Genomic DNA, 72089 nt, shown 5'->3' on the forward strand with positions numbered 1-72089 from the left:
AAGCCCACTCAGGACTGCTAATCACCTCCAATTTGGGAAATCCTTGAGTGGCAAATCACTGGAAACCAGGATCCCTGCTGGAAAATCATCCAGTCAGATTTCCTTTCATTTCTCAGGCATCAGTTCTTGGTCACTATCAGAATACCACGACTGCCTTGTCCTGACTCGGTGGAACAAAGAGCATTTCAGTGTAATGTAACAACCATAACTGCTTACAGATTAGACTATTTCGAGTCATTACCATAATTCAATAGCTCGGATACAAACATAAACCAGTATGTTTACTTTCTGGTTATCAATGGCTATTTCATTCCTGATTTGGGACCACGGCACGTAAGGGACTGACGCGGATGGGAGGCAGAGGGGAAAGCTGAAGCTGGGCCTAATCGAAGGTCAGAGGAGGGCGCGGGGGGGGGGGAGGGGGGCGGCGGCCGGGCCGCGGCGGAGCGGAGCGGAGCGGGCGGCAGAGCGGCCCCGCGGGCCCCCACGGCTTCCAAAAAGTGAGTTTTCTCAGAGAAAGAGAACAGTGGGCATCTAGCAGTAGCTTGAAACTCTGCTCAGTAGAAGAACCAGAACCTGGGATGGGGCAAATCTGTGGGTAGAGAATAGGGCACTGTCTGCTATTCGACTGAAGGAGTTTCCGGTAGAGAACTGGAAACTGTTGACATGTCTATCTACATACATGTACATCTACATACTGTGGTTTGGTGATGGAAGAGCTAGTGAATTCTGCTCTGGATCAACCATAGGAGATGCTCAACAGGATAAATGCACTCGGCCACGCCAAGAAGGCTTCAGTGTTTGCAATTGCTTTTGCTCAGCAACAGCAGAGCAAGTGTGAAGGTTGAGTAGTGCTATAGGACCATACATAATGACTTTCTATTTCCCTGGAAGCACACAGAGAGCCTGGAGTCTGACATGCAAGATCTGGGCAGCTTGATTGCTGTCACAGGATCTCATGCACAGAGAATATCAGGCAGCCTGAGTGGTTTTGCAGAGCTGTTCCCTGATGAACAAGAAGAGATGGAGGTGAGCAGGGTCAGAATAGCTTACAGTTCATGATGTGACTTGATCAGTGGGGAAGTATGCATTGCCCAGTTATTGTGGGGAAGATTTTCCAGGTTACCATAAGCCCACCCTCTCAGTAAAGAAACGCTTCCTAATGTCAAGTCTGAACCTCCCCTGGCACAGCTTTGAGCCGTTCCCAGGCATCCTGTCCCTGGATCCCAGGGAGAAGAGATCAGCACCTCCCTCTCCATGTCCCCTCCTCAGGAAGCTGCAGAGAGCAATGAGGTTGCTCCTCAGCCTCCTCCTATGCAAACTAGACAAACCGAGGGTCCTCAGCCACTCCTCAGAGGACATGCCTTCCAGCCCTGTCACCAGCTTTGTTGCCCTCCTCTGGACACATTCAAGGACCTTCACATCCTTCTCAAACGGTGGGGCCCAGAACTGCACACAGTACTCAAGGTGAGGCCACACCAACACTGAATACAGCGGGACAATCCCCTCTCTTGACTGGCTGGCCATGCTGCGTTTGATGCCCCTCAGGATGCGGTTTGCCCTCTTGGCTGCCAGGGCACGCTGCTGGCTCTTATTGAGCCTGCTGCCAACCAGCACCCCCAGATCCCTTTCTGCAGGGCTGCTCTCCAGCCACTCCTCTCCCAGTTTGTACTTGTGTCAGGTGTTATTCCGTCCCTGGTGCAGAATCTGGCATTTGTTGTTGTTACGTTTCATGCCACTGATGATTGCCCAATACTCCAACCTATCTAGATGCCTCTGCAAGGCTGCTTGTCCCTTGAGAGAGTCAGCAGCACCTGCCAGTTTGGTATCATCAGCCAACTTGGTAATGGTGCATTCAAGTCCTGCATCCAGATCATCCCTTTGAGTCCTGCTGTTCAGCCAGTTATTCACCCAGCACAATGTTGTTTATTGCTTCCTGTGCTTTTCGTCTTTCATTCATCTCCCACTCCCTTTCCATTCACTAGAAGCTAGTAGCTGGAGATCTGTCTTCCAGTATGGCTGTCTTGGTCTCTGGACCCCTCCTCACTCAGGACATCGATATTAGTGAGGTGAGTGCATTACTTTACACATGTGTTATGAGGAAAGGCCTAAGCAGGACCAAGGATTTGAGGCAACAACTTGTGTTTGTAAGGCCAGTTGTTTGGATTCGCATCTTTGTGCATCCACCCATTATCATGGCAGGGCCAGCTATTTTACCTCAAACCTGACAGGACTCTGTAGGAGGGGCATGCATAAGCCCACTGCAGGGTTGACAGTGCTGCTGTCCCAGTGTGGTGCCCTTTTGTGATTTGCTCTTCCGCTTTAGGCCAGGTCTTTTTCCTCAAGAAGCCTCACCTCCCTTCCATGCCACAGAAGTGCCTGGTCCTTGTGTTCCACTGTGAATTCTCTGAGCAGGCTCCCAAGATGTGAATCCTAACCTTGGTTATTTCTGGGAATGGGAAGAAAGAAAGTGCCTTTTGCCTGGACAATGGTTCATGCCACAGTGTTTGTTATTCCTTCCCTAACTGACTGCATTTTTCTTGGCGTTCAAAGGTGCCACTATCTTAGGGAAGAAGATCGTGCCATTAATGAGTACCCTGCACTACATTATCCCAAGCTGTATGTCCTGAAGGGAGGCCCTGATACAGGCCAGGATGCCGTTGGCCTTCTTGGCCACCTGGGCACACTGCTGGCTCATATTCAGCCAGCTGTCAACCAGCACCCCCAGGTCCTTTTCCTCTGGGCAGCTTTCCAGCCACTCATCCCCAAGCCTGGAGCGTTGCATGTGGTTGTTGTGACCCAAGTTTAGGACCCGGCCCTTGGCCTTGTTGAACCTCATACAGTTGGCCTCGGCCCATCGATCCAGCCTGTCCAGATCCCTGTGAGGAGCCTTCCTACCCTCGAGCAGATCAACACTCCCACCCAGCTTGGTGTCGTCTGCAAACTTGCTGAGGATGCACTCAATCCCCTCATCCAGATCATCAATAAATGACCGGCCCCAAAACTGAGCCCTGGGGGACTCTGCTTGTGTCCGGCTGCCAACTGGATTTGATTCCATTCACCACAGCTCTCTGGGCTTGGCCGTCCAGCCAGTTTTTTACCCAGCAAAGAGTACACCTGCCTAAGTCACGAGCCGCCAGCTTCTCCAGGAGAATGCTGTGGGAGACAGTGTTGAAGGCTTTACTAAAGGCCAGGTAGACAACATCCACAGCCTTTCCCTCATCCACTAAGTGGGTCACCTGGTGAATACCAAACTGTGGTATGAAACTGTGAATACTAAAGCAATGTCTGGAGTAGAAGCTGCTTAAAAGAGTTGTGTCTTCCAGGGCAAAGTTAAGCTCCCTGAAGACAGCTAGACTGTGATGGTGAAAGAAAGAGAAAGCGAACCTGCCTTGTGCGGCTGAGACTGCTAGGACAAATTGAGAGGTCCGTTTAAACAATCTTGACATTGCCTCTGCCAGACACTGGCTGAGCATAAAGTCACAGATAAGAGTACCATAGCTGCCTAGGGAAAGAACAGGCTTTGTTCACTGAAGACTAAGCCAGATTTTAGGCTGTCTTGCCTAAAGATTGCAAGGCAGTGTATGTCATTGGTTGAGCTCTCACCCCTCCTGCTTCAGACAGGAGTCTCCATGTTTTTCTTTAATATTAAAGCATTGCTGTGGATTTTGTTGTTAGTTGCCACTTCTGACTGGTAAAATAAAGAGTTGGAGCAGACCAAAGTGTTTGATCACTGGACCTTCTTTCCTGGGGCAATTTAGTGTTAAGAAAGGAAAGCATGCAGGTGCTAATGGATACCTAAAATGATGATTTCTCAGCCTATCACCAACCAGGATTAGGTATGCCCAACAAATAAGTCTCCAGGAAGTAAGTCTTTATGCTTCCATATAGATCAACAGTGAGAACTGGAGAAGGGCAATTTCTCTGTCACATGTTAAGTCCTTATTGACATGTCAGCTATGAATCTTCGCAAGCTGCAGCTATTAAACTACAACTACATTTTTTTCTTGAGTACTGGCTCAGTGTAATTGAATTGCTGGTATCTCTGTTTAGGTGGGGATGACAAGGCTGAGAATCTGATAAGTTTACATATATTTATATAACACCAGCCAACAGATAAGGTTAGCAGACAGCTTTCTATAAGGGAAGGTTACTCAAATTCTCCCTTTTGGATGTTTTTATGGCCTCCGACGGAGCAGCTGAGGGTGGCTGTTTTCAGAGAGAGACCAGGGCAAGGATGAACTCTATCCTGCTGCTTTCTGCCACTCCAACGGTTTGGCATGAGTTCTGAGGTTGTATGTAATAAGAAAGAAAATGACCAAGGTAAAGAAATACTGATGCTAATTGAGAGTTAATCATCATACACAGTGAACTTGTATGTTCTGCTTTACAGCTAAGGTACCTGTCACCGCAGAGCTCCTGACAATTAAAAAAGGCATGAAATGGGGGTATTGACAGTAGAGTTAAAAAAAAAATTAATCCTGCTTTTCTGTTAGCATTCTATTAGGTGCTAGAGTAAAATGAATTGCTATCTATCAGCCTTATAAGTTTTAACTTTCTCCTGCCCTATGAAGGAGGGAATACTTTTGAAAGCTATGATTCTCAGAAGATGCGTCCATGTTCATTTATCAGCTCTTAACCTAACAAAACCCACCTGAGAGCAAGAGAGCCTGAAGATCCTGCTTGCTAGGAAAAGAGTGTCACGTTTTCTGCACGTCCTATGGAGATGGTAGAAATAAACACAGCACTGTCCCTAGCAGTGTTTTCTAGACACGGCTCTGTGCGTGCTTGTCTGTAAGGGCCGAGGTGACCGACAGCGCACCCCTGCTCTGCACCCGGTGGAGCTCTGTCCAGGGCTTCTGGGCATGGTGTGAGGACGGGACCCGCCAGGTGGCACTCCTGCAGCACCACCGGGACCACGGCCGCAGCCTGGGACAGCCGGCTGCTTGTCCAGCATGTCTCACTCCTAGGAGAAGGGGATTAGGACAGGTGTCTCCCGAGAGATGGCACAAACAGAAACTGCAAAGCCCTGCAAAACAGCTAATGTTCCTGAGCCGCCTTAGGCCTGCATTAAGGGGATTTTTTTTCACCCCAGGGTATTAGGTGGGCTACAGACACCAGTATGGCACCCCCTGTGTATATACATTCATCAAGAAGAGATGGTGCTGTACTCCTTTGTGTTACCCCCAGCTACCCTGCCTCCCCAACCATGAGAACTGCCACTGAGCAGGGACCTGGGGATCTAGCTAGAACATCTTTCATTTTGTTACAAATTATCTAGATCATTGGGGTAAAAGAGGTGCATGAGCATGCCTGCAATGGTGCCTCAGCTATTGACACAGCTTCCTTTCAGCAAGAGTTAGTTAAAATAAAAAAACCAACACCACAACAGTGTCTGTATACTGCTATTAAAAAAAATTGGACAGCTTTACCCATTTGGCTTGCATGCAAAATCTCAGAGGCACACCTTACCTTCTCACCTATTAGCTAAATAGCCTTAGTATTCTAGAGTACAGTTGCATATGGCACATGGAGTCTTCCTTTACGTTTATGCTGACTGACCTGCACCTCTGTAAAAAAACCTCAGTTAAAACCTCTCCGAGCGCAGTGAGGTATCCTCCTGGACTGTCAACAGTATCTTGCTGATAGCTCTTTAGGCAAGTACTTTGTTGGATGCTTAAAAAGAACAGGAGGGATAGAAGGGAAGAGAGGTTTTTTTCCTGAGGACAGACAAAGAAACTAGAAATCCTAGAAACCTTGTTGCCAAGGGCAGAACTAGTAGAGAAAGCGTCGTCCATCTGGACACAGCCGCTCTATGCTGTGGTCCAAAGTCCTGCCATGTGGGAGCGGCTCGTACCTGGGCCTTTCCTGGTAGTCTCTAAAGCACCTAATGCTGCTGATAAGATGTAAAGTAAACAGCCCCTGCGCTGCTGCCCCAACATGTGCCCATCTCTTTTACAAGCAAAGAGGAGAAAATGTACAGGAGTGATTAAAACAAAAACCTACAGCAAGCAGCTGGAGCCTGCTGCCTCCGGTTCTGTCTTCCACAGCACTGAAAGGTAGTGAAGGTGGCAGCAGGGTGGGACCACTGATCTTTGCTGCCTAATGTGCCTTGGAGTCCCCTGTCTCATGGCTTGAATGAATGGAAACCCCATCCTTTTCACTGTGGAAAGCAGCTGTAGGGCTGCTACTGAACCAAAGGAAAATAATCTAATACATGTTCTGTAACTTGATTGCTCTCATACCTGTTTAAGTACCTTGCCATCCTACAGGAACAGTAAAATCTTGTTTTCGGTTCCATTATTTTTCTGTCTGTTACCATGTTGCATATAGTACATGCCTCTGAACAGCTGCTACCCCTAAAGCCTGGGTCTGGCTTGCCACTGCCAAATCCACTGTCCTGCATGCTAATTTAGCTTCACTTGAGACAAAGAGAGAGCTGCTCTGACAATGTGCATCATGGATATACCAGGAGCAGAACAATGGGCTCACAGTGCATCACCTAAATGTCTTTGAATCAAAATCCAATGTAACGCATTATTAAAGCTACTTACTTTTTCTATGTTCTTGTCTCTGAAAAAATTTAGACTTAAGGTGGTAGAGCAGTGCTGTTCTAAGGAACTTCTCCTTTCTTGCCTTGAAGAAATATTTTGGCTTTCTTTTTACAAATAATTTTTCTCATAAGCTGCTCATGACTTGGATTGCTTTTGAATCTGTCATCCAAGGATGCACGCACTAACCATTGCCTTGATTAGTTGGTGGGAAGAGACTTACAGAGTCTCTAATCCAAAACCTGTGTGCTAGGCAGTACTACCGCCAACACAAGAGCGAGTCAGCTGTGGCTTTTTTCTACGAGTTTGGATACAGACTGCACCACGTCTCTGGATAACCTGTTCTAGCACTGCACCAACTTCTTAGCGAAAAGGTTTTTCATAGTACCCAACCTGAACAACCCAAGGTAGAAATTGTGGCCATCATCACTTCTTATATAACCTGTCATTGCCAACATGAGTTTGGGTTTGTTGCCTTTGCAACTCGCCTACAGCCACTTTGCAAGTGGCTGTAGGCTGATAATAGATCGCCTCTGAGACTCCCCTTTGCCGAGCAAACAAGCCCAGCTCTGTTAACCTCTTTGTAGGTCACATGCTACCATTTTGGTAGCCCTCCACTGGACACTCTCTAGTTCCTCCACATCCCTCTTGAACTTCAGGGGTAGGGAACTGCACACAACAGTCCAGGTGTGGCCACACCACTGCTAAGTAGACAGGAATAACTTTCTTCAGTCTCTGCCCATTTTCTTCCTAATACAGTGTGGTGTGTGGCTTGTCTTATTCAGGATCAGAGCTTACTGGTATTCATGGCAACTTCTAGGTCCTTTCAGTGGGGCTGCTCCTCAGCCAGCCAGTCCCCAGCCAGAATAGATGCATGGGGTCACCCTGCCCTGTTACAGAACTCCACTCTCCTTCCTAAACTTCACAAGGTGCCTGTCGACCCAGTCCTCTCATTTCTCAAAGTCCCTCTGGATTGAAGCTCTGTTGTTTAGCATGTTAATTGCTCACTCTAAATTGTTATCATTGTAAATTTACTAGTTCCATTTTCCTGTAGGATGACTTACAGACAATTATTCTCACCAAAGATGTAGTCTATCCATTAAGCTACATGACTTTGTACCTATCCAGACACCTAAATGTCTCTGATCTTCCTGTTGTGAACCACACCGAGGCTAAAATACAAGAGCAGTTTTGAATGCTTTATTCACAGGAACAAAAGAATAAAACTATCTGAGCCAGAAGTGGCCAAATACCACAGGTACTGAAGCAGAAAACTATGGGTAGCTGCTATGGATGTCAAACCCCTGAACCTTCTTTGGCAATGAGCAGCCAGAGCTGTTTAGGGCACTAGCACTCATGCTGGGAAATGAAAGAGGTTTTTATTTGGTTTTCTATGAATATAGACATTAACTTCTGCTGGGCTGTTTGCATTAGGTTAATATTTCTGTACTGTACAGGTGTTAATATGAGCAGTGAGTGTCTACTGTCTGTCTCTAGCCCTGTAAAGAGCAGAGTGTGGCGCTGTAAATATTAGTCCAGGCAGAGAAGTGTTTGCACAGCCCTCCTCTGGGCTGCCTCCTGCAGTAGTACTCTGATAGTACTCCTTACAAATGACCCAGGCTCAGCTGTCAGAGCCTCAGCATCTTCTGCATTGCGCAGTAACACACTCTGGTTTTGACTCAAGAAGGGTTACAGTGATCAAATCCTGAAAAAAGCAGCAGAAGCACCAATGTGCTATAATCTTCATAAGATTAGTACTATACAAAATAAGGTACAACTAAGTAACTCAGCACATACTGCAAACAAAATGCTTGCTTGGTCAAACCCACTCTTCACTGGCTGTGGCAGTCGCAGATGTAGAGAAGAAATGCCTAGCACATCATTGGAACTGCTACTTGCTTTAATACAGTGATATACAGTCATTTCAGAGGGAAACTAATGATTTGTGCTCTCGGTTTGTTCAAAAGGGCTCCCCAGTAATGGCAAGGACTGTCCATTGCTGTTGATTTGATCAGAAGACAAAACTGAAACTATCCTCCTGCAGATACTGTACGGATCTTCCTGCCACCAAAGAGAGCAACAACTAATAAGGAAAAAGAACCAGCATGGTGAATGGATTTCTTGTTTCACAGAGGATCCTGCATGCACCTCACACACAGTCTATGATAAGACATAACATAGATGTGGCCTGCCATGTGTCCAAACCTGCTGAATGAGTTCTTAATGTGTTAGAAGAAAAACTTGCATGCACTGTATCGAGTCCTTCATAGCCTGAAAGCAATATGAAGATGAACTGCAATGGCTCCAATGAATTTCAAGAACATGAAGTTTGGTGCTAATATTTTCCATTAGAGGCAGTTGGATTGTAATCTGCACTGCAAGGACCAGAGGATCCACGCTCATGAATGATAAAAATAAAAAGCAAAGGCAGTATTCTGGGGGGGGGTAGGTGGGGCAGTGGGGGGATGAAATGTACAAAGCTATACTGGTCATGCTGCCTGTAATGTGCCGTGAGGGGGAGAGAGTTCCTATGACTGCTGTAAGGGCAGTTACTCTCTCTGGCTGATGATTCTCAGTGTAACAGTCAAAACCACACAACCTCCACGAGGACAAAATAATGATGAAACCGGCAATGCAAACCTGATGCCCGATCCCCTTGCATACAGCTGTCCTCTTCAATCTCAATGCACATCAGGCAGAGCAGCATTTACCTCCAAGAGTAAAAGCAGAGGAAGATGGTTCACTCCGGAGTCAGAGCGCAAGTTCTATTTTCATGGGATTCAGTAGAAAGGAACTGCAGCTCTGTAATAACATTGGCTCTGGTTCTGTAAGGTAACGGATTGCCTACATGACCATGACAGACTACTTTACTGAATGTTTCCCTCAGTTCTTTTGAAGTGACAGCCCATCACTCATATATGTGCAGGGATGACACCCTCCAACCAGTTGCTGAGGAGCAAACTCTCTTTAGACGCTAGGAAAAGAGTGTGATCACATGAATGTGACTGCATAGATCTGGACTCAAAGAATTTGCATGCAAATTGACTTCCTTGATGAGTTTGGGCAATAGTGCCTCAAGGTCCCATGTGTAAACGGTAACAGTTCTCACAAGTTTGTGTTTAAGTGAGTGTGTTTCAGTACTTAAGTGATGATACACTGCCCAGGTACTGCTTAGCCTTATGAACAGAATGGTGCTTACTGCAGTAGGTGTTGACAAGATGCTATGGACAAATCTGCTAGGACAAGAAGGAAAGGAACAAGGTGTCCAATTTTTGCATATGTTTAATCCTCATGCAACCTTGATGCACAAAGTTAACACTTCAGTTTTGGGTAAAACAAAATACTGGCAAAGATCTGACAAGAATTTACTTACTATGAGCCTTAGTCACATATCTATTTCATCACAGGACCTGCTGACATCACTAACCCCAAATCAGCCAGGACCTATATGAACCTGCAAAGAGCAACAAAGGTAACATAAACCACGGAACTGGTGCTAAAAGCTGAGGAAATCAGATCAGAGTTGATCACTATTTCTGCAGCTGTTTGAGAAGGTCAAAGGCCTGGACCTTGCACGGAATTAGAGAAACTGATTCCTGAGATATTATACATTACACTGGTAGATGACCCCCATAGGTCAGAGCTGGCCTATACAATTCCCAATGGAAAGAGTGATGAAAGTGCTGGTCGTGAGAGACTGGTAATTATCCAACTCTCTGAGACCTGTGATGAGGTTACAGTGCTGCTCTGCATGTGTGTGGGGAGGGGGCAATAACCAAATAACCTTGTATGTCATGGATCCCAGGCAAGGATACATGTAAGTATGCAAAAATCAAGAACGGGACCATTCCACTGCAGCCACAGGCTGTGCTGAGTAGGGAAGCGTAGTGAATTGACCAACCCTTTCCCAGATACTAAGTTAGGGTTCCTCTACCTGGCCACTTGCCAAGGCAACCTGAAAACACTGCTACAGCATTTGGCTTTAACATGGAAGGAAGACTCTTCCCTTTCCTTTTTTATCTGCTGCAGAGCATAATTCAAAGCTGAGTTAATGAATCATTTCAGTAGGCTTTGGGTAAAGATTTATAATTACAGAATCAGAAAAACAGTCTGGAAAGGAACTTGAAAGATCCTCTAAACTATTCTCTCATACAAAGCTGGACTGACCTTTCTAGAGCTGTTTTTAGAGATCCCCAGTACATATCTCTTCTTTTTCTTCCCTCAAAAGTTGTTATCCTGTTGTAGAAGAAATTGTATTGGTCCTTGACAAATCCATCTGGGAGACAAATAGCAAGCCTGTTATTTTCCACACGCTAACAGATTGTTTATGCGTTCCAGAATTTTCTCAGAGCTTGAAGTTAAGATTAAGTGTTTATGTTCTTTACTTTCTCAAGGTACACATACTGTTTTCTCTTCTCCAGGCTTTTCTCCTATCAATTCACTGAGTTTACTGAAATCTGTCTTGGCTTAGGAGAAGCGTAAGAACAGCAAAATAGAAACAACAGACTAAGGATCAGACTGACAACCACTACCATCCAAATTGCCCTTTACATTAATATTCTCAAAAAGCTATACCTGTCAGCTACAATCAGGTCTAGCAGAGCTTCCCCTCCTGTGACTGTCATCATCTTCTGTACCAAGAAAGTCAGTAACACATTCCACAAACTTCCTGTACCACCGGTACTCCTGTAATGACGGATGCCCAGGCAGCTATAATCTCCCACTGCTGTGCACTGGATCATTCTGCTTAGTCTCACAGCGAGGCAGCCTGGAACATAAATGGTAGTGCCCAGTTTTCTTCCCTTTTAAGAGTCACTCAGATTGCTTAGAAAAGATGCTCCTGCAGTCTCAAAGCAAGTATCCAAATCCATGACACAGAAGGCAACATCTCTTCTTCTTCTTCTGCCTGTTATTCCTCACAATTTGCACACTACTGTATTAATATTCCAGCCATAGTAATCATCCAAACAGGTCTCTACTGTGCCACAGTTATAATTTGTATCATGATTAAAAACTTTCAGATCCACTTGTTTATTCTTAGAATCTCCCACAAAAACATAGAGAAGTTCACAGGACCAAGCCACATCTTGTTTTTTCACATCATCATTATAAGTAAACCTCTTTGTACTAATTTTTTTCATTCTAACTACTCTGTTTACTCTTCCTGAATGGTAACTGCAAACAATTCACTACAAAGTTAAAAAGGCTCCGTCCCATCCACCATTTTCCTTAAGCTCCTCCAACTATTAGACTTTGATTAGACTTCAAGCCATGGTGAGAATTATTTTTCTCTCCTCCTCAAGCGTGAAGTAAGAGCCTCCAGTGTTTGTAGACAACTTGTTCACATTCAGAAGTCGTCTCTCACGGCAGCTCCCTGCAGTAAGCAGAAGGACCAATCTTTTTCAAAACCCACGAAGAGGAGGACATCACTGAATTGCATTGTGAATACTTAACGTGTTTGCACAATTATTACCCTTTCTGTTGGGCTTTTTGGGCAGATGGGGTAGGTCTGTCTACTTGTGCAAACAATCGACCTACAAAAGGTTTGCCTCATTTTCCTATACTAATGTTTGACGTGCACATGTTGGACTGTTACTTTTTCACTTTGGTTAATTTGGCCTTGGGATGCAAACTAAGAAGAAGGATCTGTTCAAAAAGAAGCACAGCTGCCTAAATGGCGGGTAGGCTCTCAGAAATGTCATCCTTAGTGTGGCTACAGACCAATAGCTCAATCGGCAGAGCCAGCAACGGGTAAGATACTGAAGTAAGACCCTTCACAATAACGCCAGTAGGAAGACGCTAGAAGCTCACTCACGCCTCCTGCAGACCAAAGAAGCACCAAGGGAATTTATTCAAAAGCCAGTCAGCATCCGTCCCCTCCAAGAACACTCCCTCTGTTCAAGACTCACTCTCTTTCACCAAAGGACACCCCTGTGGGTGCTCCTCACTGAGCAGTCACAGCTCAGCTCTCAGTGCTAGAATGTACTATGGATCAATAAACAAACAGAAGTCTTCCCCAACCCCTTTCGAAACCGTCCCCTTCGAAACGTCCTTGCAAGCCTTGCCTGGGGAGCGCGTCCCCGCACTGCCCGCACTGCGGGGCCCAGCAGCTCTCCTGGACGCTCTGGGGAGAGCGGCAGCGAGCTGCCCCGCAGCCCTGCCCCGCTCCCGCCGCCGGCCCCCGCGGGGGTCGCGGCTGCGCAGGGCGGGCAGCGCTCGGCTCCCGGGGGCAGGCCAGGCCGCGGGGCGGCGCTCGCCGCCCGCACCCCGACGGGGCGGTCCGGTCGGGGCCGGGCCGGGCCGGGCCGAGCAGACCCTGCCGAGCCGGGGCGGGGCGGGGCGGGGCGGCGGCCGCTCACACGCCGGCGGGCTGCGGGCAGCATGTGAACTGCGGCCGCAGCGCGCAGAGCGACTGACCGCCGGCGCCGGGCTCCAGCATGGGGCTCGTCCTGCTCCTGGGGCTGCTCCTCTCCGGAGCCGGTAACAGCGCCCGGAGCGCGGGGTGGCGGACGGGGCGGGCGGCGGGCTCGGGGTGGGCTGGGGCGTGCGGCGGGGCAGGGCGGTGCGTACCCCGTCTCTCTCCCGGCGGGCGGCGAGCGGGGTCCGCGCCGCCGCCCCGAGGGGCCACCCGCTCCCCGTGCCCGCCGCAGGGCGGCTGCGGGCGGCAGAGGCGGCGCCGGGGTCGCGGGCCGGCGTCCTTCGCTACTCGCGTTTGGGCGGCTGGCGCTGCCCCGGTGCTGGGCGGGCCGACGACGCGTCCCGAGCTCGGGGCTCCCGGCCGCTGCCCGTCGCTCCCTCCCCCGGCCCGCGGCTCCGGCTGCCGCGGGCGTCGGGCGCCCCACTGCCCCGGGAGCCCGCTTTTCAAACTGGGAAAGGCGTGCTGCTGCTTTGACCCGAACCGTGAATTGCGAATGTGGCTGTGACCAAACTGGAGGGACGCTCTGGAGAGGGGAAACGATTGTCCTGGAAGCAAGGCTTGAGGAGGTGACGAGGACGCCTCGCTCCTCTCACTCGCAGCAGAGAGGGGCAGATGCCGGGAGCTGGTTCCTCAACGCGGCAGAAAAGGCACAAAGCGAGCATCGGCTCTGGCTGGACCTGCCTTAGCAGATCATCGGTGTGCCTCCCACACTGACTTTGCTGAGAGCTTTTTTGGATTTCCACCCTACATGCATTCTCCCTCTGAAATACTTCAGGCTGATAGTTTTCTCAGATGAAGCTCAGTTTGCAAAGACCAATCCAAGGGAGCTCCTGCAGAGATGCAGCTGTTTGTTCTACTCTGCCTTCTACTACTTCCAAGCCATAAAAGCCGAGGATAGAAATTACTCCTATTTCCAGTTCATCTCTTATGCAGTCTTCATGGCTGATGTGACTAGAAATACAGAAATTACGAAACTGCTCGGAAGCATTCCTAGACCCTGGCTATGAGATGTCAGTGCTTTACACTCAGAAAAACCTGCAGCTGCTGGATATCGACTGCTATAAAAATGGGCTATTGCACTGACACCTCAGTAGCACTCGCAGCCACATGATTACAATAGATTTCCCACAATTTTCCCTGTCCAAATACTAATGCTTCTCTGATAACTGTGCTTAATAAAGGGAACGTTTCCCTTTTGCAGTTGTCCTCTCTTGCAATAGCATGGTGCACCAGGGGCATCTAATACATATATATATATATACATACACACATATATATATACACACACATATATATATGAGACAGGACATGGAATGAAAAGGGAGAATAAAGGGATATTGTATTACCTATCCTTTTTTTTCTAAGGTATAAATAATCATAGTCTGTGAATTGATTATTACCTTTTAACTTTTTTTTTTTTTAAACTACAGAAGGGACTCCCATACACATGCATCTTTAATGTGTTCTGCAACCTAGACCATAGGTCTAGGAAAGAATTAGCTTTCTCATTCTTCCACGTTATTATCTGGAATACAAAGACAAGGTTTTAAAAAATGAAACAACATGTCTAGTATTAGGGCTTAAGACAATGCATAGCTATTAAATGATGTCTGTAGAGGAGGACTGTTTAAAATTTGAGGTTTACAGCAGTTTCACCTGAAGCATCTGGTACAGGCCTGTGGTAGAAACACAGTCTATCCACTTATACTCAGCTCTGCTCTACCCTGGCAATTACCATATCACTTTAAAAGTTTTAAAAATGTCACTTCAAGCTCAGGTGCTTGCTGAGCAGAATTCTTAAAGCTAGGGAAGTGCATCCTGTCCTTTTATGAACTTCCTACAGCAGCTGCCACAAGCCACTGCTGGAGATGGGATACTGGGGGAGATGGTAGTTTGGTCTGGCCTGGCAGGATAGATCAGTTCGCTCAGTTTAGGGTTCCAAAAGCTACTGGAGAGAATGGACCGATTTGCTATTGGGAATTTGCACTGATTGCAACCTTGCAGGATGCAATCACACTTGGAGTGTTCATTTAGGTTGTGCCGAGATGTAGTGCCTAACCAAAACCCACTGTGCTGGGTACAAAGCATTTCTGATGAGAGATTTGTTTTTCAGGGAGCTTACAAAGTCACAGAGTCTCTACGTAACAGCCAGATGAACAACAAAGTACAATCAGTTGCTAGAAAAGCAAAGAAGTTTTTACAAGTGGGACAGAAACACCTAGATAGTATTACTGGACTGTAGGAAAAGTAGAAAGTTTGAGAAGCAGACTAGCATAGAATTATGCAGCCTACTGCTTACGGCAAATAAACTGATGAAGACAGCAAAAGTGAAGGAAGTGAGAGAACAAATTAGATGGTGAAGATGGTATACCAGGTAATATCAGCTGTACCAAGATGTTTTTCTAATCTCTAGTGAGGGTAGACTGCAATAGTACTACTGCACCTGCTGAACAAGAGAATGATAGGTAAGATCATGTACCCAAAGGCAGATGTAAGGCTCAGCACAGTCACTTCCTAAAACCAGCCAAGCAATATTGTCCTGAAGGGAAGAAACATACTAGCCTATATGTAAATTTTATTAGCAAACAGTCTTGTTCCAGGTCTTCATTGTACTTGTACTGTAAACACAGATTCATATACTACAGAAATAAAGAAAGATTACGGACCGAATGCACCTACCTGTGACAACATAATGCTAGGTATCACCCCAGTATTACCCTTTGGAGACAACAGTCCGTATAAAAAAATTTAAAAAGCTGGGGAAAAAAAATCTAGTTTTCAAGATTATATTGTTAAATTGAGACTATTTAATACTACCACATAAGGTGGTGTGTGTGTGTATATATATCTATAATCAGTGCATGTGTTACGCAAATATACACACACATACAGATACAGTCAGAGTTCACAATCAACCAACAGATGAAAGCTGGCAGGCCAAGCCTGCATCCCAGCATTTTTGGCAGGGATTTCAGGGACTGTGTTTTGTACACTTAAATTGATTGCATATCAGCACTTCTATATGAAGCTACTTGTATCTTATGTTAAGGATTTATTCTATTATGCAAAAAAGATGCATTCTTATTCTTAAGTTTCCAAGCTCAGTAAAGTAGTTGTTTTTACACCCTACAAATGGCTTTCTCAGTACATCTCTTAATGACCAGTATATACTTCAGCAATGCAGCAGCACTGACTCACAGAACACAGTATGATGTTACTATCTGCTTATTGCACTGCGGTTTTCTTTACCGGGATAGAAGAGCTTCTTCAAAGCAGGCCTCAGCAACCCCAAGGTTTCCACTGGGATTTACTACTCCATGAAATAGAGAGCCATCCCTGATCCTGGCCAAGCTGAAAGAGTTAAGGGTGATAAAAAAAAGGTTTTATTAAACAAAATTATTTTTGAGACTTTTCTTTAACCTTTTGTTCCCTCTTTCATACTTTAATACTCATCCTTTTGTTTCTAAATGGAGACAGCTCTTGTTCCTTACTACTCTATAGGAAAGACCCCAACCAGTTCTGCTTCTTGAGAGGAGTCTTTACTGAATGTAGAATGCCTACAGAACAATGATAAGGTGCTTGTGTGGCATTCATCGTGATTATGATCCTAACAGTCTTTTCCCTACTTGACCAGGAGACCTCCTGGCTTTGCCAAGGAGCGATTGCCTAGCAGCAGAACAGCTGTGCCTCTCGGAGTCTACGTGCAATGTCACCTACAGGATCCTGGAACACTGTGCCCTGGCTAAGACTCGCTTCCTTCCACTGGATCATGCTGGCAGGGTCAGATGTCTGAATGCAGAGCTAGACCTTGGAAACAGCTCTTTGCTGCACTGCAAGTGTCATCGGCGCATGAAGAGACAGGAGCACTGCTTACGCGTTTTCTGGACCGTTCACTCCAGCATGACAGATGGTGAGATGAAATAATATGAATTTACAGGGTACTAGTAAGGCTCACCCCTGCCCCCCCATCTGAAAACTGTGAAAGGCCACTTCCCACCACTGCAAGTATCACTTTGGAACCACATCTCCTAGTGAAGATAATTCATTACTGCTGTGTTTGATAAGCAGAGAAAACTCATCTGGTCCAGGCCCGGCCCTTCAAATACACCAGGGACCCTAAGAGACAAAGATAGCTACTCTGAGGCAGTTAGATTTACTGCTGTGAGGGGAGACTGCTGTGAAAATTACCTCAAAATGGTCACATCTGTCCATCACTGAAAATGGACCTGCGAGTATGACACACACTGTAATGGCATCCTTGAGCACGCTGCTTCTTTAAAGCTTTAGTGGGATGCTTCTACTTGGCCTCTCACTAAAGACCACCTGTGCTGCACATCTCCTCACTAGTACTGAGGCTGAAAAAACCCAAATGACAACATAGACCAAATTCCAGCCAGAGGAAATCTGATGACAAACTGGAATGCTGTTTTTACACAGTAATACCTTTGCATCTCCAGCAGAACGATTCTTGGCATTTGGCTTTGAGCAAGACAGAGCATCTCTGAAGTCCAGCCTGAGGAAACAGCCAGACACAAATTAAAATAAAATAAAATAAAATAAAAAAATTAGATTAAAAAAAAAAAAGCTGTTCACAAAGCATTTCTCCTACTGCATAAAATATCTTGTATCTTGCCTAGGTTATTTCAATTTGGAGACCTCTCCCTATGAGAATCCAGCAAATGAAGAACACTGGAAGACAGATTATAATAAACTGGCAGCTCTGTTATCAGGTAAGGATTATAATGGTTACGTGATATAATGCTGCCCTTTCTTACCTTTTCAGGGGCTGAAAATTATTAAGAAGAACAATTTGGGGTAATGGCCCCTTTAATCAGAGGAACCCCAGCTCTGGATACTTGCCCAAATTTGTCCCCACTAACAAGTGTAAATATAGCCACAGATCCAGGCCCATGAAACAGGGAATAATCCACAAGGATGCATTCTCTGAAACAAACACCCTAACATGAACCAATAAAAAATAAGATTTTGTAACTAGTATAACTGCAGTGTCATACTACCGACACATAGCAGGACTAATTTGCTTTGTTCTTTTTAATGTTCCCAATCTGATCATCAAGTAAGGACTACTCCTATTTCCACACAGAATCTCTTCTGGAGACCTGCTTCATTGTTTCTGGGTTTCTTTTGGCTTTATAGGCTCACAGTTAGCAGGAGATGCAACAAATCCATGCCTGAAAGCAACTCATGTCTGTAATCTGAGCAAGAAGTGTGTTCGTCTGCGCACAGACTACGCCTCTATCTGCACCAAGGGAGCAGGAAGTGAGGACATGTGTGACCGTCGCAAATGCCACAGAGGGCTAAGGAATTTCTTTGAGAAAGTCCCCGAGGACTTCACCAAGAGGATCCTATTCTGTCCATGTCAAGATGAACTTTGTGGAGAACGACGCCGGAAAACTATTGTTCCTGATTGTTCCTTCCAGTATAACACCAAACCCAATTGCCTCTGGCTTCTGGACTCCTGCTTAGAAGACCATATCTGCAAGTAGGTCCGGCAGCACCGGACATTAGCCAAGAGACAAGAACAGCATAGACACTGATAGTCTCATTTTCCTTCCTGCAGATCCCGACTGGCTGACTTCCAACAAAATTGTCAACCTGCAGACATGTCTCCAGATGGTTGCTCTCAGCACAACCATGCTGCATGCCTGCAGGCTTACATGGGGATGATTGGTAAGTGATATCCACAGAACATATAGGGTGGATGCTTTCAGGCCACAAAGTCTTGCAAGCACACTCTGATGCTGTGAAGGACCATCTTGCTCTCCTGCAGGAGATAGTGCTCAGTATACCAATGAATATGCCTTAGCCTAATGGATGCTAGTGCTCCCCCTTGCTTCTGAAGTAAATGCAGCTCTAGGAGAGATCTTCCAAGGCATTTATCACTCTACTTTGTTCCATCCTCTGCTGTCAAATCAGCAGCACTTGCCTGAGATTTTTGAACACCTGTTTGCATCATCAGCTGGTGCAAAGTGCTCTAAATGCCTGACCAACAGGGCTCTCTGGCACTGTATGAGCTAAGTCATTCCTGCTGAGTTACATCCCATCACAGCAGTGACTAAACATGACATTCCCTCACTGCCTGACTTTTAGACTCCTGAGGGTGTTGTACACACTGTCTTCTCAGAGCAAGCCAGAACATGGCACTATCAGCTGTTAGAAGGAAGGTTGTCTTTGGTTTTAGGCATTCACTGCCAACCTGCTAATAGTTTTTCAGAGTGGCTCAAAAGAGGAGCTGTGAAGAGCAGCAATATCTCAGAAGCTGTAAATCTAGATTATACCTTCCAGTTTTCCAGATGGCTTTGCTGTTTTTGTGCTAAGTGAACTCTGGCTGAATGGCATGCTACAGGTGTATAGCATGTGTTTGGTAAAAGGTGTTTGGCCACACAGTGTTGCCAGCTACACAACACGTAAGAGTGCCTTTTGCTGCCGTATGCCAGTACCACAGTTGAGTCCCTGCAGATGCTTCACATCCTTCAATCTAATGCTTGCACCAGCTTCAGTTATCAGTATTGCCTGAGTCAGGGGTAGCAATCTCCCAGCAGACTTCACATAGATTCATCAGGCCTGGGTCACCTTGCAGGGGCTCCTGACCTCCCCCGGGTAACATGCATATCACAGTGGAAGGCTTCTGCCTCCAGGGCAGCATTCCCTTTAGTATAACAGGACTCATTATGCTTCTTTCATTTGGTGAAGTAAATCCTGATTCCAGTTTCTGGGGGTTTGGGACAGGCACACCAATGACACCCAACTATGTCAGTAACTCCAGTGTGAAGGTCTCCCTGTGGTGTACATGTGAGAGCAGCGGCAACCAGAAGGAGAAGTGTGATCAGATACTCGGCATGTTTGAGAGCAACAAATGCCTTGGTAAGCATCAGTCATATCACAGAATCAGAGAAACAGCTCAGCACAGAGAAATTGAAATCCTGTTGATTTCAAGATTCTATGTTGCATTGCCCTTGCGTATAGTTCTGTCTTCTTCTGCAGTGTCTCCATGACCTCCTGTCCAACCTACAGGACCAGCCTAGTTCTGCTCTCAGAAGTGTTTCTGTATCTTTTGGCAACACTTCTGTTCATCTCAAAGACCGTGAAGCTATTTCCAAACAGCATTCAAATGAAGGGCTTGCAAAAAAATCACAAGGGGAAGTCAGACATGCTGTATCCATAGGTTGCTGAGTAACCACATCAGTGCACCACAATTATGGGCTTTGGGTTCCCCTCCTCCCCCTCCTTTCCCACGCTTGCCTTTGGCCCTCACTTACTTGGTCAAGATAAGTAGCTCCTCACACAGCCCGTTACTAGATGCAGCAGCATAGCAGTTACAAAAATCCTGTTACATGCAACTATGTAATCCTAAGTCTGTACTCCCTAGCATTTTAGCAACAAACCTTAATAAGATTTAAATATTTTATGTTTGTAAAAGCTTCCAAAGGATATCAAAGAAACTAGCATCATTAGATAAATGACTAATATTTAAACCTACCTCCTGCTGTATAGAAAAGCCTTACACCCAGCACTATAGATACACTTACAACCTAAACATCCCGTCTGAGATACTACATACCCGCCCCTTACAAAATACACAGCTGGGAAAGTCCCAGAGGGACCCAGATGTCCTCAAGTACAGTGCAAATTGGCTTTGCAGTCTGCTCAGCCTCACAAGTAAACCCACAAAGTAACAGGCCATTCACTGAACAGAGAATATGAGTTTTCTAAATCAAAGTCACACAGCCTGTGAGCACATTTCCTAAAATAGCTTCCCTAGGCTTCTGTTCACTACACTCCAAGGTGTGCATAAAAAAAAAGCACAGTAAGACTCTTGCTTTACTTCTATTTGCAGAAAATACCATTTGGTCTCAAATGCACCTGAAGCAGACAGCTCTAGAAAGACAGGAAGACTTATTTTATTCATCTTCCCTAAGCTTCCAAGGAGACAGTGCCAGCACATCTCTTGCTTCAGAAATGTCCCAGGTATGCATTGCTTTGTTGCCTTCACAAAGCAGCAAGTCAAGCGGCCTAGAGACAGTAGTTGAAAAACCTTAGATCTGGAAACGCGCGATTTTGGACATCAGAGCGAGGGATGCCACATGCATGCAGAACTCTAGACCACTTTACCTCGAGCTATTCCTTCCACAGACAAGCAGAAATAGGAGGCCATGCTGCCTGGCCACAGGAGTTTCCTATAGTCTCATACTAGTGCTCAGAATTGGAGGCTCTGCAGCCAGACGTTTGAGCATAAATGTGTCTAACTGCGATTCATTCCTCCTTTTCATTTCCTAGGTGGCTGAAGGGAAGACACAGCGAGACATCTCCAAACACAGCAGTATGCCTATGGCCTCCTCTGTATATTCTGGAGCTGCTATTTCTTGGCCGTCTCTGGCTCTGTTCCTGCCCCTGTTGCTAAGCCCACATTAACTTGGCGTAAATGGCGTCTTTCCTTCCCATATTATTAATCTTATTCCATATCCAGGCACCTCCCACTATTGATTTACCTTTGGGAAATAGAAGGCTTCCAGAAAGGAGGAATGAAACAGCCTTAACCCAGAATGGCAGTCACTAAAAACCTCCCCCCAACTTGCACCCCACTTTCTCCCAATCAGTTTGCACTGAGCTCTGCAGATATGATGCCCACAATTGCTTCTGCCATGTTAGCATTTCGAGTAACAGTCAGGCTAATATTCCAGTGCAATATTTTAAAACAAAGGTCTGAGTTCTGTCAGAACTCGTGCAGGGTTTGGTTTCTGTCTGCAGGGAGGGACCTGACAGTGTGTCCTACCCACCCCACCTTCTGGAGCTCTTCTTCAGGCATACAGTCATAGAACAGTTTGGGTTGGAAGGACCTTTAAAGATCACCTAATCCAAGCCCCCTGCCATGGGCAGGGACACCTTCCACTAGAGCAGGTTGCTCAAAGCCTCATCCAACCTGACCTTGAACACTTCCAGGGAGGGAGCATCCACAGCTTCTCTGGGCAAGTTGTTCCAGTGTCTCACCACTCTCATAGTAAAAAAAGTCTTCCTTATGTCCAATCTAAAGCTACTGTCTTTCATTTTAAAACTGTTGCCCCTTGTCCTGTCACTACAGGCCTTGGTAAAAAGTCTCTCTTTCTTATGATCCCCCATTATATATTGAAGGCCACAGTAAGGTTTCCCCGGAGCCTTCTCCATGCCAACTATCTCAGCCTTTCTTCATAGGAGAGGTGTTCCAGCTCTCTCATCATTTTTGTAGCCCTCCGCTGAACCTGCTCAAACAGGTCCCTGTCTGTCTTGTACTGGACACCCCAGAGCTGGATGCAGGACTCTAGGTGGGGTAGGGTAGGGTAGAGTAGAGGGGGAGAATCACCTCTGTTGACCTGCTGGCCAGGCTTCTTTTCATGCAGCCCAGGATACGATACGACTTTCTGGGCTGCAAGCACACATTACTGGCTCATGTCCAATTTTTCATCCACCAGTATCCCCAAGTCCTTTTCTGCAGGACTGCTTTCAATCCATTCATCCCCCAGTCTGTATTGATATTAGGGATTGTCCCAACCCAGGTGCAGGACCTTGCACTTGGCCTTGTTGAACTTCATGAGGTCCACGTGGGTCCACTCAAGTCTTTTAAGTATATGAAAAATACCATCCCAGATCAAGGACACTATACTACAGTTTATATTCTTGCTCCTTTCTGCTTTGCCCCTTGCAACATATATATATATCATCCATTATCACGGCTAGCAATAGACTTGGGTTTTGTAGGTTAAGATGGATTTCTGTGCTCAACCCCTAAAGTAAATTTAGTCTTAACTAGCGAAGGATGACCTTGCCTAGCCTCAGGATGAACCTTCTTAGTAATGCTTAGACAATGCATATAGCTCATTGAAGCTGTATTGACCACAAAGCCCCTGGGACGTTTAGTTGCAAAAATCTCTGCGAGCTGCAACTACCTTGTACTTCTCCACATATTCAAGTTGTCATTGTCCCCTTCCACGCTGCCTACCCAATCTCCTCCTCCTCTGCCAAGCTCTGTTTCATGTCCTGTTCATTCTGAGTGTAAACGTGTGCACTGTGTAACTGCTGTTATTTTGTACTGCATTTGCCTGTTAAAATGTGGTGTTAAGTGAATATTGATTTCTGAGCATAGGTTAATAGTCCACAATCAATTGTGTGCAAGAGTTGCCTCATCAGCCAGCCTACGCTTTCGTGATAGCTAGAAATTCAGCTCAAAGCAGGTCCTCCGTGCACACATACAGTGCCCCTTGGCTCATCCTACAAGATACAACAGATTTGAACAATATTATACACAGCCAAACAATATTACAGTCTTGAATAGATGCCAAACAGGTGGGTATTTCTTTTTACCCTGTGCTTTATCTGTTGCCGGCGAAGCACCAGCTAGGAGGTATGCTGTGGTTCCCAGGCACTGTCAGATGCCTTCTTATTACAGAATCTTACATTGTTGCATGTATCAGAGTAATTATCCTTCTGCAGTGGTAATATTTCCATTTCAAATTCCAGCCTCCTTTTTACTTCCTGGGCAGGTAGGGCAAGGAAATCACTGCATGGAGCAGAATCATCTCCTCTGTCACACAGAGAAGCAACAGCTTATTTCCACGCAGTAGGAACAAATATCATGTCTTCTTAATAAAGAGGAGTATGAATGCTGGAATTTCCAATTACCTACTGAAATACGGCTATTTGGATCAAGAGACAGCACTCTTCCCACATGTTTGCCTCCATTCTTCCCACATGTTTGCCTCCATTCTTTAATGAAAACAGAGTCTGTGTTTCCATATTCTAGTATCTACATTAGATCATCCTCCATATGGTGGGACTAGAAATGTGTCAAGACTCTTTACTGTAGTGTAATAGCATCTGTCATCTCCAGAATTTAGTGGAGAGTGACAGGGAAGAAGAAAATATTGTTCTTTCCAATATTGCACAAATCAGTGAGGACATTTGTGAGAATAATGGAGTAGATTTCCCTGAGCCATCTGTACCACACACACCGTGTATTGCATTCATCTTCCACTCATCTGCACTGTGATCTTTTATCTTTCCCCACTTTAGTGCTCTAAGACAGGTTGATATGGAAAAAGGTATTAGCATTTTGTTGTTCATATTCAGGGCAGTGTGGACATTTAGCCCCTTACACCTACTAAGAAGGTTATTGATTGCAATTGCAGCCTCCTGTCACGTCCTGAATTGCATAGGAAAATGCTTTACACTCAGGCAAATCCTGCTCTAGACCAAAATTAAAGCAAAACATGTCAGTTTGGGTTTTTCTCCAAGTGTCCGATGTCCCTTTCACATGTACGTATGCACCTTTACATACATGGCTGCCTCTTAGGCTTGTTCATCAATAAGAGCAAACAAAATTCACCTCTAAATACACCTGCATTCACAGGTACTCACACTGCTATGAGTACAAACCCATTTTCACTTAGACTTTTGTAACACCTGATCTCCAAATATCACAGTTATTCAACTACACAGCATACATGCATGCACAAGTGTAACTATTACTAGACATGTCATGTCAATATCAGTACCAGTTCAGTTCTGTTGGCACCACCGATGTTCAAAGACTGGCACAGTTACCTAAACCCATTCAGAACAGTTCTTACTAACCACACTACAAGGCAGTTTACAAAAACCCTTCAGCTTCTATTCCCCAGAAACTGGAATACAACATGCCATGAGTACATCTCATCTAAATACAAAAATAATCTAATAAAAATTCTCTATCCCAACAGTCTTAACATTGACCTCTCAGCAAGCATATACAAGGAGAGAACCTTCTAACTGTTGTAATGTAGATTATTTTTAAAAGTGTAAAATAATGCCAAATCTCACTAATAAAATTTATCTTGCAACTCTAGAAGTCTCTTGCCTTCTTTCACATTTAATAGAAGCTACAGTCTTTGGGAAAGAAATTTAAAGAACAGAGTTAGAATCTCTTACAAAGCAATCTTAACAGCAGCTTTTACAGATATCACTCACTGTCAGGTACTTCAGACTTGGCTTCTAGAACTCTTGACATAGCTTTAGATTCCTTAACATGGTCTAATGTAGCATTTACAAAGGGCATTCATATAGTCCTCCAGCAGGGAGCTCAGTCACTGTGTTAGATAAGGAGCTTCTTGAGTGACAAGTGGGAGAAGCAATACACATTTCTTGCCCAGGGTCACAAGCAAGGTGGTGCCAGAGATAAGCCTTGAATTTAGAAGTCCAAAATTATTGTGTCCTTGCCTCATTCCTACTGCCTCCAACAAATGCCTATGTTTCAGTCAGAATCAAGTGACTGCAGTTTTCCTTTTAAAGGGGGACACAATATGTATCACAGATGAGGAAAAGCTAAGCTTTACTTCAAACAGTAATTCCTGGCTAGTGATCCCTGGCATGCCTCTTAAAATCTGCTGACAATAAAAGGTAACTTCCAGTTGACAAGACAACACTACAGGTTCAGCACCTACAAGGAGTGAAAGGATCTTTTCCAATACATCCTAAAAATCACAGGTCACTCTATTTGCTAAAATGGTAGGCAACTTTACACAAGAACAAGAAGGAAAACTTTCAAAGTAATCTTTGAGGTGTCCATGAACCAGACAAAGCTTTTGGGGACAATAGTGGAGAAGCAGGAAGCCAACCAGCAGCACCGCTGAGCTCAACAGGATCATTCAGCACTGCTACAGAATCAAAACCAGCCACCATTCTACAGTTGCTTTCCCCATCGAAACAGATACGGGTAAATACGATCAGAGGCTAATCACTCCTACCTCAGGGATTTTGTGGCTGAACCTTTTTTCAGACGAGGGAGGGTTGGTTGAGGCTGAGCTTGGTTTAGTCTCTAATGGAAGCTCTTCTCATAGGTGATTAGCTCTCCTCCAGGAAGCAACTTGGTGTTTGGGTTTCTTGCAAAACCCAGGGTTAGCAGAGGTCAGGGGATGCAGCACTTTGGAGAAAGTGCCTTCATGAAAACAGCCCCACATACTTTCCATTTACAGCTGATCATGTCCATTATCCCCAAGCTAGGAGGAGATGATCAGCAATTGTTAAGTGCTTGAATCAGGCTAATAGCTCACTGCTAATTCCCCCAGTAATGTGAATCTAAATTCCTGGTAAACAAACTGACTGCTTTTCACACACAGGGATGAATGCCAAAAGCCTAATATTAGAGCTCTGGAGCTAAAGCTTTTAGAGCAATCCTGTCCACTCAAAGATGTTTAATGACATTATATTATGTACTAAATAATTAGAAAATGAAGGCCCACTTGCAATCAATGGGTTACTGTCTAATTAAGATGAAAAAGGGGCTCTACCCTGTTTTAAACAAGTTTATACTAAAATGGTATACCTGATAAATGGTGCTGATAACTATGTCCTTACCTCTGGGCAGAGCAAGGCAGCCTTCAAGCTAGCGCAAAATAATTGTGTGATTTTTGGCTCATTTTTCTTCTTATTGGTCCCACCTGTCTTCCTGTAAGGCATGAGATTCAGCTGTTCTTCCCCTGCCCCCATCAGATGACAACATCTATTAAGGAACATTCAAATAGCTTATCCTGATGGAGAGAAAAATAATCTTTGCCTCTGTTTTATTGTGTGGCCAGAATCACAGGAGTTCACACCATTAGATGCTTGAAGAGCTAAGAGATGTAGGCTGGAGCCTCTAGAAGCACTTTGCAAGAATTGCTAGTGAGTTTGAGAACACAGAAGGAGATCACAGTTATCTCTGTGTGTAAATAAAAAGACTGAGAAATGTTCTACTGATTATCTGGCTGAATTAAAATTAATTAGTAAATTAGTCTTCAACTGAATTATATCTCAGCAAGCTCTGATCAAAATAAAGAGCAAAATTACAGAAAAGCACTAAACAGAGTTGGAGCAAGTGGAGCTATGTATCTAACAACTTTTATTCCACTCTCATTACACCACACACACACATACGTACTCTGTTGCATATATCATTCCCCTGAAGATAGTGCAAGAATAAAACAGTTGCATAAGACTTCAGTTTTCTTTCTCCTGCCACAACCATCTAGGAATCCACATTTGCATCCAAAATTGAATTAAAGATTTTGATTTTTATATTCCCATCTTCCTCCTTCCAGTATACTGCTCAGGTAAGGAAAACAGAAGTGTTTTCCCGTAACGATGCTTCTTGTTCTAAACTGTGTCATTCCTACTCCTAACTTTTTGGCATTTGGTCAGGGAGGAACTTTACACGGAAACATCTGCATTTGCCACACATACAGAGAGCCCAAATTAAAATTTTGTTTTACAGTGACGTATTCAGCAAGAAAAAGCTGCAAGCTGTTTTATAATGCTGGAACTGCTGTTGCAGATAAATTCCCCCAGTACCCAAAAGTGACTAATTTAAACTCCACTGAAATAAAAACATCTATTCTGTTATTGTGAGACATATAAATCATATCACATTTGCTCTCAGAAAAAATAAGTATTATGTGACAGGTTATATGTATGAACTTGTGACTGTGATAACAGGAGATTAGACCTGATGATACAGGAGGTTCCTTGCAGTCCTAAGTCCCTAAACAAAGCAAATGGAAACTTTTCAAAACTGTTAGACTTATAAGCAGAACATAATAAAACGTGTTTACTCCTTAGAAAAGGACACTGTTAAAACCAAGCTGACTTCAAACCTACATGCCAGTTTAGGATCCTGCATCAGAGATTTCACCATGGGCTCTTAAAAAAAATGCCAAAGGCTTTCAAGAACTCTGGGGTATCAGTTATAATTCAGTGCTTCCTTTTATCTAGGTCTACAGGAAAATGGCACATGAGTCAGAATAATGGCACATGTTTCTTCATAATGGGACATGTTAATATTCCAGATCATGCACGCTGGATAATGCTGTGCTCTGTGCATTTATTATTGCTGTAGTCTCTTATGTGCTTGCAGATTCATACACAACTCACTCAAGAAATGTTTTAATAAAGGGTGAGCAAAGTGCCACTGTACTGTCCCCCCTTTCACTTTCTTCCCACCAGTATAGTACTTGAATTACTTTTCCTTCTATATAAGTTTGCCCATTAGATACTCTCATTATAGGTCACTGAGTCCTACTGAAAAGGAAATGAAATTTCTTTAACCATCTATACACAGTTACTTGTTCCACAGCTTTCCAAACCAGCATCTTTTTTTTTTTTCCCTCTCCCTAAAGAATCTTTTGATTAACTGAAGTCAATTTTGCTAAGTGCTAGTGGCTCTCAGAAGCTTGTTGTGTCAGTGATCCCCAGGGCTCCATTATATTTTCAGGGCTATAAAACAGGAATTGCTCAGTCTTTTTGTAGAAATGTGAGATTAGCAGCTAATTCTTCCAGCCACAAGCTCTTTGGATTTCACTCCCATCATTCCAAATCAGAGCATGTGCGTCTTTTATGACAGTTCTAGCAGAAATTAGTTAAGAGATTTCCCATCTTTTTTCTCAGTTTCAATCCAGTCTTGTGCGAAGTTTTCAATGCGCAAGTAGTCCAGGTCCTCAAATACACTACACAACGGGTTGCTGTTCTACATCCAACTTGGAGCTGCAGTGGTATCATATCAGAAGCACATTTTTAGTGCGCTGAACACTTCATTCTTAATATGCAAATACAAATCACAGTGCAAATGGAATTAATATGGAACTGCAAATCACAGTGCACATGCAAGTTTTATATGTATTTTCAACACAGAAAGGCCCTTAGGCAGAGAGAGATTATGACTTGTCATGAAGAAATTTACTAAAAAGTTGGGAGTAAAATCTCAGCTGTTTTATTCGTACTACATAGGACATACATTCCCTCTACAGAGCTGAAATGCTAACACTTGAAGCTCAAGGTTGGCCTCTGTTCTCAAGCATCACCAAGTTACATCTTCCATTTGGTAAGTCAGGCACAATAAAATGGTAAGGAAAGGGAAAAGATGATGAGTTGATCAATTTACTAGCTTATTATTAATTTCTTTTTGATCAATCTCAGCTTAGCAGATCTCACCAGAAATCCTGCTATCCTATGATAGCATAGTATTACTCAGGTATCCACCTGAGCCTGTATTTTAATTAAGATTTTCAAGCATAAACTTTTCAATTCAGAATCCAGTTGCCTATGTTAAGGTGTAACATTTCCAAGACACAGTCTGACACCCTGTTTTAAGACCCAAATAATTTTTCTTCTTCAGATGTCTTTTATGTTTTAGTTCTGATTACATCCTCAGTCAGCAGTGCCACATAGACACAAGTAAAAATGGTCTGCACACTTGCTAATCTAATAATCCACTTCTGCTTTTGAGATAAATGAAGTTCATATAATCTGATATGTTGTAAAAAAATACAAACACAACTTTTCAAACTAAACTCAATCATATCACACCCTGCTATCATAGAACTCAGCTAAGGAACATGTTCTGTCAAAGGTTACACAACCTTCTGCAACAGTGTATGGCTAATCTTCAGTATTCCTCAACTACAAACTCCACTTAAGTAGAAGCAGCATCAACTGAAGTGCCTTTAATGTGTCAAGACTTTCTCACATGTCAGGCCACTTCCCCGGCAAAAGCAGCAAAGCTTCCTGAAGGAATAGATCAAAACTCCATTCCAATAAAACACCTCTCTTGTATGCTTCTGTTCCCAGCTCGTGAATACAGCCAGATGCTTGAGGGAGGAGAGAGGAATGAAAATACCCTCCCTCTACACGTGAATTACAGAGTAATGATTTTTGGAGAAAAGGCAAACTGAACTGTGGATTTGCATCAATTACTCTGTGATGCACTCCTTTTAGGCCGTCAGTGTCATCTCTACCCAACTGTCCTCATCCCCAGCAGAGGCCGGGCTTTATATCTAACAGGAGACTGCACAAATTCTCCACGAGACTGTCTTTTCCTCCCAATTGCTCAGTGCCAAGTACTGCAAGTTGGCTTCAGGATTCAGTATCAGCCAGGCACACAAAGATGGAAACCCCAACTTAGACACTTTCTCTGGCCTGTTCCATTTGCAATGTAATACCGATGTCCAATTTGCTTTTTCTCTTCACCCCCGAAAAGAACAGTTAATAAGAGAAAGGCAAAGCAGACTTAGTGACGCTTAGCTGTTTGGAGGCCCCAGAGCTGGGACCACCAGAATAACATTTTAACCCAAAATCTCAGATGGATATTTCTCTTCTAACCACTACTATTGCTCACTGAGCAGAAGTCTTTATCATCTTGGCTATAGTGATACCTGAATCTTTTTAAGTAGTTATAAGCAATATAGAGCCCCATAAGCATGAGTATTCAAATAATTTCTTCTTGTATGTATTCTCTAGCATCTGTCAACACCAAATTTCACCTGTAATCATGTTGCCTACTCCTTCAGCTTCATTAGATCCCTTTGATGACCACAGATCTCAAGGAACCTATCTAATTTTGAGTACTGCTCATCTCCTTGCCAACTACCTTTCTTTTAAAATTGCTGATAAACCCACCTTTTGGGACTCACTCACATTAACCTTTTGCCACACTGAAAAATTGTTTACTATTCCTCTATTTTCTGGATTGTGCTATTTTCTCATTCCTCTGTTTGCCGCTCACACCTACTGGCTGGAAAGAAACCAGATTATGCAAAAGCAATGCCATGATTTAGGAGAATATATCATCATTGCTACTACAATGTGTACAGACTTTCTATTAACAGAAGATGACAGCACTAATTACACATACAAGTAAGTCTCTGGCAAATCAAAAGTGATGGATCAAGAATTAAATCAGGACTGGTTGCATTGCTTCAAGTAAAATTAATTACTCAATATATGCCTAAGAGCATAACTAGGAATCAATAGGACTTCACAAAATAGAGGTGTAGGCCAGGTGTTAAACACAGTTTCTTGAGCTCTACTTGCCAGTGAAATAGAACCAGCAGTCTAGGAAATTCACTTCTGCCCTCTTTCACCAATACTTAGGCACATATTTCATTATTAGCATAATTTAAAAGCTGTCCTAGTTGACCCCTCCACACTGAATAACAACTGGAAATTTCATTGTGTATTTGTCAACACTGAAGCACTGTTCCATTAATGCCTCAAAGGAAAAAAAAAAAAGCCTTCTCTTGGAAAGCAAAATGCCTGCTTCCTAATCAAAGAATTCCAGTTCTCAGTCAAGATGGTGATCTTCAGCTCCTCAGATACTCATGATGTGTGAGCCACCCAGCTTCTGTTGAGATTTTTCTGGAAGCCAAAAAAACTTCCAGCACTGAAGTTGGAACGCAATGTTGTTACATCCAGTAATTCTCAGTCTGTGTAAAGTGAAAATACAATAGCAAGACTGATGCATTACAGAACCACAGAATCACACAGAATCATTAAGGTTGGAAAAGACCTGTAAGATTATCAAGTCCAACCATCAACCCAACCCCACCATGCCCACTAAACCATGTCCCGCAGTGCCACGTCTACACGTTCCTTGAACACAAAATCCTATTTAACCTGAATTTTCTTGTTTTGACATTATCAATATACTGAACTTCAGGTACTGATTGTATTTTTGCTCTAGTAACTTCTGTGAAAGGCTATGCGTACTGGCGTACTGTGCAGTATGGTAGTTAATTAGTAAAGAGGAAGTAAAGAGAAAGGAGGGGAAAGGCTTGGAATCTGTAGAGTACCGAGGGAGAGAAAAATTGTTACTTTCATCATCTAGTTACCTCTCTAAGTATGTCCTGGGATAAGGAAAATAATATAAAAATTATTTTGTTAGTTCTTACCAAATATGGTACAATGAGGAAAAAAGAAATTCTATTGCTGTGAATAAATACTTAAATTACTGAAAGTTGTACATTTTCTTAGCAGAAACTGGAATGAGAACATCATTTTAGTATAACTAAACCAGAACTAGAATTATTTTGTTACACACAGATTAGAGTAAGAAATTTTTTTTCATTGCTATATGACTAGAATAACATGGGGAACAACTTGGTCCCTAAGCAAAGGAACTAATGAAACCTGCTTTCAGCAATCTGTTTCCCTCTTTGAAGTAACGGTATATATATACACTGTGGTGTGTGGGTATACATAGCCCCACCCCCAATAACCCTGTATTCCTAACAATATCCCCATCAGGCAAGAAATGGAAAATGCTGTAAACCCATTCAGGATTATGTATGTACTGACCATTAAGTGACATAAGCACATGCTGACTGAAGCAGCTGGTAGCTGCTAGCTGAGTTCTGTCAGAGTTTTCCCTCTCAGCACTAATTTTCATCTCTCCTCATAGCTACTAGCTTCAGAAGTGTACAGACACAGAAATCTTGAAACAGTTACCAGCTATAAAGTTTGGCTGAACAGCCACCAGATGAACAGGGGAAATGCAATCATACATAGGAGATGGTCTAACCCTTCAAACAACATAGAAAAACAAGTGGCTCAAATAGTATTCAAAGAAAAAACCCAATAACATTTTATACACAGAGCAAGAGAAACTAGCTTCCTGCAGTGCCTATCACTGAGTATGAAGCTTCTACAGAGGTAAAAACGTAATAGAATCCTGACTTCACATCATTTTTACTAATGAGACTCACAACCTTCTCCCAAAGCAAATGCATAAATGCATACATGGCAACAGCACACATAACAAAATAGCTGCTCGTGATGAACTTCTGCAAACTAGTGGCTTTAACTTATTAAGTGCTGTAAAAAAATTTTGCACTAAAAACATGCATTTTATTTTTCAGATGCTGAAATAAAGATATCCCAATCTGAGAACTGGCAGTTTGTAGATTTGACAACATGGTTTTGTAAGCAGATTACCCCTTCCAGTCTAGCAATGTTTTTAGCTTAATTTAGTCATTTACATCTGATGGTTGCTTCATGACCCAAGACATACAAAATGACCCATTTATCCTCAGGTCTTCATACCCCATCTTTATCTAAATTTACACCCTTCTTGGCAGCCTCAAATTAGTCAAAAGAGCAAATATTCCATTGAGAAGGATTAGAAAAGCATCCAGCCAGTGAACCAGCTCTGGCCAGGCTCACCAGCAACATAAGCCCCAGACATGTAGGCAGGAATGTAGACAGCAGAAAGAGAAACTTGCTTTACAAGATATTTAAAAGAATAGTCAATCCTTTAGATGACCTATTTTGCACAGACTGAGCTAATCTGGACAAAATCTAACATAAAAGGAGGACACATTTCATAACACAAACAAGTGGACAGCTTCAAGCAGGGGGCTCTTGTTCAGCCTAACACAGATGTCAGTTAATTAGAGTAGAAGGTTGTATCATTAGCAGCCAAATCGATATAAAAGGAATTAAGAGCTTGGACAGCAAGCTCCCTTGCTTTCCAGCACAGCACCCGGGGCTGTATTTAGCTAAAATTCAATACACATTAGTGGACAATCAATGTAGTCTTCTTGTATGGGGATGTCTTCTTGAAATACTTTAATTGGACTCTCTAGTGTTATCAGTGCTAAACAAGATGTCAGATTAACGTAGAAGCCTTTCCAAATGGGCCTGGCAGCCCACAGTCTGGAGAAGCCACATTTACTTCTATTAAAACGTCACTGGCTTTCCAACATGTATTAATAGTACTATTTTCACAGTTATCTTAAGAAAAAGTGACTGAAAAGCATCTTTACATACAGATGCTCCATCCTGTAAAACTCAGCCACCTCCATACCAGCAACAGCAGATCCACCCCTTTTTGCAATTTCAGTCCCTGGCTTCATTAATCAAGAACCTGTCAGTCACATTAGACTGACAGTTTTTACCCTGAATTTATAACCTCTGCAGAGAATACAAATTGATATTGAAATCAGCCAGTGTAAAATACTCAATTGACAATTCCCATAACTGGTATGAAATTTGACACAGCAATATTATACGTAGCAGCATACATTTTTCATGACAAAAATTTAAAACACTTCCCATTCTGTATATTCCCTAAGTAAAACTGCAATATCGTCTTAGCACCTAACCAGGACGTTATTTTTACTGTATTGAGTTTTACCTTTGTTTTAAAGGTAGCACACAGCAGCTACATTACAAATTTCCTGCTCAATGGAGTGGATGCTACAAAATAAAGCCAGATCTTTCATCTTAAATGTTTTATCTAACAAGATAAGAAACAAGTAGATCTGTAAGAGGACAGTACTAAAAGAAGCTAGGATCATGTTCACATTACACAGATATGTACAATCCAGGGCTGTGACATGTCAAACAGAAAAGAAGCAAACAGTAACTATATCTAAAATGCCACAGAATATTTAGTTTAAATATTTTTGGACAGAAATTTAAATTCCATAACTGACTAGGAACAGGCAGTACTGCAGCTAGTACTGACTGGCACTATAATCTGACAGGAGTGGATACAACATCCACAACATGCTAAGGGAGACTACTATCTGTAAGGCAGATAACAGCAGTAACATGGAATTTTCATTATTCCTGTTCAGATGGGTAAGCATGACAGCACGGAACATTATAGCAGACTGAGAAACACATTATCAGAGATATTACAGAATACAAAAATCAGAAATAAAAGTGAACTCAGGAATTTTAACTACACACGAGAAATAGGTAGTGCATTCAAAGCAGAAATGCCCAATGTCCCGGTCAACTTCTGATCATCTCAGAAGCAGAGATTCCTTCAGAAAGAAGGGAGTCCTGATAGCTACCCCTTTCACTACAGAGGGTAAAACAGTTTTGACAGTATGGCTTCTACAACCCAATTCTAAAAGTTCTGGGGGAGACAAAGACACGAACACAGTTCTGATGTCCTATCTCCCTTCTGCCCATGACACTGCACAACAGGAAGACAGCTTAGAGTACAGTGCTGTGTCTCAGTGATTTGGATACTGCAGGTCTGATTATAAGAGATTCCACCGGGGCAGCCCACTTTCCGTCCCGATCAAAGTTTCTTTGCTTCATTTAGTGTGCCTTGAGAAGCTCAAGTGTCACAAAGGAAATGGATTCTTGAGAGCAGACAGTCCTGCAAAGGACTGAAGAATAAATGTAAGTGAACATGACAAATGATTTGAACATGATGCCTTTTCTACAAATATTGCATGTCACAGTATTAAAAAAAACCCCAAAACAAATGACAGCCTGAATTAATGAAAAGTCTTCACATCCTCCCCCTCAAAACACCCTCCTCCTGAGAACTCTCTAAACCTTAATGCTCTAGTTAACTTTTTACTGTTTAAAGGTTGTTTCAAGACCTATATTTTTAAAACAAATGACTCTCTTTACTTCTCCTATAATCCCCCTCAATTCCCAGGAGTTTATTGTAGGACCTTATTATGTATTTTCCCACATTTCACTTAAGCGTAAAAAGGAGGATGATAATTGACATCAATGGATGCATCTGCAAGAAGTTCAACTCTTCCCTCCCCTTTTCTCATACTAAGTCTCCATTCTTCCATGTTTAAAACAGGACACAAAGTTTGCTTCTATTTTTCAGTGTCTTCAAACCAAAAGCCTTCCTGAAACTGGTAATTGCTTGTGCAAAAGTATTCACACTTCAGCACAGGTAAGTATCTGCACGTGGTAAAAGTTCTGACTTTGGATTACAACTACTACTACGCACTTTCAGTTGGTTTAATATACTGCACTCAAAATTTTTGGATACTACAGTCTATCAAAACTCTACCAAAATCTGTCCTATTGCCCCACCCCTCTACAATTCTTAATAACTTTATTTCTGAAAGACTGACATCTCAAAAGACATGCTCTTTCACAAAGTATCATCTTTCACCAGCCTTGATTTTATGTGTGGGGTTAACATAGTAAATGGAAAGAGTGACTTCATGGTCAAAAAGCAGTGTACAGAAGTCAGTGTACAGAACAGCATCTCTCTAAATAAGCAAAATGTTCCTAAAGTAAAGGATCTGCAGTGCTCATGGCACAATGTGACTGTCAGGAGAAGGAGATTTCAGCTGGAAAAAAAAATTACAGCCTAGTCTAGGAAGAAAACTGACATTCATTCACTGCATGGCACCTTATTACTGTGTAAACTTGAAGGTATTGCTCAATTAACCCCCAGATACTACTGTTTCTAAAAATTATGTCCCTTAAAAATGCATTGCAAAGATCAGCTTCCCCTTATGCAACTTCTGTAGAATACAAAGTGTGTAATTGCCCAACAACATAAATAAGGAGCACTGTAAATCTCCAGCTGACAAGCAGCACATTCACCCAAGTTCTCGCCATCAAAAAAACCCGAATCACAGGGGAAAAAAAAAAAAAGAAAAAAAAAAGAATAACAAGTCTTTCTAGGGAACCATAAAAGTATTTTAACAGACAACATACTATGACACAACAGAGTATATTAAGGAAGTGTCATGCCTATCAAGAACTGGCTGTCAATTCACAAAACACACACTGACACAAGGAATTGGACTATAACCTATGGCTCCACTACTGACTTTTGTAGTGTTTGTCAAACATGCTTTTTAAATAACAGTACCCCAAACTCTTCACATGGGCCACCAGAATTTATTGCTTTTGGATATACAGTCCAAAAACCAACTCACCATAATAAAAATTCTGAAGGTTATATCAATGTAATCTGTGTAGCTTTCGAATGTTATATAGCACTTTCATACTGTGTCCTGGAAAAACATGAAGCCATTATTTGTCCCCAGTAAGAAATCATCTAAGCAATGTAGTACTTTCTATAATGGAAGAGCTACACACTGTATCTTCCATTACCTTCCAGTTTAATTAAATGTTCCTTGAATAAATCTTGTGCTTACACTCTTGTGACATGCTACCAGTGCTGACTTTTCCATTTATAAACTGACTGGATTCAGTCCAATCATCCCTGCCTATTGTACCTGTCACTCACAGAAAACTCCAGGCTCTTAGAATCAGTCCTCTTTGGGTCCTTCTTTGCTGGTTATTAATTTGATATGTCTGGAGAACTGAATTAATTATAAGAGCTAGGTACCAACAGACCTCTTTTAGCTCGCTTACTTAGAGTGGCCAAGAGGTTGAAGAAGGACAGGACACCAACATTCCTTGAAATGAAAATACTAGAAAAAATTCAACTTACTAAGCAGGAATACATGCACTTGATTCAGTTTCAGTTTTCAATTAGGCAGAAAGGATTGGTTCAGGGAGCATGAAAAGCGCCCTCTTTGCCTTTGAATACAGAATCTTCTTACTTATCTACCATGACAGCGTAATAGCAGTATGGGAAGATGACTTCAGAGCAATTTTAAAACACGAGTATCCTTCAAATGGCTACACATTTCTAGTCCACTGAAACACCGTGCTGATTTAAGCTAACCTGTTTCACTTTTAGTTAGAACAGACAAGAGGATAATGTATATTCAATTGCCATCCTTCAGCAGATGAAGGGATATCTTTCAGAGGAGATGCAGCAATAGTTTAAATCACTATTAACTTAATCATTAACAGTCATCTGTCCAAATGCCACTATGCAACCTGGGAAGAGAAGGCATCAAGTGCCATTAAAGTTCTTCCAGATAGGTCAGTACCTAACAAACCAGAATGAGGATAAGCAGTATATCACAGATTGCTGGCAGTAAACCCATATAAAGTGATATTTTCCTTTCCTGAACCAAGAATGTTACAAGGAATTTTTATGATGTTGCATTTTAATACGTACTCCATGTTGATCAGGAGTCATCCTAACTTTTCATGATAAGAAAAACAAAGTAATCTACTTTCATTAAAAACATCCCTACAAATTCCCTTATACTGCATCTCCTTTATATTAATCTAGTGGGGTTTGTGATGTTTTTATATTTCTTGCTCTTAGAAGGGAGGAGAAGAGACATATTCTGTACACGTTTTAAATAATGTTAACAACCTGGGCATCTAGACGAAATTCACAAAACTCTCTCAGAAACTGTTTAAAGGCATGGATTACAGAAATTATTACATTAAGTACTACAATGTCTCAAGTTAACACTCAACATACCAGTGTTGGAGTTAAACCACCAGTTAAACTGAAAGTCCTTAATACCCCAATTTCTGTTGGCCTGTGGAAAATTAACTGGAAACAAGCTATGTCATAGAAGTCACTATTGGGTTTCTTGGACTTTCTAATCCATCATAATGTGGCTAGCACCAGACACTTTAGATGTACTAAATTCTGTTTCAGAATGGCATCACTCTCAATTAAAGAAAATAAAGTCAATTACGTGCAGAACATACTTCAGTAATATTTAACTTCATTTTCCTCAGGATGTCTAATATGATACACTGTTACATCAAGGAAATAAATTTTGTGTTTGTATCATCAGATTCAGTGACAGCAGAAACCACTTTTGCAGCAATTCATCAACATGGTAGAAGACTACATGTGCACTACTTTATCTTCCATCTGAATCAGTACAGCTCAGTTAACAAGCTAGGAATTTTAATCTAATTAGCACAGGTAATAAAGGCCCTGTAATTTAGTGTTGCTGTTTACTTGGATATTCACAATGTCCTCAGAAATTCTTCACTTGAGCAAGGCTAACAGATCATTAAGTTCCAAAAGAACTGGTGAAATTTGAGGAGTCATCACAACTATACTGAAAAGTTAATTAAAATTCATTTTATCACCACCACAGTAGAACCTAACCTGCTAAAAAACATTTTTAATTTCATTCTAAAACCAGGCTTATGAAGTAGAAAGAAAATTACTTTCTTAATATATGCACCAATATATGCTAGGGGCCACCCAGCAGGAAAGCTGCTTTGCAGAAAAGGACCTGAGGGTCTTGGTGGACACCAAGCTGAACGCAAGCCAACAGTGTGCCCTTGCTGCACAGAAGGCTTATGGTATCCTGGCCTGCATTAGGAAGAGAATTGTCAGCAGGTTGAGGGAGGTGATCCTTCCCCTCAGCACTGGTGAAGTCGCACTTGGAGTGCTGTGTCCAGTTCTGGGCTCCCCAGTACAGGAGAGACGTGGACATATTGGAGCGAGTCCCACAAAGGGCCATGAAGATGGTGAAGGGACTACAGCATCTCTCCTATGAGGAAAGGCTGAGAGAGCTGGGACTGTTTAGCATGGAGAAGAGAAGGCTCGAACAGGGATCTTGTCAGTGTGTATAAATACCCGAAGGGAGGATGCAAAGAGGACGGAGCCAGACTCTTCTCAGTAGTGCCCAGTGACTGGACAAGAGGCAATGGGCACAACCCAAAACACAGGAGGTTCACTCTGAACATCAGGAAACACTTTTTTACTGTGAGGGTGACCAAGCACTAGCACAGGTTGCCCAGAGAAGTGGTGGAGTCTCCCACCTTGGAGGTATTCAAAAGCCATCAGGACACGGTCCTGGGAAAGCGGCTCTAGGTGGACCTGCTTGAGCAGGGAGGTTGGCCCAGATGATCTCCAGAGGTCCCTTCCAACCTCAACCATTCTGCGTGATTCTGTGAATTTTGCGCATATACGGCCACAGCATAAATTAAGCAACTTACCCAAATCCAAACAAGATGATGAACAGAATCAGTACCCAAACTCATGTCCTGTGTTCCAGTCCAGTGTCTGAGCCACTTGAGCGATCACACAGCTTTACTGCTTCCAACTACAAAGATTTGTCCACTAGAAAAAAGTCACAGACTACTAAAATACCACACCATGACATGTCTTGCACAACTCCTGCTTTGCTCGTCAAGCCTGTTATTTGATGTTTTCTGAACCAGAAATATTCCACAAATCAAGAAGGTTTTCCTACTAGTCCAAAGAGCCTTCTAAGGTACCATGTTTTATACAAGTTTCTTCCTGTCACATTCTCTCTATTTTTTCCCTGTAGGAGTAAAGGACAACACACAACCCAAAAGTTCCACTTTACAAACTCAACTGTTCTCCATTTTCTTACCTGCTGAATTTTTATTTACTCTATTAAAAAAAAAAACAAAACAAAACACAAAACCAACCAAACCAAAAAAAAACCCCAAAACAAAAACAAACCTAAAGCAAACCTAGATGAGTCTTTTCATTCTATCGTCTTCCTCAGGCACTACAGTTAAGATTTCTGCTCTTGAGCAGTGATGATGCTCATCAAATCTCACAAGCTGTCCATAACTGCCAAGATAAGCTATTTTTTCAAGGTAAATTCTACACGGGTATTCAGAGTACTAGCATCTTCAGCATCTTAGGAACTATGACGCCCTTTTGACTACTATCCACCTCTGTTCTGGTTTTGTCCTCTAATCCACACAGCTCTACTTTGCACTATGCCTTCATTAGCCCCACAGAAACTGTTATGCAGAAAACGGTCACAACATTCTTTTGCTGGAGAGAAGTTGATTTTATAGGAGCTATTTAAAGAACTGTTTTTTTCTTAATGAAGTATGTGGAAAACATTAATCAACACTAAAGTTTAAAATAATATTAGAGAAATACTGTGTTCTGTTTAAAAAGATCAGGTTGATGATGATATCCTTCCTATTAAAAATATCCTCTCAGTAACACAGGTTCAAAATGGAAATGCTACTAAGCATTCTGATTTTGTGATGCACTGAGCAACCACAAGTGCCTCTTATAATCAGGAGGAGCTGCGTGTACCGGTCATTTATTTATTTTGTAAGGTCAAAATTACTGCCCCAATTTGTATAAAATGCTGCTGCCTTAAAACATAGTAATGGATTGCTGATAACCATAAAACATCCTCCTCTTTTCTCAAATAGAGAGTAAGTATAGTGAAAAAGGGAAAAAAAATGCCTGGACTGACCAAATATAGATAAGGATCTGCAGAAAAAACTTTAAAAACTTTCCTGACATTAGAAATCTGCACTGACTTGCTCAGTAACAAAGTCCTGATGTGTAAGGAAACTACCAGCAGCTTTGACCACTATTTTACTTCCATGCTCAGTTCCTAGAGGGAGGGGAGAAAAAAATCATTGCATATCAATAGCTTCTGCTTCTTCCAACATCAACTTTCACCAATAATGAAAGGGGCGGTTCTGCCTTTCCACATTCACTTCCCTCCCTCTTACATTGACTCCAGTGGCCCCATGAAAAAACAACAATGGATTTTCAGCTTTATGGATATGAATGGATAGTTCTTTCATTACCATCTAGGGGTACAATCATCAGCATCAAAACGAGGATGGAAGGTATAGGACTAACCTTTTCAGCCTACAGCACAGACATGTCAGATAGCAGTGCCAGTGGAACCACAGGCTGCAGTACCTCAATACTGATTGGGCTGCTCATCAGTCACAGACTCCTACTGCCCACCTGTAAGATGAAGACCACCACTCAATATATTGTCTCCAGTCTTTCTTCTCCTCAGTGACTTCTAGGGTGCATAGCAGCACACTAAATGCAATCCAATCAAACTAATCTAGTTCTTACAATTCAGCCTAACCATAATTTTTGAAGACTCATTAAAACAATTGTCTTGGTCTCTTTGTTGTCCCTAAATCAGGGTTCTTCACCCGGCGTGCAAAATGCCAATCAACACACTGAGTCGAGATATTTGTCTTTATTGCCAGTCTGCAGAGTGGGGTGCCAGGCATTTAACATCAGCCAGCACACCTCTCAGAAACACACAGGGTCTTTTATACCAAACAATAACAAAGGAAGGATCACATTACAATAACTGATTGGTCACTCATACTAAAGTCCATCTGCACATGTCTTAATTTTAATGTAACTCATTATACTAAGGTGGACTTATACTTGCATTTAAAATCTCCTCCTAGGAGTGTATTTTTTAGTATTAAAATCACCTGAGATTAGCTTAGGATACAAGTCTTGATTAAATTCCAAAATACTTCTCTACAACAAATCATATATCGCTACACACCATTACACACACTAAATAGGTTATTGTCTACTTGAAGGTTCTTGTACAGTACCATTGCCTTGACCAGGATGCGTATCTTAGTTACCAGGGTGAGTCTCCATCTCCATCCTCAAGGATACCTGAATTCCATTGCTATAATCTGATTCCATGTACAGCATCTTGAAAAGGGAGCAAGTCTATTCTCCATTAAGTCAGGAACTGCAGTTTAGCAACAATCTAAAGGCTCTTGAATAACAGAATCCTTAAGAACCTGCATGGTTCTTTACAGTTTCACTGTGATATCTAGGGGTCTTAGTGGGCAATATGCTAAGCAAATGATGCATGCTGGTTCCCACAGAGTACTTGGGCTAGTTATGCATGCATAGCTGCTACTACATTCAAGCTCATCCGAAGCTGCAATTAAATAAAATCTCTTCAAAACAGAAAATAGATGGCATGAGTCAATGGATTTTTCAGATATAAAGAAGTGATTCAGGCACAGTAAACACTTTTGCTGCATGACTCCAGAGTCCTCAGAGGCATTTTATGTCTTCATCTCAATTAACCTCCCAAGAAAACAATTCAGATCTGAGAAATAGAGGGGGGGAAAAAAGACATTACTGACAACACACAAAAGCCTACTCTGATGTCATAATGCTGTATTACTTGAGTCATAGGCAGATTTCCCAGAATTCAGCTTTGAAGCAGGAAAGCAGGCAATAGAGAGTATAGAACAGTTACCTGCTGTGAATCAGAGGAGGAATTACTTCAGATGCCATTGAAGTTATTATTACTGCTGAAATTTAAAGAAGCTTTCTTAACTGCACCTTAACATATTATTCAGCTTTGAAATGTTCCCCAGCTCAAATTTGCACATACTGCAAATGAAGAATACAATAGTTCTAACTCTCTCACAGTAGCTTCTAGGTCACAAGATGGTTTTCCATCTCCTTACTTCCAAAAAAGACAATTTACTGTAAACTCATAGCTGCCACTACCTGTTCTGACATTGTTATTCCAGCGCCACCCTTTACATAGCAGCACTGACAGAAATAACTGTCAGTACTCTGTTACATCATTTTAAGACTTTTTTTTTCATTATGCTACGCTGCATTCCACACAAGAAAATGCAGTACTTCCTTTGGAGCAGGAATACTTTTTGGCTGCATGAAGCTAGCAGTCTGTGATAATGGATCAAAAGTACAAATCACAAGTATTGTTGTAGCTACATGCAAAGGCCTGTAGGGTTCTAGCAACACTGAGAAATTCTTATTAGTAGAGAGACTACCTTAAACGTAAAATACATTAATCATAAAGTGAGTAACCTTAACAAAACCAGGCCTTAATGGTGTTTGGACCAGATGCTCGAAATGTCTATAGCAATCCAGCATTACAGCATCAGTGATTTCAAATAAAATTAAAATAATCCTGATGTGATCAGGATACAAGAGCACATATGTTTCTGCAGTTCTTATACAGATCTTTACAAATAATAATCGTAAGAGGAAAAATACAGTTTTTCATATCAAACAACTGGGCCACCTCCAGCAGGGAGCTGTTTCAGCTTGACTGTCATCTGGTACCTCTTTTAGTCCATAAGCCCCCAGCACAGAGATGTCCATGCTACAAAACTCTCTCCACAGCTAGCACTGCCTTCTCACTAGCAGATGAAACACACAGATTCCAAACCACCTGAATGCAAGCTAAGCCCAAACTGCTGCTGCAAAGGACACTACCACCTTTCCCATAAAGTCTTGTAGCCTTTTTGTCAAGCAAGTGAGCAGTCCTATGGTCTCCCCATAAGTTGGACAAGGTGATTCAGCTAAAAGCTGAAACACTCTTTCACCAAAAATTTGTTTAAAGCCAGATCAGTTTCCCAATCCAGTTGATTCTATGACTGCATAATTGCTACCACCAGCATGACAGAGGCATTAGGATAAAGCAGCCTGGTGTGTGCAAAGAAGGATCAGGAAACTGCAGTCTGAGCAACATGGCAAAGGAAGCTAAAGGTATTCAGACATTTTTAAGATTTCATTTAAAGATTTTTGCCCAATGACAGTTTAAGAATGTACTGTCCCTCAACTACTCATTTTGCCCTTGCAGAGCAGGCAAGCAGAAAAGAACATGCACCCACAACTCATCTTTTGCAGTATGAAATCTAGCTGCTTAGTCTACCAGCAATGGAAGCCTTGCAAGGGGGTAGAGCAGACTGTACCACAGCCACATTAAACCTGTTGCCTATCAGCCCCAAGTTCTCCTCTTGAACACAAAGGTAACCCCTGTAACACAAAACATGGATGTACAAGTGAGGTGTGAAAGCTTGCAGCCTTGTTATGCATGCTATAAGTTTGTGGACAAGGACTACGTGCTTTCCAGGACTATCTGCACTGTACCTGTCATTTAAATTCTGATGAAAAAGAGTAAACAACTGTTCCAGTGAATGATATTATTCTATCATGTCTGTAATTATTCTATCATGTCTGTAATGAAGACAAGTCTGTTTTCAATCAGGGCAGTTATAAACTTCCCCTGCAGTGTATTCTATCACCGTTTGTCCCCTAAGGGTGAAGGGTAGATAGCACTGCATCAAACAGCTGGGAAAAAAGATTATATTCTGTGGTCCATTACTCGTGTTAACACACTCTCTGGACATCAGACATTTTAGATTGTACTGGTCAGTGGTATGACTGTGGACTATAATGCAACTTTGTCACATGAGATATCCTGCAGTCAATTCCTCATAATTAATAAATGGCTCCCTGTTTTTGTTATGCAGCATATATGATTTGCAAGATTAACAATTGGTATATACATGAAGAAATAATGGGGGGGGGGGGGGATAGTCACAAATTGAAGGTGGAAAAATCACATTAAAAAACACCCCCTCCATTCTGCCCAAAGATTGCAAACCCTAACATCCCATTTTTCAGTGTATTTCAAGTGTCATTTCACAGCATGGAGTGTCTATTTTTACCCCAACAAGATCACTGTTCACATTAATGCACCTCACTAGGAAGCTTTGTTCTCCTTTTTTCGTAACATTCTTAATTTCATAACACTTGTCAGACCTCCAGTTTATACTAAACAATTCTTCCTCCTTCTGTGGGTTTGCATTCTTTTCGTGTTTATTCACAGTGTTTCCACTTTGTCCACTCACAGATCTGTCTTGGACTTAAAAGATTTACACTACCCGAAACAGTTGTTAATGACTCTGCCAGTAATCACCTCCAGAACTACTGGGACCAGTGTCAGATTGCCACTTTCGCTGCTGTAATAACCAGGTCAGAACCAGTATGAAGAGTCCCTGTCAGAAAAGTCAAACACATAAACTTCACCAAGGCCACCAAGAACACAAAGCTGCCAAATCAATGGTCCCCATAGCCCAGTCTCTGCTAGCTGGTTCTGACAACTTTCTCAGAATGCAAGAAATCCTACATTGTGAACTTGCTAATAGCAGATATATACAGTTGAGTTACCCATTTCAACAAACTCACTACTTCATATTGACACTACTGAAAAACCCACAGTACCCCAAAGACGGACAACAGGTGATGGCAGCTGTTTTCCACATACATCAAATGTCCACTTCCTACTTCCTGCCGCTCTCCACACCTTGCAGAGGCCCCATCCCAGCTGCTTGGGTCTCTCTAGTCCCGTGGTCTAATAGCATTCTGTAAACCTTTGAGCTGTTTAAACGTTTCTGTACCTTCTGTACCTCTCACCCCCCTCCCTCCCCCCATTTTAACATCCATACTGAAGAAAAAGTTGGTGTGGTGAGAATTGCAAAGAGGTTATTGAAATCAGAAATGCTCTAGAAGTATCTAACCAGGTCAAGTGTACCCGAACCCTACTTGCTCCTAAAATTAAGAGAAAGCTGAATTGGTAGCATTGGCACGCCCTCTCCCCTACGGCTCTAGCCTTCTTCTCTGTGGTACTCTCCCTTACGGGGACTATCTACTGAGATCCAAGAGATCCCAGTCCTATCTGCTAGCGTGGCTCTTATCAACCTTTTTGTATATCCTCTCCAATTCCCCATCAGCCTTCCTCTCATTGTCAATCTTCCCTTTCGCATTCCAAGAATGGCTCTGCCACTTCTCTCCAGTACTGTACTATCTCTAAGCAACTATACCAGGAATTCAAGTATTAGGAGTATTATGCAGAGGAACTAGAGACGGGCTGAAGTTTCCTCTTTCTACACTGACTATTGATAACTTCTAGCCTACACCAGGGCAGACTCACTCTTGCCAGAGAGGCTCCATGCTGCATTTCTTCATCCCAGTACGAAGTCTGAGTTGGGGGGTGGGACAGGGAAGAGAAAAAAAAAGAAATTAAAAAATCCCACCCAAACCCATAGCTCATTAAATGAAGAAGGCGTACAGATAAATTTGAAGTTGGATCTTGCTTTACAGGTGGTCCTACTTCCTGCAGGGGGGTTAGACCTGATGACCAAAAATCTCCTCCAATGTAAATTACTACAATTTTATGCAAAGTGAACATGGAGCTTAAAGGTTAAGTTGTCAGAATAGGGATTGTGTCCCAGGCTTTGAGACAACTTCCTGATTTTGGACAGAAGTAAAATTGCTTCCATGCGCTTTATTTGTGGTTAAATATACCAAAGATGATCTTACCTGGTTTTGCTACAGCCTCAGGGAGGAGACTCACTTTCTCTTGCATGCATACCTCCCAAATCCTTTTCAGTGTCACTGCTTTCCAGAATACCCTCCCAATTTACAGGTATGGGCTACATGTACTCGGATGTACAGTTTTACATTTGGCCATGTTAAAACATTTCACTTGAATGAGCTCAGCTTACCAAATAAGCCAGGTACCTTTCTGATTATCCTGTCCTCAGTGCAGGTTGGCGAATGATGAATCATTGGCTTATCATATGCTGTCAGTAAAAATGGTGAACTGCCTTAGGCTGCTAAACCTAGTAAAGATTTACTTTAAACCATCCTCTTGAATAACCAATGTCCTTCGACAGCTATGAAACAGGCCTGAACACTTGGGTTTTCTGTAACCACAGAAGGTGGCTAAAGAAAGGTGTTTAAATTTCGTGTTGTTTAATGTGTACAAAATCCTAAATTCACACACCTTGCAGAATTCTAAGCATATTACTTCTCAAAAGATCATTTTATTGACTAAGTTTGTAATTTCAGAGAATTTTGTTTGATAGTTTGAGAACAACTGTCTTCAATAACCCCCCCCCCTCCATCATTAAACATAGAATTATAATGCAGGGATCCTACAATGGATTTTCTTTATATTATCTGGAACCTATTCCAAGCCTAAGACAGCTGTCAGCTAGGGAAGTTCTCCTGCTTGCCCTTCTTAAAAATTAGCACAGCGTTAGAATGTTTTTTTTTAATATTTCAACATTTATTTTTAAAAAATCTAACGTATTTGGGACAAAAATCTTTAACAAATTATTTTACGATTCTTGGATGCATGTTTTCTCTTCCTGCTTGCTTACAAATCTTTATCCCCCAGTTTAGCAACGTCCTCTATTAGGTTTAATAGGTTTAAAAAAATAGGTTTATTAGGTTTAAGAGCCCCTTATTCTTGTACGATATGCACTCTTGTGTTTTCCAAATAGTCCCCATTTTGTTCTAGGATTTCTGTTCACCAAATTCTACAATACTAGTAGACTAAGAAAAAAAGCATGAAACTAGAGCAAACTGAAGTTACATCAAAGTCCCTAAAAAGAAGGACAGATAAATTAGCACAGATCAGAGAAGCTCATAGAATTAATGCCGGTTTTGTTAGCAGAGCTGATGCTGCACCTGTGTGGTACCTGACCTCTAAAGTGAGAATTTTTTTATACATCCATTTTACACACTTCTGCAGTATAAGCAGATTACCTTTTTAAACATACATCTATTGTATCTTTGATCTCCTTAACAACAAGAGCAAGAAAGAGGGCTGATTGTTATCAGCTGTGTGATTACATGATCATTTTGGAACCGAACTACAGTTTTATTTGGTAATGGCTTTGACTGATACACAGAAGTTAAAACATTTTTGCTTCTCAAGCTGCACTACATGCCCAATAAGGCTGTGTCTTTAACAAAAGAAAAAAAAAAAAAAAGAAAAAGAAAAAAAAGAAAAAGAAAAAGAAAAAAAAAGAAAAAGAAAAAAAAAAAGAAAAAGAAAAAGGGGACAGGTTTTATTCCCAGTGAACTTACTTTGGTCTTAGATATTCCATCTTAGTCTTTCTTTGATTAGGGGGCAAACCACCAACATTATAAAGGAATAAATGTTTGGCAGCCTACCTGTCGACTTAAGTTTTGCAATTTAGAAAAAACACGAAGGAAAGATCAAATACAGTTTTGGGACAAGTATTTGGCAATTTTGTAACTGCTACAAGTTGTACTGATAATCTGGCTACAGCTAAATCACAATAAAAGGCCTCCCTCTAACACCAAAGGTTATATGCATCTACTCTACAGGCCAGGAGTGTATCTGCAATTAAGAACCTTTTACAAATGCAAAGAGTGAAAGTCAGAATATAAATAGATATTTCAGTCGCTTTCTAATGATGCTACATATACATGTCAATTTATTGCTCTGCCTAGCTGATTCTTGCAAGAATCTATGTATTAATACTGTATTTATAGCATCTCCAGATTGTACCTATTTGTGCCATCTCACATGAAGATGATGTAGTTTAAACAGTTCATTGAACATGTTGTTTAGAATACATCCTAGAAGGTCAGATAAACTCTTTCTGAACTCTGCTCAAAACAGTTACAAAAGTATGGCAAGTACCTACCAAGTTCTCATTTTCTAGCAGAGAAAGAATTTTCTTTAAAACGTGCTGTTGTCACACTAAGACCTTCTAAGGTATAATTTTTCAAGAGGCAGAAGTTGTTCAAAGATCTTCCATCGGTGTTAGTGGCAGTCTTTGAACTGGTATCGCCTGGTAACCTATGTCCTGGTCCTGAAGAATGAGAAACATCTTGACTGCTACATGGACAGAATATTTATGTACATATATATGTATGCATATATACCAAAGGTTTCAGTTTTAAAGAAGTTACCTTCAAATTTCACTTGAAATAGTACAATTCAAGTATCCAAAAATAAATTATAGGATAGCCAGTTTAAGAAGATTCATACTACTTTTTTTTTTTTTAACCAAAGGTCACTTAAAGAGGTCTAACATAGCATACACATACAGTCCAGACAGAAATATAATTTTCATTTCTGGAAGTAAGAACACTATTAGAAGAAGAAATATAAAGGATATTGGAAAGGAAGGCTTTTCTCCATGGATTAGAAGTTTGACAAGAGTCCCCTTAAACAAATAAAAGTAATTCCACAGTCAGGAACTCAGTGTGTCACAGAGCTGATACAAATTTCTGAGTTACCTTTTTCACTTCTGACAGGCAATCTCCTGCCTTTTGAAACCATCCACAGTTTGTGAGAATTTATTCTTCAGTCTCAGTGTAAATCAAGTATAAATGGTTTCCCTCACATCTTAAGGTCACATGGTTTCCAAGCTCTAACTTTAATGATGTTCTGGCAGACTGTACAAGCACAGGCAGGAGTCGCATTAACTGTGCTAAATAGAGAATACAACCAATAGTAGAAAAGAAGTTCTTATTACATCAAATTTCTCAGTGTAAAATTATACAAGAACCTGTAATCATAGCTGATTTTTAAACCAGTTAAAAAGCACAGTTTGATAGCATCCTAATAAAGTTGAATTCAGATAATGCAGAAGTCTGGATTTTCATAAAATCATAGAATAGAATCATAGAATTGTTTAGGCTGGAAAAGACCTTTAAGATCATCAAGTCCAACCGTAAACCTAACACTGCCAAGTCCACCACTAAACCATGTCCCTAAGCGCCTCATCCACCCATCTGTTAAATACCTCCAGGGATGGTGACTCTATCACTTCCCTGGGCAGCCTCTGCCAGTGTCTGACAACCCTTTCAGTGAAGAAGTTTTTCCTAATATCCAATCTGAACCTCCCCTGGCACAACTTGAGGCCATCTCCTCTTGTGCTATCACTTGTCACTTGGGAGAAGAGACCAACACCCACCTCCCCACAACCCCCTTTCAGGTAGTTGTAGAGAGCGATGAGGTCTCCCCTCAGCCTCCTCTTCTCCAGACAGAACAACCCCAGCTCCCTCAGCCGCTCCTCATCAGACTTGTGCTCCAGACCCCTCACCAGCTTTGCTGCCCTTCTCTGGACACACTCCAGCACCTCAATGTCCTTCTTGTCGTGAGGGGCCCAAACCTGAACACAGGATTTGAGGTGCGGCCTCACCAGCGCCGAGTAGAGGGGTGTTGCGGTTTAACCAGAGCCAGCAACTAAGCACCACGCAGCTGGTCGCCCACTCCCCCCCCGCCCCAGTGGGATGGGGGAGAGAGCAGGAAGAGTAAAAGTGAGAAAGCTCATGGGTTGAGATAAGAACAGTTTAATAAATGAAATAAAATAAAATAATAATAATAATAGTAATAAATTGTAATGAAAAGGAAATAACAACAACAACAACAAAGATAAATAAAACCCAAGAAAGACAAGTGATACAAATGAGAACAATTGCTCACCACCCTCCAACTGATGCCCAGCCTGTCCCCGAGCAGTGGTCTCCCAGCCAGCTTTCCCCCTAGTTTGTATGCTGAGCATGACAACATACGGGATGGAATATCCCTTTGGTCAGTTGTGGTCAGCTGTCCCAGCTGTGTCCCCTCCCAACTTCTTGTGCACCCCCAACCTGCTCGCTGCTGGGGTGGTGTGAGAAGCAGAAAAGGCCTTGGCGCTTTGTAAGCACTGCTCAGCAGTAACTAAAACATCCCTGTGTTATCAACACTGTTTTCAGCAAAAATCCAAAACATAGCCCCATGCTAGCTATATGAAGAAAGCATAGCCCCATACTAACATATGAAGAAAATTAACTCTATCCCAGCCAAAACCAGCACAAGGGGCACGATCCCTTCCCTACTCCTGCTGGCCACACCATTTCTGATACAGGCCAGGATGCCATTGGCCTTCTTGGCCACCTGGGCACACTGCTGGCTCATATTCAGCTGGCTGTCAATCAACACCCCCAGGTCCTTTTCCACCAGGCAGCTTTCCAGCCACTCGTCCCCAAGCCCGTAGCGTTGCATGGGGTTGTTGTGACCCAAGTGCAGGACCCGGCCCTTGGCCTTGTTGAACCTCATACAGTTGGCCTCGGCCCATCGATCCAGCCTGTCCAGATCCCTGTGAGGAGCCTTCCTACCCTCGAGCAGATCAACACTCCCACCCAACTTGGTGTCGTCTGCAAACTTGCTGAGGGACCACTCGATCCCCTCATCCAGATTATTGATAAAAATATTAAACAAGAGTGGTCCCAGTACCGAGCCCTGGGGAACACCACTTGTGACCGGCCGCCATCTGGATTTAACTCCATTCACCACAACCCTTTGGGCTCGGCCATCCAGCCAGATCTTTACCCAGTGAAGTATACACCCATCCAAGCCATGAGCAGTCAGTTTCTCCGGGAGAATGCTGTGGGAAACGGTGTCCAAGGCTTTACTGAAGTCTAGGTAGACTATATCCACAGCCTTTCCCTCGTCCACTAAGTGGGTTACCTTGTCATAGAAGGAGATCAGGTTAGTCAGGCAGGACCTGCCTTTCATAAACCCATGCTGATTGGGCCTGGTTGTCCCGTACGTGCCACGTGATGGCAGTCAAGATGATGTGCTCCATAATCTTCCCTGGCACGGAGGTCAGGCTGACAGGGCTGTAGTTCCCTGGATCCTCCTTCCTGCCCTTCTTAAAGATGGGCGTCACATTTACTAACCTCCAGTCTGCTGGGACCTCCCCAGTTAGCCAGGACTGCTGATAAATGATGGAAAGTAGGTTGGTGAGCACTTCCGCCAGCTGCCTCGTACCCTCGGGTGGATCCCATCCGGTCCCATAGACTTGTGGGTGTCTAAGTGGTGTAGCAGGTCGCAAACCATTTCCCCTTGGATTGTGGGGGCTTCGTTCTGCTCCCCACCGCTATCTACCATCACAGGGGGCTGGGTACCCAGAGAACAACTGGTCTTACTATTAAAGACTGAGGCAAAGAAGGCATTAAGTACCTCAGCCTTTTCCTCGTCCTTTGTCACTATATTTCCTCCCACGTCCAGTAAAGGATGAAGATTCTCCTTAGCCCTCTTTTTGTTGTTAATGTATTTATAGAAACATTTTTTATTGTCTTTTATGGTAGTCACCAGATTAAGTTCTAGTTGGGCTTTGGCCCTTCTAATTTTCTCCCTGCAAAACATCAAGACATCCATTTTCTCTAACTCTGTCAACAGATTAAATTCCCTGTATTGGCAAGACACTTGACTTGATAAAGGCCACTTACATTAGAATTCATTGAGCATCAGCTGTACATTTGAAGATTTTAACTTTGAAAAAAAAAATCCTTTTAAAGTAACTACCTACACAACCCATTTGTATGATGGACACAATTTTCCCTCCTCCCCGACCTTCATTGTTTTTGTTACCATGTTTCTGTGAGGGACTAGAGACAGTCTCATCCAGGTAGCTGTGCAATGACACAGTGAACAAACTCCTGCTCCTCCAACAGCACCCAGTTAGCGCAGCTAAGTTAATCCGTATCTCCCTATGATATTATCAGTTTTCAGGCATGGAGGATTTAATTAGTCCCCTGCTCTAAAAGCCAGCCCTGGGTGTCACTTAAAAGACGCATCTATTACGCAATGGAATGACAGGAAGAATTATGAGTTCTCATAATGAAGCAAGTCTTGAGCAATTGAATTATTGAACTTTTAGCTATCATTAAGTACCCTTTCATCCTTTTCTTGCTGCTTCAAGGAAGAGCCCAAAGCGCCACCTTCTGCTGAATAGTTGGAACCACAAATAACAGTTTCAGCAGCTGGTGAACTACTGCAGTGACAGCTATTCACACACTCGAATCCATCTGGTTGGGTACCGAAAAATAAACATGTTTTCTCACTAACCAGCTCAGTATGTCATAGCTGTCAGAACTGCTGCTCTTCTAGAAGAGTAATCATATGAACAGCTAGAGCATAGCTGCCCAAGTGGCACGCATCAGGAACCTGACATAAAGGATATTTTGCCTAGATTTCTGCAAGCATCCAAGTAAGTAGCACTTTGTGAAGTTTTGCAGAAGGTTCCGTATTTCTTGTTGAAATCTCATAGAGCACCTCAAGCATATTGTCACAGTTTCCAGCCAGGAAAACAGCATGCAATACCCAGTGGGCCCAAAACTGAAGATAAACAGACTTTGGTAAAATTACTTCACAGACCTCATACACCACCACTCCCCCCCAAAAAAAATAAAATCACTCATTGAATTCGTGTAAAAACTGAATATCCTTAAATTAAAATAATGCAATTATGAAACAAATATCAAATACAAAATTCAGGAGTACAGAACAGCCCACTCTAACAGCTGATCCCCAGATATGGAGAACACAAAGGAGACTATAAGTACAACAAACATTTATCTTCAGAAAAAAAAAAATTCTGTGTCTCTTTTCATCTGTGTTTTGGGGTGAGCCAAGGAGAGAAGGAATGAGAAATGAGTCAGGCACTTTGTGTTGACTATACCCATCTTTGTAATAACAAGAATAACACAGAAGCTTTTATTTACATCTTGGATATACAGGCTGGCACGGTAATAGAATTACTTTCTATCAAAGCTACAACCGAACTTGCAACATATTTGGCTAAAATTGAGAGAGGAAAAAAACATGTAATATTAAAATCAGACTTCAAACAATGGACTAATTTGCTTTGTCTATTTGAAAGACCAAGAAAGACTATAAATAACCCGTCATTTCCCACTTAAACAATAAACTGGGCTATTCCTATTTCTGACAACCTTTGTAGAACAACCTTGATTTCAGTAGGCTGCTCCAGATTAAATGGTTCCAGATCAGGATAGTCACAACCTAGAAACTGTCATAGTAATCATCTGAAAGCCAGTGGTAGCCTTAGAATCTAAACTGGATTCAGCGTAGTAAGAAATAGCAACATTCAGTGGCTCACAAAAAAAAAATAAAAATCTTTCCTTATGATAATAAAGAATCAAGCATGGTGACATCATCCTAATCAAGTCACTCCTTTCATTACCAGTGAACTTGCAGCCAACACTGGGTCCTCTGATTCAAGTCACTTCTTTAATAAAAGAAGTGATTATGAAGGACACTTTCATGATACAAAAAATATACTGCCCTTGCTATCAGAAAATGAGAAAAATAAAAAGTGTAACCTGCAAATGACATGCAAAATGAATTTTCACAGTATTCTTTCTTAATTTCTCTTTTAAAAGAGAGAGTTAAAGCTGTCATTCTGATACTGGAATGAGCACAAAGGTGTATTATTACCTTTCTGGAAAAGCTCAAAAGTGTGGAGCACAATGATCCTGAAACAAGTGCTTAAATTTCTGTACTGTTAGAACCAAACACCATAAAAAAGATAGAGTTATATTGCATTCTAGTGTAATTCCAGTGAAGTTCCCAGAGCATCACAGGAAAAATGCAATAGACGCTGAAATGAAGAAAATACTGGGTTAAAAGTACAAGTTTGAGAGACCAATATTAGGAATGATTCTACTTAATGTCTTTAAATTACAATTTTTAGCACAGGAAGTAGCAGTATGTGAATGAAAATTTTCTAATGATACTATGTTAGGAGGTATTACCAATACAAAGGCAAATTGAAATACCCCATTAAGAAACAATCAGATGACCTTGAAGACTAGAACCTGAGGGCAAGGTAGCACACAGTATTCTGCTATCATCTAGGAACTAATCAACTAGAAACAAGAAAGACTGGTGTTTCTTTATCTCAGAGTCATTACGCTGCTTCAGTGTTACTGGTCTTGTGCCCCCAGCTTTCATCCAACAGCAGGCATTGCCAATCTAAGACTCAAACCAGGTAAATTCTAATTACATAAAGGAGAGGGAAAATTAAAAATAAGTGAAACACTAAGTCAGCAGTGAATAGGATTTTTAGATGCTGCTAACTGGGGGAAGGTCATCCAAAAAGTCTCCTTCTTTCTCAGACTTCTCTGAAGGGCCTTTCTTCTAGATTTCTCTAGTCCCTGTTTCTCCTCACTCTGTAGCCTCAAAAAACATTAGCTTCTGCACCTCAGTGTAGACATCTGTTAAAGAAAGATAATTATCTACCTTAGCGGAAAGGCACAAAGCCCAAACAGTTAATAATGTTCAGATGGCATGTGAAAAGCAGGTGCAAACTACTTAAAAAAAGGCAAAGCTCAGAAAAAGTGTAGGGAAGGATAGCACTAAGATAAATAGTCCCACATCTCCAGAAAGTAAAGGAGCATTTAGATCCCTTATATTTAGTCTTTCCCAAAGCATCTTGTTTTGCTGTAATGCCCCCTCCCCGCTCCAAAAGGAGGTACTTCCAGCAAGGGCCCCGGCCCCCCGGCAACCAGATTCGGAGCAGAAAACGAAGGAGCCCCAGGAGAGGCCACTCCTCAGACAGGACCCCGGGGGCAGGACCCTGGGGCCCGCTCCCCATTCCTCAGGCCGTAACCCACGCTCGGGTGACAGCACCAGGAACGGCAGCACGGCGCACGGCCCACGACAGCACTCCAGAGCCCCCGGGCCACACCGCAGGGCACGGCAGGACAAGCCGGCCTCAACCCCGAGAAAGCCTGCGCCGTGCGTGCAAGAGGCGACGGCCGTAGGACAGAACGGCCCCGGCACCACCAAGCGGCAGCGGCGTGTCGGGGCCTCACGCACCCTGAGCGGGCGGATACGCGGGCGGGGCCGCCGACCCCCCCGCGCCCCTACGGACGGGTCCGACTCCCCCCACCGCACTGCGCGGCCCCAGCGCCCAGTATCGCAGCCGGTGCGGAGCGCTACGCGGCGACAGCACGTCTCAGCGACATCTGGCCAATCAGGCGCCAAGGGTTCAGCGCGCCTCCTTTGATTGGGAGCGAGGCCTCTCGAGCTCACCCAAGGAGAGGGCTGCGTCTACAGAGTGAAGGGCGCTTAGTGTGCGGGGCTGTGATTGGCTGGGGCGCGCGCCGGCGGGATGGCGGCCGCGGGAGTGGTGGCGGGGCTGGGGAGCAGCGACTTCTCGGACCTACGGGAGATCAAGAAGCAGCTGCTGAGCGTGGCGGAGCGGAGCCGCGAGCGTGGCCTCCAGCACAGCGGGAAGTGGTGAGCGCCGCGGGCGGGCGGGCGGGCCACGGCCCGGCGGGCCTTGTGCTAAAGAGCCTCTCTCCTTGCAGGGCCTCCGAGCTGGCCTTTGCCTTGGACCCCCTGCCGCTGAGTGAGCTGCCGCCGCCCCCTGCGCTCACGGAGGTAGGGCCGAGTGCGGCGCCGACGACCTGCGGCGCCGCGGCCCCCTCGGGGCCCGCGGCCGCGCCGCTAACGGGCACCCGCGCGCGGGGTGGGGCGGGCCGGGCCTGAGCCCGTTTTGTGCTCGTGGGCGTGGAAGTGGTTGTGAGCTCGAAGAGGAAGGGCTGTAGTTCTTGCTGGCAGGGACCGCGGGCTGCTTTTTAGTCCTGTCTACAACTATTAAGGAAAAAATGTGCTAGCGATCTCTTTAAAAACATCTGTGCAGGGGGCTGTTCTGAGGGCCGATTGTTCTATAGTTCTGTGAAGTTCCCTGCCATTCTATGTTTAATGGGGCGGACAGAGCTGAATATGCTTTCCCAGATGAAAGCATTCCGGTTTACGTGTTGCTGTGCCCTAAATGAGGTACTCTGTAAGCAAAATTTGAAATCGTGCTACTTAATTTTAATTTGTCTTTGCTAAGGCCAAAATTTATTGTAATACAAATTATGTTGTGCCATTAAACTTGTGCTCCTTAGGACACAAGAGAAACAAGCTGTATTTCCATCCCCACTTCCATAGGTGTACAGTAGGACTTATAGGTATATGCCTGTTAAATTACAGTAGTGTAACATGCCGTAAATGCATTTCAGGGCATCGTTACCAAGGAAATGTTGGTGGGTGAATATTGTTTGACATGAAATTCCTGAGTAGGCTTCTTATTTATGGTCATTCATACTCATTGAATAGCTAATCCTTGCCTTCTGGCAGCTTGCCACAATTTGTTTTCTGGAATCTCACTGTTTAGTTTAAATGTTTCTAACTAGTCTGTACCCATTATTTGAGAGCTAGGAATCGGATCATGTGAGGGGATGAAGAGACTTTTCTAACGGTGCTCAAACCATCTTTGAGGATGAATAAACTATGTTTTCAGCTTTCAGAGCAGTTTCATTGATATGTTTGTAACTACGTGATTTTCCTAAAGCATCTCAGAGCTTCTGAGGTCTTAAACTCTTCTGTGTCCCTGCAGGAGGATGCTCGTGATCTGGATGCCTATACATTAGCCAAGTCTTACTTTGATCTAAAGGAATATGACAGAGCTGCCTATTTTCTACGGGGCTGCAAGAGTCAGAAAGCTTACTTCTTGTATATGTATTCTAGATACCTGGTAAGATAGAAGGAGAAGTTGTCTTTCAGCACTGAACTCCTCTGCTTCCCACCCCTCCCTGGCATACCTTATTTTTTGCCTATTCTGTTCCAAATGACCACCTAGAAATCCAAATTATATGTTTGGGGGGAAAGGAGATAGGAGTGTTCTTTTTAGAACTGTGATGTTTGTGAAAACTCAGTTTGCATACTGCTGCTAGCGTTGCAGCAAACATAAGAAATATGCTATTGTAATGTAATCTTGGTTTTCCTCTGTTTTCTACAGTCAGGGGAAAAGAAGAAGGATGATGAGACAGTGGATAGTTTGGGTAAGTCTGGTGTGAAGGAACACAAGGCAATATAATGAAGCTTCCAGTAATGCCTCTTCATGTAAATCATCTTGGGTTTATGCCTTTCCCCTCAATTTTTGGATAATAGTGTGCTGTAACATGATTTCTTTCATTCTCTCCCAATTCATTGGGTTAATACAGGTTACGGATTTTCATCTATTAGTTCTTCTGTTAAAGCACTTGATCAGACTAAGTTTTTCTTTTTAAAAGAGGACAGTAGTCACAGACTGGGAAGCCTTCTGGTCATGTTAGTGATGATTCTGAATATACCCTAGACTTTTTAATTGCTATGGTAAGAATCTTGATTGAAAGCTGGCTGTTTGATTTTTTTTTTATTTATTTTTTTTTCCCCCCTCTTCATGCAGGACCTCTGGAAAAAGGACAGGTAAAAAATGAAGCTCTAAGAGAATTGAGAGTTGAGCTCAGCAAGAAACACAAGGCACGGGAGCTGGATGGATTTGGCCTTTATCTGTAAGTTTCTACATGTATTTCTAATGTATTCATGTGTATTTGTGTGGATATGCAGAGTTTTATGATTCTGATTAACTTGATAACTTTCCGTTACAGGTATGGTGTTGTGCTGCGGAAGCTGGACCTGGTGAAAGAAGCAATAGACGTGTTCGTTGAAGCTGCCCATGTCTTACCTTTGCACTGGGGAGCCTGGCTGGAGCTTTGCAACTTGATTACAGATAAAGAGATGGTAAAACTTGGGAGATATCGAGATATGCTAACGAATTCCAGGGTTTAAGCTGATTCAGTAACCAGTGGTTCAGTTGCCACAAGATTGATGTTGCCCACTGCTTTATTCTGTGACACTATCAGGCAAGGCAATCCAAGACTGTAAATCATGTTGTTAAAGCCTCTTTCTTCAATTGCTTGCCATGCTGTAGTTTGAGACTCTTTATACAGGCAGGGCTAATTTCTTACCATTCACCCACAAAGTGGTTTAAGAAATGGCTAATTCACGTATTCTGAATACATGAATAGTTGTCAGCAGGGTTATTTCCTTGTCACATGAAGGAGATCTTCCTAAGATACTTATTACTTTGTTTTTTTGTGGTTTGGTTTTTTTTTTTCCTTAATCGGGTTCTAGTTCCACAGTTATTGAGCATTTTTGGTGTCCTGAAAGGGTATATAGAATCACTGTTTTTAAAGCTAAAAAAATAATGTAGGTGTTCCCTTTGTCAAATACAAAGCCGCACATATGAAATGAACTATATCAAAGAATTGAACTTAGAAATAAAACCAAAATAGGTTATTTTTCTTTATGCATGGGATTTTGAAACCACTCCTAGAATTCTTCAGTCAATTCTGGCTGGTGGAATATTTAAAAAAAGTAGAGGTGGCACAGAAGAGAGCCTTACTGATTTGTGGAAGAAGGGAAATGCATTTTTGATGAGATTATTTGGAGTCTGTTTACTTAACTCATCAAAAATAGTGATGTGATATTGATGTTCTACGACAGGAAGAAAGTACAGTCTTTCGAAGGACTTCTGCTTCAGCCACTGGCCTTATTTCTCCATTTAATTCAGAAGTCAGGTGCTGTCAGACTTGAAGACAATAATTCCTTCACTGATTGACCAAATGAAATGGCTTCAATTCTTTTGCAGTTTCAGCAGTCATGGGAATAGATTGGAAGTGATTAAATAGGATTGCGTGGTCCATATTGTACTGCTTCTTAGACTGGATGTCTTAATGCTCCTTTCCTGTTTCAATATTCTCAATTTATAGGCATTATTTAGTCTCTCCTTTGGAAAAACCTGATATTAATTCTCGGTCCTAATACTACTCTTTTGTAGCTGGTGTTATGGTTTAAGAAAGCGATTGCAGGAAAGCCTCCTACCTCGAGACCATCTACTAAATCATGGGAGGGAAGATAATGGATTCTTTGCTGCAGGTGGCTGTTAGAATACTACTGATTGTCATCTCTTCCTCCTCTTCTTTGGTTCTTGCTAGTTGAAGTTCCTGTCCTTGCCAGATACGTGGATGAAAGAGTTCTTTCTTGCACACATTTATACAGAGCTGCAGCTGATAGAGGAGGCTCTGCAGAAGTATCAGAGTCTCATTGATGCAGGATTTTCCAAAAGCACTTACATCATCTCTCAGATTGCAGTTGCCTACCATAATATCCGAGGTCAGTGACGCTTACTAACTAGTAGGAATGAGCCTTTTAATGCGAACTGGCATTTATAGTTCTTGTTCTCCCATCTGATGTTCTTTCTTCAGATATTGACAAAGCTTTATCCATCTTTAACGAGCTAAGGAAACAAGATCCTTACAGAATAGAAAACATGGACACTTTTTCCAACTTGCTATATGTAAGGGTAAGCACTCTTTCTATTACCTGTCCATAATGATGGTATTTATCAGAGGTTATGTTAAACACTGGCAAAGCAGCTGGTGCTGTCTGACCTCTCTGAATATAGGCTTTCAGCATCTGCTTTTTGCTTTACAACTCCATGAAATAGATGTAATGTATGCATTGCTAACTGCCTAGGTTTTCTTTGAAACTGTAACATGCTCCTTTTCTCATCACTTTCATTTCTTTGTTTCACTAGAGCATGAAGCCTGAGTTGAGCTACCTGGCTCACAATCTCTGTGAGATAGACAAGTATCGTGTTGAGACCTGCTGTGTAATTGGTGAGAGCCAGCTCTTCCACACGTTCTTATGCTGTCCACAGGGTGTGCGAGGAAATCTTAGAAACACATGTGAAAATGATCAGCCAGCAAGGCTATCAAAAACACTTGGTGAATGTGGTTTCAGGCAGTCCAAAAAGCAGACCAAATGACCAAGTACCCTTTCCCCTCATTTCTCTCTGAAAGAGCTGCTGTAATACTATCGGTGCAGAAAGGAGTTGAAGAAATCATTATGAAGGCCCATGTAGCTGATAATCTCTTTATAGTCTTGAAACTCCAATGGAAATAATTATGTGTCAGGACAAGGAAATTAATTTGGTAGATCATGATTTAAGTCTTAAGGCCAGAGGGATGGGATCTTAATTGATTGGTACAATCAGAAATGGATTGACCAGAACACTGGAGAACAGACTGCTATTAGGACTCCTGGGGTTTCAATCAGAGCTGCCTTTAATAGGACTCTTTCTTTTTATAATTTAAGTTAGGAGGTAGTAGATAATACCTCTTCCATTTATTTTCTACTTCTCTGCTTTTTTTGTTTGTTTATGGGGTTTTTTTTTTAATTTCTTTAAATATCGTGACTTTTGCTTTAGGGAATTATTATAGCTTGCGTTCCCAGCATGAAAAAGCAGCACTCTATTTCCAGAGGGCCTTGAAACTGAATCCTCGTTATCTGGGAGCCTGGACACTCATGGGACATGAGTATATGGAAATGAAGAACACATCTGCTGCTATCCAGGCTTATAGGTATCACTCACATACTGCACAAAATGATGTTTGAGTCTGCATACATGACGATTGAAGTAGTATCTTCTATTTTTTTCTTCTATTTTTTTATTTAGTCTTTTGCTGAATTCTGTTTTGGTTTTGATCCTGACTGCTTTGACAAGTTCATCTCCTTTTCTTTGACAGACATGCAATAGAGGTGAACAAAAGGGACTACAGAGCATGGTATGGCTTGGGGCAAACCTATGAAATCCTCAAAATGCCATTTTACTGTCTCTATTACTACCGACGGGCCCACCAGCTCAGGTAGAGTTGAGAATGGAGCTGTGTTTATTAGTGTTCACTGTGACATTGTTGCTACTAGCTAAGGAATTTACATGCAGGAACTAAGTTGGGGAAGGGAGAGCATCAATGCTATGGGATTTGTGCAGTCTCACTATTCCAAATCCTTTTAGTTGTATTAGCTAACTATTAACAAAGGCTTTGTCAGTTAAATGCCAAGGAACACTGGTCAGGAATATAAGTGATGTTTTGTGTAAGAGAGGATGACAGGCACTGCCAGATGTAGATTTTTTTTTTTTCTTCCCCCTCGCCCCCACCCCGGAGTTCAGCTGGCTATCCATTAAACTCCATTTAGGAATTTATCTTTTACAGACCAAATGATTCTCGTATGCTGGTTGCTCTAGGAGAATGCTATGAGAAACTCAATCAGCTGGTGGAAGCTAAAAAGGTGAGAACTGATGCGTGGATGTCTCCCAGGACACTAGGTGGAGACGCAGCAAAATTGTGTACCTAGTGCTACTGGAAATGCATACAGTGTGTTGTTAGGAGCTTATTGAAACCATTTCTGTGGCAGTTACGATTCGGAAGTTCTGCTGCAATGTAACTAGAGCAGCTGATAAATAAGAAAGTCATCTACAGATGATACATTCCCCTTTGCTGGAAAGCCATGTTATTTTCTGTTTCTAACTTGCTTGCATGAGTCATGAACTGGAGTTGTTTTTGTGGTGTGCTTGACTGACTTTCCTTCCTTGACAGTGCTATTGGAGAGCTTATGCTGTGGGAGATGTGGAAAAAATGGCACTGGTGAAACTAGCAAAGTGAGTATGTACTATTGAACTGTCAATATTGTGTTACATGCAACTAGCACTTTGATGCCTAATAATAAAATACTAAATGTAAAACAAGTAGAATTGCTGTTAGGTAGTATTACTTTTTGAGCTGAGTAATAACTGGTATCTTCAGGTCTGTAGTGACTGCAAATTCTGGTGTCTAGCTTTAGCTTTAAGTTTCCCCCAGGATAACTAAAGGGAGTCATAGCATAATGTGGGTTGCGAGGGACCTCTGAATCCTGAGGTGATTTGAGCAGGCAGTGCTAGCAATTGTATTTGTTGTATTGAAACTTAAAGCAATCCATGATGGTAGATGATGTACAAAATTGTAGATTGTTTTTTTTTCTTTAATTTTTTTTTTTCCCCAGTATATGGTTGTGACATTGGGAAAGGGTCTAATGTGAAATAAATGTGAATACTCTGACATCAGCACTAATTTTTGGTGGGGACAAAGTAATATAAAGTGGAAAAAGTGAAGGGGAAAGAAAAGGTCAAGTGAAAGGTGAAGCTGCTGTACAAAGACTTTTGGGATGTAGTGGGGAACGAAGGAGCACTGGAGGAAATAGCCAGTAAATAGGATGGCAAAGGTCTGTTAAAAGCTTTAAACTGTAACAGAATGAGCAAAGGTCCCTGCTTTGGATGTCGCTGCTTCTAACAGTTAGTATCTGACTGGCTCCCTTTCTGGTAATGTAAATGTTTTCAAGCTGGATCATCTCTTTCCATGAGGGGCAGTACACGGTGCATGTCTTGAAAATTCTGAAGGAAAAGACCTGGCTTTAGTCCAGGTCAGGTTGAGTAGGTACTTACTCATAGACCAAGAAGGTCTTCGACAGTGCAGTCTTGTTCCAGTGGCCCATTTTTCTCCTTTTCTAGGCTGCATGAACAGCTGAATGAATCTGAACAGGCAGCTCAGTGCTATATCAAATACATCCAGGATATCTATTCCTGTGGGGTAAGATGATACCTTGGGAATAAAAGGAGAAGTAAACATGGTGTAGAACTACCTTGGAAGGCACTCAAAGGTGATGGTTTTTACCTCCCTCACTGTAGGAGATAGTAGAGCACCTGGAGGTCAGCACTGCCTTCCGTTACCTGGCCCAGTACTACTTCAAGTGTAAGCTCTGGGATGAAGCCTCAGCATGTGCTCAGAAATGCTGCGCATTCAATGATGTGAGTAGTTGTGCAATCTTCAGCGTTTCTTTCTTTGGGGATCTATGACCTTGATCTTGGCTCCCCTCAGAGTAGAAGGAATCCTTTATTGAAGGAATGAGGGCTGTCTGCCATGCAGGTCACATCCTGAGTGGTGATGTATACCTGATCACTAATGCTGCTTATAATTGACTAAAATCAAGGAATATGATGTAGATAGTAAAATTGAATCATGCCTCATTGGTGTTCACTAAATAAAAGAATTTTAGGCTCCACGTGGCAGTCTCAAGACTGCTGAAAATTTTGGTGGTGAGGAGGCGGTTAAATGGTCACAAACTCCCACACACTGTGTAGCAACGGTACTCACATAACTTTTTTTTCATCTTCTCTGTGTAGACAGTACAGAGGGTATAATAGTACTTGGGTTTTGTATGTGACACTGTTCTGAGATGTTCTGTAGCTGTAAGTGGGCAATTTAGGATTTTTAACTTCAGCCTAGAGGTAGACACTAGCCACGAGTGCAGGGTGTTTGGCCTATCCTTAACAAAGCTGTCTGCAGCTCTGGAGAACCTGAATTCTGCTTATTTGAAGCTTCTCCAATCTACTTTTTACTGCAATACTTAGACAGCTTCAGTGGTTGATGGTAACACTGTCTGAAATACCCATGTAACATGCAAATCAGATGAGTCAAAGGAGGAGAGGCTAAAAAAAAGTGACATACCTTAACATTTTTAAGTAGCAGAAGAAAAAAGAAATTAGGATGGTTATTTTATAGCTTGCAGCCTTACAGAATGACAAACTACTGTAACCTGTACTGCTTACATACTGAATTTTACCCAGAAACCACCCATCCATAGGTGCATTGTTTTGTTTTTTACAAATTGTTTTCAGACTAGAGAAGAAGGGAAGGCCCTGCTGCGGCAGATCTTACAGCTTCGCAACCAAGGAGAAACCTCATCCACAGATATTTCTGCTCCCTTTTTCCTCCCTGCATCATTGTCAGCCAACAACACTCCCACACGTCGTGTCTCCCCACTCAATCTGTCTTCTGTAACACCATGAACAATGCTGATACTTCTAACCTGTGCATTGAATGGGATGTTGCAGATGGGGCTTACAACCCCTTCTTTCCAGTGAAATTTCTACATTGATTATTGCCTTCACGTGAAGGGTAGGAGTTATCAGAGCCCACAACTGAAGATGGATGTGCCCTAACAGGCAAAGGTGCAGCCTATGTGAAAGTGCCTATGCTGAGATGTGAGAACCTGCTGTACTTCTCAACAAGTCATTCCAGTCAGAGGGCAGACATGTTCCAATACACAGGACTACTCTTAACTGAAGGATTGGGAAGAGCTTGTCTGCTTGAGTTAAAATATATTTGAAGTTTGATTCTGCCCTGTTACCTCTGGTCTTTACTGAACTTCTTTGGATGACCTCTTAATGGTATCATTGCTGTCTACATCAGAAACTGTTACTTGCCTGGCTACTTAAGGACTTCTGCTTGTTTTGAACTACACAGAAGATGTTCCAATAAAGCAGTAGATACAGGCACTTAAGTATAGGTGCCATGTCTGTGCTGAAGGACTGAGAAATGTCAGAGGAATTCCAAGTAGCCACAGGTGACAGCCGTTTGCTGTGGATCTGAGAGATACTTTGGCTTTCAGTAGTAAAGCAGCCAGTGGGATAGCACAATTAAAAAACTAATGGTGAAGTTACTGTCCTTGGGCTTCTTTATTGTGCAGCTTTCACATGTACTGTAGCAAATGAAATTGGATGAACTGTAATGGATCATTTTGTTAAGGATTGCCACATCTCATGGACAGTATGGTGCAGGGGATTCCTCCCCTGCAGGGCTGCTGTTTGTCCCTGTTCACACATTCAGCCAATAGTAAGGCTAAGTGTGAATTTCAAAGGTGCATGCATATGCCCATGTACTACAGACATGACCATAAATGAACAGATTAACATAAACAAGAGGTCAGTGCTCTTAGATGCACTTGCTTAAAACAGAAACTATAGAAGTGTCCTAATCCTGTTCCTATTTGCTTAAAGTTTATAGTGGAATGTCTGTATGTTTTCAGTGACTTAACTCAAGTCCATGTTCACATTCTCGAGCCTCTCCAGTCTCTGCCCATGACCTTAAGTCTCTTTGGTATCCATGGCTAGAGCTTGGGTATCTTGTTCAGTCTCAACCCTGGACCTAGGGTATCCACATACTGGGTTTTGCCTGTTTGCTGGCTAGTTCCAGTTAGGGTTGCTATTGGGACATACACGTATGTACACAAACAGAGTAAGGAACACAATGATACAGAGAACAGGCAGCAATAGTGTTTAATTGATAAAAGTGTAGAACACACTATGGTGATGAGTTGTAAGTCTCAGCGAGACAAAGGTTACTGACCAGCAGCCTGCTTGCATTCAGTTGTTAGCTCTGCTGCCTACCCCTGCCCATCAATACACTTGCTTGCACTCCCCACCCCATTTTCCCATGCTTGTTCCTCCCTGATCTATCTTCACCCCTCCTTTGGGGTCTGTGGCCATTCCCCTAGACATCCTATAGTACAATTTATGCAGTCCTGCAATCCCCTTCACACATCTTAAAATAAATTTGCTCTTGCCTGTGAGACCGTTCCTCACAACCAACCATAGTCCCATTGGTTACAAAGCTCCTGGTTGAATCTCTTCAGAGTTATGCTTGGGTGGTTCCTTTAATGGCCCATCAACCTGTGTCTTAGAGCTCTAGTCTTGGTTATTTGCTGTCAGACTTTATGTATCCATGTGCTTCATTTATCACCTGTCCTGTTCATTGTCTTGTCTTTTACGTTGAATAGCTTTTAAGCAGATAGTCTTACACACGTATCTAGTTTGTTCACAACTTCACCGGGGTAATGAAGGATAGAGGTTAATAACAGCTAATTTTGACTTGAATTGGCTTGCTCTTTGACACTTAGTGCCCTTCAGACAAAGACAGTGTTATGTTTGGGCTTCATCTGCCTGGGGGGAATGTGATTTTCTTTGTTTTGAGCAATGACTTGTGAAGAGCAACCAATGGTTTGGGGTATCAGTTTGACCTATGACCTCAGACTTCAGCCAAATGTCTTGATGATACTCAGTTACAACTTGTAAGCTTAACCTGGAGGTCTTTTTAAAAAATGTACCTGAGGTTTGTATACATTTTGGGTTATGAATTACGAATAACCAACTGTGAATATATTCATATGTTATGAATAATCTGCAGATGTTCATACTAAACAAGCTCCAGCTTCCACAGGACTATCTAATAGTTGGATCTCCCATTGAGTTTTGTAATTGTCTGAAGACTTAGGAGGAAATAGTCGAAGTTTCAACTGAATGTTTTTTAATGAAGATTTTCCAAACTGTGGTGCTTACAAAGGTCCTGCATTAAATTCAGTATCCAAATGTCATTGTGGGAGGCTGGCTGTAAGGATTAACTGTGTTCACCCGTACTAAACAGTGGAATGGTATTGATCTGATACAATGCACCTTGCCTGCTGAGTTTTGAAGAGGCTTTTGTCATTGGGATGATCAGTGAAACTTGGTTTCCCTTGATGTGGAGGATATTTTTTCCAGATGCACCTACTTTAGATACTCATCTGTAAAAGATGCAGTAGGGTTGAGCATTTATGTCTTAAGTTGGGTTGTGAAGACTGTGAGTTACCCCTAGCTTAGATAATGGCACTTAATGCCAAGTTGAGAAACTTGTGTTTGATGAAAGTGTGCTGATTGATGTCTGCTATGTTATGCCAGCTCTGGAAGTGTGACAGTCCCTGCTGATAATGACATCCATCGCACAAGGTGGGAGTGATTGGTTAAGAATAAGGAGGAAACTACACCATAAGTAGAGGTTACCTACTCTTTTAAAACTGAAGATGTAATGGGACCTTCTTTTTTTTTTGAGTATGACCTATTAGTATATTTAAAATTACAAGCTAGACTATTAGCTTTCTAGTATCTTTTAATACATAAATAATGTGACACATCTTGTTACAAACATCAGTGACCTAGAAAAATCAGTAGTTAGAATCGATCAACAATTATCATTACTTATGCCGCATAAACAGCAAGTTCTTATAAAGTAAATTAAACAATTTATACAGCAAAACAAATCTACTAGTTCTGTCTTTCCCTTCTGGTGAAACAAATGAGCTTTATATTTAGGATAAATAATCGTTACACCTATGAGAGCATTCTAAAACTTAAGGCATTGAAGAAAAACTTTCAAACTCTTCATGTTTTCTAGAAGTCGGTCTTATAGAGAACTATTAACATTGGCTTCTTAATACTTTGTGAGAGTTTGTGTGGGGAAAAAAAAATCTTTAAGATGTTCTATTTTGTTACTATATTGGCAGATCTCTTTAAAGGAGATGGTGGTTTTTACATCAGTCACATTTACCAATTAAAATTGTGCATCATAGGGTTAAATTTTGGAAACAAATTGATTTCTAGACAGATACATGTTCTCCAGTACTGACTTACACACTTCCTCGAAAGGACATTACTGAAGTCAACAATACTATTAATAGGTCTAGCTACTTCTCTTCAAGCTATCGTCCTTTGGAGGATCACCCTGTAAAACAAACCAAAAAGACCCATTCAGTTGTTACATTTTTTGAATGCTTTTCCAAAGCTTTAACTGCTATTAGTGGAACTGCTTATTCCAAGATTGTTTTAGTCCTTCTTTTAGTATTTCTACCTGATACACTGCAGGACTTGCTGTTTCCAGAATTACAATTGGCTATTGCCATTTCCTGGGCTATCTACATAGGGTTTCACTGATACCTTGATATGTTATGGGATTTTCTGCATTCCATTCTTTACAGTTTAGGATCTTTCCAAATATTCTACTGTTTTGAAGTGGTGGCCTAGAGGGATAGCTGTCTCTGACATTTATTTTATTAGCGTATGTAGCCAATGATCAGTTAATATTTTTTGCTACCATTCAGCTGCCAGTCCACTATTGCTAAAGTATTCTTGTTTCTCAGCCAGTGATTATTGTCATGTGAGGCGACAATCCGCAATGAAGGAACAGAACAGAGAATGACCTTGGGATATGTAGGAGCTGGGGCATGATCTTTTAGCTGTCAGAACTTTTGAATGTTATGTTGACAAATCCCCTATTCTCTTCTGCTTGAATACCATAGTAACCAAAGCTTGACTGTTATTTAGGTGCTTTTTTCTACATTTTAATATTCTTGGTTGTAAGCCAGTGCTGCTTTTTTGTTACTTCTGGGTACTTACTGTCTTTCTGGCTGTAGACACGGACCTGTTCCAGTGACGTGAACGTGAATTCATCCATATTCTGATTTATCTTTGCTCAACATTTCAGTTTGGAATCTGCCTGTCTGTACCCTCCAAATGCTGCTTCAGTGATGCTTAGGTACGTGCAACAGAAGCGTATTGCTGGAAATCTGTTTCTCTCCTGTACATCTAGGCTGCTGCCAAATACAACTTGCTGAATCCAGAGTTGAACTATTTTTCTTGAGAAAGTAATCTCTAAAATGCCTTTCTCTTGTTCAGAATTCTGTGCTTATTGAACACAGTAAATCTCAGGAGTTACCAATTGCACTGCCTGAATAAAAAGCAGTGCTAAAATCTCTGTTTCTTCTTTATGTCAAGTATATGATACAAGCTGCATATGTTCAGTGATTCTGGAGGCCCTCTCCAGGGCCCAGGGCTCTTGCAGTACACTAATCGAGGCTCTTATGTCAATAAGCCATTTTGGGGCAATGTGAATTCCCATTCTTCCCAACTAAAGCTCTTAACTGTTGATCATCCCCATAAATCAGAAACCAGCCTAATCAATAGCCCATGAGGGTCTTAGAGTTGGGCACACCTGTTGTGCAGAATGAAACACCCATCTGTCTGAAACAGCCTCTGCTCCACTTTCATTTGACTGCTGCTTTTTAGTAGTTGTTCACAAAGGGCATTAGTGGGTGCTCGATTTCAGGCATTCATGTTATCTACTCTTCAGCTTATTTCGATTTAGATCCCGGTTCTTAGATTATTGCTTGCCTGACCTATTGCAATTTCATCCAAGAAACCTCTTGCCTTTTCCTTTTATCTTGAGATAGTGACTTCCCTCAGTTATGCTGTTTATTCCAGGCAGCTGGCCTGTTACTAGCAAATGTGATTGCTTGGACTGGTTCACAGACTTTGCTCCTCTTTTCTCTTCACTGTGAGTCTTTCCTTATCCATCTGCATGGTATAAGTCTGTCCTGCTTGAATGATATTGCTAACTGATTTTTTCCATCACGGTAATTTATTAATCTGTGTAAGTGGGTCAAAAAATGTCATAATGTAGCTTGTGGCGTGCCTAAACCTTATCTTAAATATGTATGGCTAGCGTCTGGCTATACAGTACGTTAACTGTGACTCCTGTCTTATTATGGCGCTGTATAAGACCTCTGTGTTTATTCAGCTCAGGCATTTGGTGTAATATGGTGTGTGTTACTGTGTCTCCTATGTATTTATTTCCTTTTCATCTTCAAAAATAACGGAGATAAAAACCCATATCCACTTGAGGTACTTTTAAGATTCTTCTGGTGCTGAGCTTCATGTGGTAAATGAATACTGATACTTACATCTTAATAAAGACATGCTGGATTTTCTTTGAAACTAACCAGAAATAATGAGGACAAAAAATATTACCTATGCTATGGCAAATGTCAGCATAGCGGAAAACAAACTATTTAGCTAACAGTATAAACCAGCAGGGGAGTGTGGAGGAGCACCATAAATATTCCTTCTTTGGAAATACCGTGATGTTTCTCAGTGGGGAAGGAAGGTCCCTGATTTCTTCCACCAGGACTCCTGTGCACATCTGCTAGTCAGAGGAAGGAGTGCACTGGGCTGTTTGTCTAGCTCTCATATGCCTCCTGGGAGACCTCCTGGCCCCCATCAGCCTTGCTGCTGGTAGGAAGCTCATAGGCATGTTACTTCTGAGGCTGCTGAATATTGGAAGTTCTCTGTTCCTACAGCGGTGAGCAGAAGACTGTGGAATGGTATGTTTGAAGGATGCTGACAAGACGTGGTTGGAGACTGCACATACTGAACGACGTACGTAGGTGCTGCCTAGTGTGGCCCCCTTACACCAGTGCTACCCACTGTGCTCCCATAGCCGCTGGAGGGAGCGTCCCCTGGGTGAGAAGGGACTCTGGAGTGACTGCAGTGAACTCAGGGTACAATGGTGACTGCAGTGTAGTGTGCCCTGGCCATGCCTTTCTCTTGTAAGATGGTGACAGTGACTCCTTATCTGGGGAGAGAGAGCGGGAAGCACTAGTTGACGTATCACTGGTGTCAGTGTTGCAATTAAAACTGCAACAGTAAAGGCAAAAAGATAACTATGCCTGTGTTTCAGAATTAGTGCCCTTATTCACCCCTATAAATTTATTACAGCCTTACCCCTATGGCTGCGGCATGATTTTAATCAAGGAAAAAGCATTTTAAAAGCCCTTTCCCATTTATCTGTAGCTTCCTGTGCTTTGTGAGACCAGGCAGGCATGCTAGGAAACCTGCAGGCAGGGCAAGGCACTACCATCACAGCACTTGGCCCTCTGTACAGTTCATTTGCATTGTGTGCATATAGCAGAGGGATCCCATTTTCCTAATTCTGGGCATCTCTAGAAATTACTGTGTCTTATTTTATGCTCCTTAGCACCTATCGAACCAGCATTTCTACAGCAGATGGGTTTAAGCAGTAAAATTGGATCTTGATGTATTTTGTAAGCATTCCCATAATTAGTCCATGCAAGCCTGAGGATACGAATGAGACCATTTGTAAAATTGTTGTCACCCTTTGCCCCTGGCTTGCCTTCCCTTGCACAGCAGCAAGCCCTTGCTGCTCCCTGACACCCTCTGGACAACTAACTGGATAATTCAGTCATTATAGAGACCATGCAGTTTTGCCCCTCTTACTAGAGTCTGCATGTGCTCTTACTTGCAGGTAGAGATGGCAAAAGGCCATCTGGAAGAAAAAGCCCAAATACACTTAGTGAGGACAAAGTATCCGAAGACTTAACTACCAAAAATCAAGGTCTTTACTGGGACAAGGGAGCTGTGATTTATGGGACCCTCAGCATAAGAGCAGGTCCAGAAGAGGGCCATGACGATGATCGGGGGGCTGGATCACCTCCTCTATGAGGATGGGCTGAGAGAGTCGGGGTTGTTTAGCCTGGAGAAGACTCCGGGGAGACCTTATAGTGGCCTTCCATTACTTAAAGGGGGCCTACAGGAAAGATGGGGAGGGACCCTTTATCAGGGAGTGTAGTGATAAGATGAGGGGTAATGGTTTTAAACTGAAAGAGGGGAGATCTAGATTAGATATTAGGAAGAAATTCTTTACTGTGAGGGTGGTGAGGCACTGGAACAGGTTGCCCAGAGAAGTTGTGGATACCCCAACCATGGAAGTGCTCAAGGCCAGGTTGGACAGGGCTTTGAGCAACCTGATCTAGTGGAAGGTGACCCTGTCCATGGCAAGGGGGTTGGAACTAGATGATCTTTAAGGTCCAACCCAAACCATTCTATGATTCTATGACACCAAAGCCTTGCCTCCTAAGGAGCCCGCAGTCAGAGGAAGGGGCCTACAAGCTATTTTGCTGACTCTTTGCCACATGATCCCCTAGGACACTGAACTGACCCTGCCAGAACCTGTTATGCCAATTTTACAGTCTCTTTGTGCCTGCAGTCCCAGAGGAGTCATGCCATGTTATACACCTTTAGTATTCTTCACAGTTGTTTTTTCCCTTTTTGATATACTTCAGACCTTCCATTTATATTGTGCAGCCACTGTACTGGCCTTTCAGAAGGCCATTTCCAGAGCTATGCAATCAGTAACCAAGACATGAAAAATAAAACATTTAGGCTAGACATATACAGACAGCAGCTTCTAAAAAACAGAACTTTGATTTATTTTGAGCATTGAAGCTTTTTTCAATCACTGAATGCGTTAACTGCCTATGCGATATTTCTTTTGAGAACACTGTAAT

The 72089-nt window shown here is 42.4% G+C and overlaps 2 protein-coding genes across 2 annotated transcripts; both read left to right on the top strand.

Moving 5' to 3' along the window:
- The first annotated feature begins 12988 nt into the window (after window positions 1-12988).
- LOC104252771 (GDNF family receptor alpha-4) lies at window positions 12989-21402 on the top strand. Its single transcript, XM_059825131.1, has 8 exons — window positions 12989-13031; window positions 16604-16879; window positions 17607-17699; window positions 18127-18472; window positions 18551-18660; window positions 19720-19854; window positions 20828-20958; window positions 21268-21402. Exons 1-8 carry the CDS (start codon window positions 12989-12991, stop codon window positions 21400-21402), a joined length of 1269 nt encoding a protein of 422 aa, XP_059681114.1.
- A 34317-nt stretch (window positions 21403-55719) lies between these two features.
- Window positions 55720-64790, top strand: CDC23 (cell division cycle 23). The gene is made up of 16 exons (XM_059825303.1): window positions 55720-55847; window positions 55919-55991; window positions 56995-57132; window positions 57397-57439; window positions 57826-57931; window positions 58028-58160; window positions 59417-59594; window positions 59687-59784; window positions 60019-60100; window positions 60691-60844; window positions 61010-61129; window positions 61478-61553; window positions 61862-61923; window positions 62809-62887; window positions 62986-63105; window positions 63976-64790. The coding sequence occupies exons 1-16, from the start codon at window positions 55720-55722 to the stop codon at window positions 64144-64146; spliced, it is 1761 nt and encodes a 586-aa protein (XP_059681286.1). The 3' UTR covers window positions 64147-64790.
- Window positions 64791-72089: the final 7299 nt, after the last annotated feature.

Source organism: Gavia stellata, chromosome 16 (genome assembly GCF_030936135.1).
Source record: "Gavia stellata isolate bGavSte3 chromosome 16, bGavSte3.hap2, whole genome shotgun sequence".
Lineage (NCBI taxonomy): Eukaryota > Metazoa > Chordata > Aves > Gaviiformes > Gaviidae > Gavia > Gavia stellata.

Bases quoted from the DNA above. Each gene is read 5' to 3' on its own strand.
- LOC104252771 (XM_059825131.1), top strand. From the start codon at position 12,989: ATGGGGCTCGTCCTGCTCCTGGGGCTGCTCCTCTCCGGAGCCG. The intron at 17,700-18,126 runs GTAAGGATTATA...TTGGCTTTATAG, and splicing joins ACTGGCAGCTCTGTTATCAG to GCTCACAGTTAGCAGGAGAT. The intron at 18,661-19,719 runs GTAAGTGATATC...GGTTTGGGACAG, and splicing joins GGCTTACATGGGGATGATTG to GCACACCAATGACACCCAAC.
- CDC23 (XM_059825303.1), top strand. From the start codon at position 55,720: ATGGCGGCCGCGGGAGTGGTGGCGGGGCTGGGGAGCAGCGACTTCTCG. The intron at 60,101-60,690 runs GTGAGAGCCAGC...CTTTTGCTTTAG, and splicing joins TGAGACCTGCTGTGTAATTG to GGAATTATTATAGCTTGCGT. The intron at 61,130-61,477 runs GTAGAGTTGAGA...TATCTTTTACAG, and splicing joins CGACGGGCCCACCAGCTCAG to ACCAAATGATTCTCGTATGC.